At 44.0% G+C, this 72089-nt stretch overlaps 1 long non-coding RNA gene across 2 annotated transcripts; it reads right to left on the reverse strand.

The window, feature by feature from the left end:
- Nucleotides 1-19561: 19561 nt before the first annotated feature.
- On the reverse strand, nt 19562-59619 carry LOC130272756 (uncharacterized). Of its 2 annotated transcripts, XR_008843723.1 has the most exons (5): nt 59562-59619; nt 50036-50112; nt 34492-34634; nt 21601-21639; nt 19562-19700 (listed from the first exon to the last, which is right to left on the reverse strand). It is a non-coding gene; the product is annotated as an uncharacterized LOC130272756 (long non-coding RNA). The 2 variants fall into 2 exon arrangements; XR_008843722.1 differs by lacking the exon at nt 21601-21639.
- Between the last annotated feature and the right edge of the window lie 12470 nt (nt 59620-72089).

Genomic DNA, 72089 nt, shown 5'->3' on the forward strand with positions numbered 1-72089 from the left:
ATGTGAGGACGTATTAAGAAACTGTAATAAGGTATTTGATCAGAGTGCCCTAATCTATTCTCTGACAAAATGTTTGCTGAGGTAAGCCACAGGTACTCTTTAACGCACCGGCAACTGTCAATCTACTAGACCTAAAGGTGTCAAGTTTTGATCATTAGGTTAGCACCTCCCATATAGATGGGTGCAGTTGAGGGAATCTTGCTGGTTCACCCTAAGAGCACCCCATTTTTCAGCCTATTCTATTTTCCTAGTTTTTCTATGGAAAGCTATAAGTTGGCTCCAAAAGTACAAAAAGTCCCCCAAAATGAAAATAAAAAAGTAAAGATTTAATAAATAAGCCTGTTTACTTAATACAGTTATAGCAAGTCATTACATAGGGTAAGAAAGAGTTACTTAAAGTTTTAAATCACTGTCTATGTAGAGGACAGGAGCTTCTTCAGCCCTCACCTGTGTACATAGGAGCAGCTCCTCCTGGCACAGGTAAAGAGCAATCAATACCGCACTATATTGTTTGGTGGTGCTGCTAGACAGCCAGTCAGTGCATGTGATTCAGTAACACAGGTTTCAGTGAAATTCCCATGTTGCATGGCTGGAACTTTAACCCAAATGCACAAGGCACAAAGCCAGATTGTCTGTGGGTTTGTATGTTTATTGTGACCTCGGAAAGATGTGTATTAAATACATTGTTACCTGAGGCCATTGTATCTTAAGGGACCACTGTTTGTTTTTTAGACAAATGCATTCTACCATCAGAGACAACTTGTCATTGGCTTTTATATCTTTCGGTTGGAATACCTCCAGAAAGTTGTTCTTAATTTGTGGATGAAATCCACTCTTCACCCCGCTCCTCCCCGGAGTGCTCACGGCATTCTCCTGTTCGCAGCGCCCCCGGTCAGACCCGCTGACCGGGTGCGCTGCGATAATGTCCCCAGCCGGGATGCGATTCGCGATGCGGGACGCGCCCGCTCGCGGTGCGCAACCCGACCCGCTTACCAGACTCGTTCCCCATCTGTGCTGTCCCGGCGTGCGCGGCCCCGTTCCCTAGGGCACGCGCGCGCCGGGTCTTTGCGATTTAAAGGCCCGTTGCGCCACTGATTGGCGCATGGGTTTTAATTAGTGTCTTCACCTGTGCACTTCCCTATAATACCTCACTTCCCCTGCACTTCCTTGCCGGATCTTGTTGCCATTGTGCCAGTGAAAGCGTTCCTTGTGTGTTCCTAGCCGGTGTTCCAGACCTCTTGTCGTTGCCCCTGACTACGATCCTTGCTGCCTGCCCTGACCTTCTGCTACGTCCGACCCTGCTCTTGTCTAATCCCTTGTACCGCGCCTATCTCAGCAGTCAGAGAGGTTGAGCCGTTGCCGGTGGATACGACCTGGTTGCTACCACTGCTGCAAGTCCATCCCGCTTTGCGGCGGGCTCTGGTGAAAACCAGTAGCAACATAGAATCGGTCCACCGACACGGTCCACACCAATCCCTCTCTGACACAGAGGATCCACCTCCAGCCTGCCGAATCCTGACAGTAGATCCGGCCATGGATCCCGCTGAGGTCCCACTGCCGGTTGTCGCTGACCTTACCACGGTGGTCGCCCAGCAGTCGCAACAAGGCCACCAGCTGTCTCAACTGACTGTGATGCTACAGCAGCTTCTACCACAGCTTCAGCAACCATCTCCTCCGTCAGCTCCTGCACCTCCTCCACAGCGAGTGGCCGCATCCAGCCTCCGTTTATCATTGCCGGACAAGTTTGATGAGGACTCTAAACTTTGCAGTGGTTTTCTCTCGCAATGTTCCCTGCATTTGGAAATGATGTCGGACCAATTTCCAACTGAAAGGTCAAAGGTGGCTTTCGTGGTCAGCCTTCTGTCTGGGAAAGCCCTGTCATGGGCCACACCGCTCTGGGACCGCAATGATCCTGTCACTGCCTCAGTACACTCTTTCTTCGCGGAGATTCGAAGTGTCTTCGAGGAACCAACCCGAGCCTCTTCTGCCGAGACCGCCCTGCTGAACCTGGTCCAGGGTAATTCTTCTGTGGGCGAGTACGCCATCCAATTCCGTACTCTCACCTCCGAAATGTCCTGGAATAACGAGGCCCTCTGCGCAACCTTCAAAAAAGGCCTATCCAGTAACATCAAAGATGTGCTGGCCGCACGAGAAATCCCTGCTAACCTGCATGAACTTATTCATCTGGCCACCCGCATTGACATGCGTTTTTCCGAAAGGCGTCAGGAGCTCCGCCAGGATATGGACTTTGTTTGCAGGAGGCGGTTTCTCTCCCCGGCTCCTCTCTTCTCTGGTCCGCTGCAATCTGTTCCTGTGCCTTCCGCCGTGGAGGCTATGCAAGTAGACCGGTCTCGCCTGACACCTCAAGAGAGGACACGCCGCCGCATTGAGAACCTATGCCTGTACTGTGCCAGTACCGAACACTTCTTGAAGGATTGTCCTATCCGACCTCCACGTCAGGAAAGACGCACTCCGACTCCGCACAAAGGTGAGACAGCTCTAGGTGTGAACTCTGCTTCCCCACGTCTTACTGTTCCTGTGCGGATTTCTTCTTCTGCCTTCTCCTTCTCAGCTGTGGCCTTCTTGGATTCCGAATCTGCAGGAAATTTTATTTTGGCCTCTTTCGTTAACAGGTTCAACATCCCAGTGACCAGTCTCGCTAGACCCCTCTACATCGCCTCTGTTAATGGTGAAAGATTGGACTGTACTGTGCGTTACCGCACGGAACCCCTCTTAATGTGCATTGGACCCCATCATGAAAAGATTGAATTTTTGGTCCTCTCTAACTGCACTTCTGAAATTCTTCTTGGACTACCTTGGCTTCAACGCCATTCCCCTACCCTCGATTGGACCACCTGGAAAATCAAGAACTGGGGTAGTACATGCCACAAAAAGTGTCTTATGTCTGCTCCCAGTCCTGTCAGTCAAAACCCTATGGCTCCTCCGATACCTGGTCTCCCCAAGGCCTATCTGAACTATGCTGATGTGTTTTGCAAAAAACAAGCAGAGACTTTGCCTCCTCACAGGCCTTATGACTGTCCTATTGATCTCCTCCCTGGTACTACTCCACCCCTGTCTACTATCCACTGTCTGCTCCTGAAGCACAAGCTATGACGGAGTACATCCAAGAAAATTTAACCCCTTAAGGACGCAGGACGTAAATGTACGTCCTGGTGCGGTGGTACTTAACGCACCAGGACGTACATTTACGTCCTGTGCATAACCGCGGGCATCGGAGCGATGCCCGTGTCATGCGCGGCTGATCCCGGCTCCTGATCGCAGCCAGGGACCCGCCGGCAATGGCCGATGCCCGCGATCTCACGGACATCCGCCATTAACCCCTCAGGTGCCGGGATCAATACAGATCCCGGCATCTGCGGCAGTGCGCGATTTGAATGAATGATCGGATCGCCCGCAGCGCTGCTGCGGGGATCCAATAATTCAGAACGCCGCACGGAGGTCCCCTCTCCTTCCTCCGTCCGGCTCCCGGCGTCTCCTGCTCTGGTCTGTGATCGAGCAGACCAGAGCAGAAGATCACCGAAAACACTGATCTGTTCTATGTCCTATACATAGAACAGATCAGTATTAGCAATCATGGTATTGCTATGAATAGTCCCCTATGGGGACTATTCAAGTGTAAAAAAAAAATTAAAAAAAATTAAAAGTAAAAGTAAAAAAAAAGTGAAAAATCCCCTCCCCCAATAAAAAAGTAAAACGTCCGTTTTTTCCTATTTTACCCCCAAAAAGCGTAAACATTTTTTTTATAGACACATTTGCGTAAATGTCCGAACTATTAAAATAAAATGTTAACTGTCCCGTACGGTGAACGGCGTGAACGAAAAAAAAAAAGTCCAAAATTCCTACTTTTTTAATACATTTTATTAAAAAAAAAATATAAAAAATGTATTAAAAGTTTTTAATATGCAAATGTGGTATCAAAAATAAGTACAGATCATGGCGCAAAAAATGAGCCCCCATACCGCCGCTTATACGGAAAAATTAAAAAGTTAGAGGTCATCAAAATAAAGGGATTTTAAGCGTACTAATTTGGTTAAAAAGTTTGTGATTTTTTTTAAGCGCAACAATAATAGAAAAGTAGGTAATAATGGGTATCATTTTAATCGTATTGACCCTCAGAATAAAGAACACATGTCATTTTTACAATAAATTGTACGGCGTGAAAACGAAACCTTCCAAAATTAGCAAAATTGCGTTTTTCGTTTTAATTTCCCCACAAAAATAGTGTTTTTTGGTTGCGCCATACATTTTATGATATAATGAGTTATGTCATTACAAAGGACAACTGGTCGCGCAAAAAACAAGCCCTCATACTAGTCTGTGGATGAAAATATAAAAGAGTTATGATTTTTAGAAGGCGAGGAGGAAAAAATTAAAACGTAAAAATTAAATTGTCTGAGTCCTTAAGGCCAAAAAGGGCTGGGTCCTTAAGGGGTTAAAAAGGGGATTTATCCGCAAGTCTTCTTCCCCTGCTGGAGCTGGATTCTTCTTTGTCTCCAAAAAAGACGGCTCCTCACGACCATGCATTGATTTCCGCGGTCTTAATAAAATCACTATCGAAAAACCGCTATCCCCTACCTCTTATCTCGGAACTCTTTGACCACCTATGTGGCGCCAACATCTTTACCAAATTGGATTTAAGAGGTGCATATAATCTCATCCGCATCAGGGAGGGGGACGAGTAGAAGACCGCATTTAACACCAGAGATGGACACTTTGAATATTTGGTTATGCCTTTTGGGCTTTGCAACGCCCCTGCCGTCTTCCAAGACTTTGTAAATGAAATTTTTCGTGATCTTTTATATACCTGTGTTGTGGTCTACCTTGACGATATTTTGATTTTTTCTTCCAACCTAGAAGAACACCGCCGGCATGTCCGCATGGTTCTTCAGAGACTTCGGGACAATCAGTTATATGCTAAAATGGAAAAATGTCTCTTTGAATGTCAATCTCTTCCCTTCCTAGGATATTTAGTCTCTGGCCAGGGAATCCAAATGGACCCGGACAAACTATCAGCCGTATTGGATTGGCCACGCCCCTCCGGACTCCTAGCTATCCAACGTTTCTTGGGGTTTGCCAATTACTACAGACAGTTTATTCCACATTTTTCCACTATTGTGGCCCCAATTGTGTCCCTAACCAAGAAAAACGCCAACCCTAAGTCCTGGCCTCCTCAAGCGGAAGAGGCGTTCAACCGTCTCAAAACTGCCTTTTCTTCTGCTCCCGTACTCTCCAGACCTGATCCATCTAAACCCTTCTCACTGGAGGTAGACGCCTCCTCGGTGGGAGCTGGAGCTGTATTCCTACAGAAAAATTCTTCCGGACATGCTGTTACTTATGGTTTCTTTTCTAGGACCTTCTCTCCGGCGGAGAAAAACTACTCCATTGGGGATCGAGAACTACTGGCCATAAAACTGGCTCTCGAGGAATGGAGGCATCTGCTGGAGGGGTCCAAATACCCAGTTATTATATACACCGATCACAAGAATCTCTCTTATCTTCAGTCTGCCCAACGGCTGAACCCTCGCCAGGCTAGGTGGCCGTTTTAACTTTGAGATTCATTTTCGCCCCGCTGACAAGAACATTAGGGCTGACGCTCTCTCTCGTTCCTCGGATGCCTCTGAAATGGAAGCCTCCCCGCAACACATTATTCCTCCTGACTGTCTGATCTCCGCTTCTCCAGCTTCCATCAGACAAACTCCTCCAGGAAAGACCTTCGTCCCTCCACGCTAGCGCCTCAGGATTCTCAGGTGGGGACACTCCTCACACCTCGCCGGCCATGTTGGCATCAAGAAATCCGTCCAGCTCATCTCTCGCTTTTATTGGTGGCCTACGCTGGAAACAGATATTGCTGATTTTGTTCGGGCTTGTACAGTCTGTGCCCGGGACAAGACTCCTCGCCAGAAGCCTGCCGGTCTCCTCCATCCTCTGCCTGTTCCTGAGCGACCATGGTCTCAGATTGCTATGGACTTTATTACAGACTTACCTTTATCCCATGGCAACACAGTTATTTGGGTGGCCGTTGATCGTTTTTCTAAGATGGCACATTTTATTCCTCTTCCATGTCTTCCTTCTGCGCCTCAGTTGGCGAAACAATTTTTTGTGCACATTTTTCGCCTTCACGGGCTTCCTACGCATATCGTCTCGGATAGAGGCGTTCAATTTGTGTCGAAATTCTGGAGGGCCCTCTGTAATCAGCTTAAAATCAAATTAAACTTCTCTTCTTCTTATCATCCCCAATCCAATGGGCAAGTGGAAAGAGTTAATCAGGTTCTTGGTGACTATTTGCAATATTTTGTTTCCTCCCGCCAGGATGACTGGGCCGATCTCCTACCATGGGCCGAATTCTCGTACAATTTTAAAGTCTCTGAGTCTTTCGCTAAATCCACATTCTTTGTGGTGTACGGCCGTCACCCTCTTCCCCCCCTCCCCACTCCCATGCCTTCTGGTTTGCCCGCTGTTGATGAGGTGACTCGGGACTTCTCCACCATCTGGAAAGAGACTCAAAAATCTCTCATACAGGCCTCATCCCGGATGAAGAAGCATGCGGACAAAAAAATAAGAACTCCTCCTGTCTTTTCTCCTGGAGACAAAGTGTGGCTCTCCGCCAAGTATGTCCGCTTTCTTGTCCCCAGTTATAAACTGGGACCACGTTATCTTGGTCCTTCTAAAGTCAAATGCCAAATCAAGCCTGTCTCCTACAAACTCCTTCTTCCTCCTTCTCTCCGTATTCCTAATGCTTTTCATGTCTCTCTCCTTAAACCACTCATCCTTAACCGCTTCTCTCCTAAGGTTGTTGCTCCTACTCCTGTCTCCGGGTCCTCTGACATCTTCTCGGTTAAAGAAATTCTGGCATCCAAGACGGTCAGAGGTAAAAAAAAAAAAATTATTGTAGATTGGGAGAATTGCGGCCCGGAGGAGAGGTCATGGGAACCCGAGGACATGGGAACCCGTAGTATGAAGTGGTGAAATAGCCGTCCTTAAAGGAGTAGTCCAGTGGTGATTCAGTGGTGAGCAACTTATCCCCTATCCTAAGGATAGGGGATAAGTTGCAGATCGCGGGGGGTCCGACCGCTGGGGCCCCCTGCGATCTCCTGTACGGAGCCCCGACAGCCCGCTGGAAGGGGGCGTGTCGACCTCCGCACGAGGCGGCGGCCGACACGCCCCCTCAATACAACTCTATGGCAGAGCCGAAGCGCTGCCTTCGGCAATCTCCGGCTCTGCCATAGAGATGTATTGAGGGGGCGTGTCGGCCGCCGCCTCGTGCGGGGGTCGACACCCGCTATCTCGGCGGAGAGCCGGGGCCCCGTACAGAGAGATCGCAGGGGGCCCCAGCGGTCGGACCCCCCGCGATCTCAAACTTATCCCCTATCCTTAGGATAGCGGATACGTTTTTCACCACTGGACTACTCCTTTAAACTGTCTATTAATATCAAAGTAAAAACATTAAACATATTTGCAAAATTTCTAACAATCAACTAGCAAATCAGAAACTGTATGTGTTGGCACAAAATCTTATATTTTACTTCATTCTCATTTGGATTTGTCTACTACTATTAGCTCCTTGTTGTCTGTTTTCACTTTTGTTTATTTATTAATTCATTCTTTATGATATTTTTTTCAAATTGTGAATTCCTTTTTATCCATAGGTTCATATCTACCTTTAGCAATGCTAGGGTTTTTCAGGGAAAATTGATTCAAACCCTATTCTCAGTAAAGGCTATTAATAACTGATTAGCAGGGTGCCAACAATAGACATTTTGCTGATCTACTGTTCTGCAGGGCTGGAATGAGTAGGATCGGAGCGGCAGTAACCAGGCACAGCCATTATGCAGTGAATGGGGCCAACTGTTTCCAGCCTCTTCACAGCATACATTTGCCAATGGCTGCCCTGCAGAAAACTTGATTTATAGGGGTGCCAGATGACAGCCATCAATCAATTTTGCCTGTAAAACTCCTTTATGTAAAGTGTCAGCATGTATGACTAGCTTCACAGTGAAAACAGGTGAACAAATTATGTTATAGAGATATGTGAAAAGTTTTTGGGGCTTAAAACCCTCACCAATCACTAGAATGGGTGAAGAGAACAGTTCAGCTAAACCCAAAACACCAACCTGCAAAGGAAAAACTGGGCTTAGGACCTGGGATCAAAAACTCCTATTCAGAAAACCAACCCTAAGTAGGTGATTTTTAGGCTAGGTTTTCTTAAAAGGCTTTTTTGACCTCAGGCTTGTAGCCTACAGGGTTTGGTATTTTGAGCTTTGCTAAGCCCTTTTCTCCCCTTGTCTCTTCTCATTGCTGGAGGCAGGCTCCATACATTTTCTATAAAATTGTCTCCTACAGGGAACAATCGGAGGGTGTCTCAGCACCCAGATTCTGACTGAGCAAAGCTTTGTGAGAAGTTTGTCAAAAGTTTTTTCTAAATTACAGAGATACTTTTAATGTGACAGGGGACTCTCGTATGGACACATGAGCCACATTTGAGGCCCTCGTAATATGGTTAGTTGACTATTACTGGTTTGTGTCAATAGGATTCTGTGAGTGTGGATATATTTTGTAGATTTTGTAATGAATAGTATGAATTCCTCACCAGCACAATATCCCAGAATGGTACTCCAAGCATTGTAGCATTTGCTGATACACCATTAGAAATACAGTGATACCTTTAGCGTTGATAGCACTAATCACAAGTTAAAGACCAGAATTGAAATTGGAAAATAACACCATCTATAGCCTTTCTATGAACCAAGAAACCATGAAATACTGAATCTGCTCAGCATGATCCAACCCAACCCTCCACATACGATCTCGACAAGGATAGCTACATAGTGAATGTAGACTTATCATCACACCTCTTATAATCAAACTGCATTCATCTCATGAAACAAGAGCTTGTTATATCTGTGGGAGGCTTTTCATGCACAACAACCCGAGGAAAGAAAATTTCCTTCCTTATGTGTGTTTTCTATAGATGCTGCCATTCTTAAAAGATCCTTTTACATTTAAGTGTCTGAACACAGCTCTCAGAGAAATGTTAATGGATGTACTTTAGAGATTTTGCCATTGCCTAATGTTTGAATTATCCACTTCATCGTCTAGGTGATGCAGGCAGCATCAGAAAAGGAATCTAAATCGATTCAGAGAATATGAGGAGTCACCATTCAGATGTAAGCATTACATTTTTTATGTTTTTTTTTTTTTTAATGTGTTTCTGGTATACTGTACATTATTGAGGGTATTTATAGTATAGACCTTGACCTAGGACATTAAAGTGTTAAGAAAGGATATTACAACCTTTTCAGTTGAGTCACAATACAACCTTTTCAGTTGAGTCACAACTGTTAGAAGTTTATAGGGTCGGTACCACTCAAATGGAGTACTAGGCATTCAGCAGCAACTGGACACTAACATGTTATGCAAGGTCTTTGGTGCTCAGCGTAATGAAGAAATACATTGTAACCACTCTAACAAGAAGTGCATGGCACTCAAAGATAGTTGGAAATAAAAATCCTCTTTATTGGCTCACATCAGGTAAATATGGGAGGACAGATCAGAACACCACACCGACACACGCGAGTTTTGCGTCAGATGACGCTTTGCCAAGCTATGCTGGGAAAGGGCGTACGCTTGTCTTTAAACCCTGCCAGACCAATTATATTTTACACAAACACACATATACAAATATCTTACAAAATATATACATATTATTAACCAGACTACTAAATAGCAATAAATACTAATAGAAAATTAATTATAAAAAGTTTTTTTCGATCATTATGGCCACAGGCACCTGTTGCACCAGTTCGGATAATCCACATTACCTCCGCCTGGAGTAGTCTAATATAACATCACTCTCTGTAAACCTTTGAATTTCAAACCTTCAATGCTACTCCTGTGTATCTCGTTCATATGTAAGATCAGTCTTGGACAACTTTTTCCCATTTGTATAGAATACACATGTTCACGGAATCTGTGAAATAAATGACGTATAGTTTCCCCAATATAGAAATACTTACAAGGACAAAGAACTGCATAAACAACAAAATCAGAGCGACTAGTAATAAAATCCATGATATTATGATTCACACACCCCAATTGGATATTGTTACGCCGAGCGCTCCGGGTCCCTGCTCCTCCCCGAAGCGCTCGCGGCGTTTCTCTCCCTGCAGCGCCCCGGTCAGACCCGCTGACCGGGAGCGCTGCACTGACATGGCCTGCGGGGATGCGATTCGCATCGCGGGACGCGCCCGCCTGCGAATCGCACCCCAGGTCACTTACCTGTCCCGGTCCCCGGCTGTCATGCTCTGGCGCTCGCGGCTGCGCTCTCTAGGGCGCGCGTGCGCCAGCGCTCTAAGATTTAAAGGGCCAGTGCACCAATGATGGTGCCTGGCCCAAACACCCTGATTAGCTTGCACCTGTTCCTTGCCCTACTTATACCTCACTTCCCCTGCACTCCCTTGCCGGATCTTGTTGCCTTGTGCCTTGAGAAAGCTTTACTGTGTTACCCATACTGTGTTCCAGACCTCCTGCTATTCCACCATTGACTACGAACCTTGCCGCCTGTCCCGACCTTCTGCTACGTCTGACCTTGCTCTTGTCTACTCCCTTGTACCGCGCTTATCTCAGCAGTCAGAGAGGTTGAGCCGTTGCCAGTGGATACGACCTGGTTGCTACTGCCGCTGCAAGACCATCCCGCTTTGCGGTGGGCTCTGGTGAATACCAGTAGCAACTTAGAACCGGTCCACTGACACGGTCCACGCCAATCCCTCTCTGGCACAGAGGATCCACCTCCAGCCTGCCGAATCGTGACTGTAGATCCGGCCATGGATCCCGCTGAAGTTCCCCTGCCAGTTGTCTCTGACCTCACCACGGTGGTCGCCCAGCAATCCCGACAGATCGCCCATCTAAGTCACCAGCTGTCGGAAGTATCCACCATGGTACAGCAACTTCAGTCGCAGCTACAGCATCTGCAACAGCAGCTACCATCTCCTCCAACAGCTCCTGCACCTCCTCCGCAGCGAGTGGCCGCTCCTAACCTCCGCTTGTCCCTGCCGGACAAATTTGATGGGGACTCTAGACTCTGCCGTGGTTTTCTGTCACAATGTTCCCTTCATTTGGAGAAGTTGTCGGACCAATTTCCTACAGAACGGTCGAAGGTGGCTTTCGTGGTCAGTCTCCTGTCTGGGAAGGCTTTGTCTTGGGCCACACCGCTCTGGGACTGCGATGACCCTGTCACCGCCTCTGTACACTCCTTCTTCTCTGAGGTGCGCAGTGTCTTCGAGGAACCAGCCCGAGCTTCTTCTGCCGAGACTGCCCTGCTGAACCTGGTCCAGGGTAATTCTTCAGTAGGCGAGTACGCCATCCGATTTCGTACTCTCGCTTCCGAATTATCTTGGAACAACGAGGCTCTCTGCGCGACCTTTAAAAAAGGCCTATCCAGTAACATCAAAGATGTGCTGGCCGCACGAGAGATTCCTGCCAACCTGCATGAACTTATCCATTTGGCCACCCGCATTGACATGCGTTTTTCGGAAAGACACCAGAAACTCCGCCAGGAAAAAAGACCTTAATCCCTGGGCACCTCTCTCTCGGTATGCCTTGCAATCTACCCCTGTGCCTCCCGCCGAGGAGCCTATGCAAGTAGATCGGTCTCGTCTGACTATTGAAGAGAGGTCTCGCCGTAGGGATAAAAATCTATGTCTGTACTGCGCTAGTACCGAACATTTCTTGGTGAATTGCCCTATTCGTCCTCCACGTCTGGAAAATGCACGCACACAACCTGCTCATGTGGGCCTGGCGTCTCTGGGTACGGAGTCTGCTTCTCCATCTCTCTCTGTGCCCGTACGGATTTCTCCTTCTGCCAACTCCTCCTTCTCTGCTGTGGCCGTCTTGGACTCTGGTTCTTCTGGAAATTTTATTCTGGCCTCTTTGCTTGATACGTACTGCATCTCGGTGACCCGTCTCGTCAAGCCACTCTATATTTCTTCGGTCAACGGGGTCAAGCTGCACTGCACTGTGCGTTATCGCACAGTGCCCCTGCTTATGAACATTGGACCACATCTCGAGGAAATTGAATTTTTGGTTTTGCCCGGCTGTACCTCTGAAATCCTCCTCGGTCTGCCATGGCTCCAGCACCATTCTCCCACCCTTGACTGGACCACCGAGGAGATCAAGAATTGGGGCCCTGCTTGCCGCAAAGAGTGCCTCACGTCTGCTCCCAGCCCCGTCTGTCGGTCCTCAGTGTCTCCTCCTGTGCCTGGTCTCCCCAAGGCCTATCAGAACTGTGCCGTGCCCCCTCATAGTCCCCTTCCTGGTGACACTCTGCCCCGTGCCAAGCCTCACCCTCTGCCCCCCCTCCTCATTCCCACTCCTTCTGACCGGTCTGCCATTCATGTTAAAACCCAGGACTTCACTGTCCCCCAGAAGGAGACTCTACAATCGCTCCCGATTTCCTCGTCCTCTGTGGAGCGACATCCCGACAAAAAGAGGGGGAGACCTAAGGGGGGGGGGTTACTGTTACGCCGAGCGCTCCGGGTCCCTGCTCCTCCCCGAAGCGCTCGCGGCGTTTCTCTCCCTGCAGCGCCCCGGTCAGACCCGCTGACCGGGAGCGCTGCACTGACATGGCCTGCGGGGATGCGATTCGCATCGCGGGACGCGCCCGCCTGCGAATCGCACCCCAGGTCACTTACCTGTCCCGGTCCCCGGCTGTCATGCTCTGGCGCTCGCGGCTGCGCTCTCTAGGGCGCGCGCGCGCCAGCGCTCTAAGATTTAAAGGGCCAGTGCACCAATGATGGTGCCTGGCCCAATCACCCTGATTAGCTTGCACCTGTTCCTTGCCCTACTTATACCTCACTTCCCCTGCACTCCCTTGCCGGATCTTGTTGCCTTGTGCCTTGAGAAAGCTTTACTGTGTTACCCATACTGTGTTCCAGACCTCCTGCTATTCCACCATTGACTACGAACCTTGCCGCCTGTCCCGACCTTCTGCTACGTCTGACCTTGCTCTTGTCTACTCCCTTGTACCGCGCTTATCTCAGCAGTCAGAGAGGTTGAGCCATTGCCAGTGGATACGACCTGGTTGCTACTGCCGCTGCAAGACCATCCCGCTTTGCGGCGGGCTCTGGTGAATACCAGTAGCAACTTAGAACCGGTCCACTGACACGGTCCACGCCAATCCCTCTCTGGCACAGAGGATCCACCTCCAGCCTGCCGAATCGTGACAGATATTATGGGAGGTTTCCATAAATTTACAATTAGAACAGTGATTACAACTGAAATTATCTTTTGGTAAACTCCGCTATATCCAAATTGGAGCATCGTACAGACACACGTCCCTCAACCTATGCATCCTATAAATTTCTAGTTCTACTGAACGAAATCAGCTGATCTCCGCTGATCTTGGTCCGTAGGACTAGAAATTTACAGTATCCTTTCCCAGCATACCTTGACAAAGCGTCGTCTGACGTGAAACTTGTGCTTGTCGGTATGGTGTTCTGATCTGCCCTCCCGTAGTTACCTGCTGTGAGCCAATAGAGAGAATTTTTATTTGCATCTATCTTCAAGTGCCATGGACTTCTTGCTCAAGTGAGTCTTTTCAGATGAGTATCCAACAAAGTAACATGCTTTTGCATGTGGTTTGGTCTTGTAACATAGTAACACAGTTTGTCCATCGTGTTCAACCTAAAACCCTGCTGTGTTGATTCAGAGGAAGGCAAAAAACCAATTGCCCCATGACAAAGGAAAAATTCCTTCTCAACCCCCATTTGGCATCAGAATAAATCCCTGAATCTGGATCAACGTTCAATCTACATAAATCTTTAATCTGTAATATTATTTTTTTCCAGAAAAACATCCAGGCCCCCCTTGAACTTGTCAAACATCCATAGTCTCACTGCTCTTACAGTAAAGAATCCCTTTCTGTGATGATGGTGAAACCTTCTTTCCTGTAGACATGGAGGATGCCCCCTTGTCATGGTTGCCAGCATTTATTATACAAAGATCAATAGAAAGATCTCTGTACTCATATATATTTGAACATTGTGATCAACTTGCCTCTAAAACAGCTATTCTCCAAACAAAATAACCCCAAGCTTGATAGCCTGTCTTGGTTCTGTAATCCTCTCATACCATTAATTATATTGTTTGCCCTCCACTGCACCCTCTTCTGTTCAGCCATGTCCTTCTTATATATAGGGGCCCAAAATTGTGCACAATTCTCCATATGTGGTCTGACTAATAATTTTTACAGAGGCAAAACTATGTCCTTGTCACAATCCTGTATGCCTCTTTAGAAACATCTTTGTTCTTTGTTATCCTTGGCAGCCACTGCCTGGCACTGATCACTGAAGTTGAGCTTACTGTCCACTAGTACCCCCAAGTTTTGATAGAAGTACTGCAGCTCAAACTATTTAAGTTAAGCAGATTTGGGACTGATCTGCAGTACAAGGAACAACCTCCCTTGTATGGATGGCACTGAGTAGGGTACTGCAGTGAAGGGTACAGTACAGATCTTGTTTCTCAACTTATGTCTAAATATAACATGTCCTGAGATATATGAAGTGAGGTTGCCAATTTTTCAGAACATGATTTGTTGCACTGTCAGGAGATGTATATGTTGTGTTTGATTATGTGTTAACATTTAGTGAAGGTTTTGTAAAAAAGTCCTGTTAAGTGCTCTGGTAGGATGTATTTGATTGTGTTGAAATTGTTTAATGAGAAATTAGACATGTCCCATGGAGTGCTTACTCCCTTCCCAATCTTCCTAGTCAGAGGAAGTGCACTGCATTGTATTATGGCTGTCAGACTCTGCCTCGGGGGTCCTGATAGAGAATAGAGGAGGCTTTCTCCCTCTGTCATCCTGATTAATGCTTTGGTTGCACTGACCAAAACATCAGGGACATAACTATAGGGGATGCAGAGGAAGCAGTCACACAGGGGCTCTGGTGCTAAAGAGGGTCCCAAGGCACGTCTGCTCCATAAAAGACTAGTATTATAAATGGCAAATACATTTGCCACTTGCAAATTTTGTATTAGGGCCCAGAAGCTAAACGTTACCTCTCTGTGCAGCATTAAAAGGGTTAACTGTCTGGAACGGGCAATCATTCACTGCTTGCACAGCTTTGGTGCCATGATTGTGAATGGATGTATATATATATATATATATATATATATATATATATATATATATATAGTCATGGCCGTAAATGTTGGCACCCCTGAAATTTTTCTAGAAAATGAAGTATTTCTCACAGAAAAGGATTTCAGTACACCTGTTTATTCCCTTTGTGTGTATTAGAACTAAACCAAAAAGGGAGGAAAAAAGCAAATTGGACATAATGTCACACCAAATTCCAAAAATGGTCTGGACAAAATTATTGGCACTCTTTGAAAATTGTGGAAAAATAAGATTGTTTCAAGCATGTGATGTTCCTTTAAACTCACCTGGGGCAAGTAACAGATGTGGGCAATATAAAAATCACACCTGAAAGCAGATAAAAAGGAGAGAAGTTCACTTAGTCTTTGCATTGTGTGTCTGTGTGCGCCACACTAAGCATGAACAACAGAAAGAGGAGAAGAGAACTGTCTGAGGACTTGAGAACCAAAATTGTGGAAACATATTAACAATCTCAAAGTTACAAGTCCATCTCCAGAGATCTAAATTTCCCTTTGCCCACAGTGCGCAACATAATCAAGAAGTTTGCAACCCAAGGCACTGTAGCTAATCTCCCTGGGCGTGGACAGAAGAGAAACATTTATGAAAGGTGTCAACGCAGGATAGTCTGGATGGTGGATAAGCAGCCCCAAACAAGTTCCAAAGATATTCAAGCTGTCCTGCAGGCTCAGGGAGCATCAGTGTCAGCACGAACTATCCGTCGACATTTAAATGAAATGAAACGCTATGGCAGGAGACCCAGGAGGACCCCACTGCTGACACAAACACATACAAAAGCTACATTTTGCCTAAATGAACTTGAGTAAGACAAAATCCTTCTGGGAAAACATCTTTTGGACAGATGAGACTAAGATAGAGCTTTTTGGTAAAGCACATCATTCTACTGTTTGCCGAAAATGGAATGAGGCCTACAAAGAAAAGAACACAGTACCTACAGTGAAATATGGTGGAGGTTCAATGATGTTTTGGGGGTTGTTTTGCTACCTATGGCACTGGGATTTTGGGTCGCACTGTACAGAGCAGTGTCAGAAAGCTGGGTTTGCGTCCGAGATCTTCGGTCTTGAAGTAGGACAATGACACCAAACAAAGTGCTGGAGAGTACTGAAGTGGCCAGCAATGAGTCCAGATCTAATTCCAATTGAACACCTGTGGAGAGATCTTAAAATTGCTGTTGGGAAAAGGCGCCTTCCAATAAGAGAGACCTGGAGCAGTTTGCAAAGGAAGAGTGGTCCAACAATCCGGCTGAGAAGTGTAAGAAGCTTATTGATGGTTATTGGAAGTGACTGATTTCAGTTATTTTTTCCAAAGGATGTGCAACCAAATATTAAGTTAAGGGTGCCAAAAATTTTGTCCAGCCCATTTTAGGAGTTCGGTGTGACATTATGTCCAATTTGTATTTATTTTTTTCCTCCCTTTTTTGATTTAGTTCCAATACACACAAAGGGAATAAACATGTGTATAGCAAAACAAGTTACTGCAATCCTTTTCTGTGAGAAATACTTTTTCTTTAAAAATTTCTGGGGTGCCAACATTTACGGCCATCACTGTGTGTTTATATATATATATATATATATATATATATATATATATATATATATATATATACACTGCTCAAAAAAATAAAGGGAACACTTAAAAAACACAATGTAACTCCAAGTCAATGACACTTCTGTGAAATCACACTGTCCACCCAGGAAGCAACACTGATTGACAATCAATTTCACATGCTGTTGTGCAAATGGAACAGACAACAGGTGGAAATTATAGGCAATTAGCAAGAAACCCCCAATAAAGGAGTGGTTCTGCAGGTGGAAACTACAAACCACTTCTTAGTTCCTATGCTTCCTAGCTGATGTTTTGGTCACTTTTGAATGCTGGTGGTGCTTTCACTCTAGTGGTAGCATGAGACGGAGTCTACAACCCACACAAGTGGCACAGGTAGCGCAGCTCATCCAGGATGGCACAGCAATGCAAGCTATGGCAAGAAGGTTTGCTGTGTCTGTCAGCGTAGTGTTGAAATTGTGCTGGAATTCTATGATACACCTATTTGGTGGAGGGATCGGCTGCATTTGGTTACCTTTATGTCTCTACCAGTGTTGTGCCTGTTTGATGCACAACTTAGTGGGTAAGCGCTTCCTGTACATTTGAAATTATCTACCAAAGGATTACTGCACTATGGAGCGCTCCTCGCTTTGTATAGCGTAGTGTCCAAAGCATGGAGGCACTACCAGGAGACAGGCCAGTACATCAGGAGACATGGAGGAGGCCATAGGCGGGCAACAACCCAGCAGCAGGACTGCTACCTTCGCCTTTGTGCAAGGAGGAGAAGGAGGAGCACTGCCAGAGCCCTGCAAAATGACCTCCAGCAGGCCACAAATGTGCATGTGTCCACTCAAACGGTCAGAAACAGACTCCATGAGCCAAACACCGTGCAGGATGTTTGGCATTTGCCAGAGAACACCAAGAGAACATAAAGTTGGATCAGCCTGTAGTGGGGTTTTCCACTTTGATTTTGAGTGTGACTCCATATCCAGACCTCCATGGGTTGATACATTTGATTTCCATTGATAATTTTTGTGTGATTTTGTTGTCAGCACATTCAACTAGGTAAAGACAAAAATATTTCCTATGATTAGTTCATTCATTCAGATCTTGGAAGTGTTATCTTAGCGTTCCCTTTATTCTTTTGAGCAGAATATGTATATATATATATATATATATATATATATATATATATATATATATACATACAAATCGAAAGCGTCCCACAGCACTCCAATATAAGGTGAAAAGTAGTGTAGTTTATTTCCTCATATGTGGCAAGCAACGTTTCGGCTGTCTGCACAGTCTTTGGGAAGGAGTTAAAGGGAAACTAGAGATGCTGATGCAAACGCTTCTTACGGGGTGGGAAATTGTTGCAGCCATTCAGTAAATATTCATACCCTCTTTCTTAGCATGTTCATCAGTGGTTTCAGACTGTCCCTCAAGATGTTTCAAAACATCAACTCCTAGTATGCCCGGACAGCCGTTGGCATGCTGAGAGTTGACGTTTTGCAACATTTGGAGGGTCACAGTTTGATGGACATGAAGGGGAGGAGTTATCGGCAGAAAGGGAGGGGTTATCCCTGGAGTGGGTGGGATAAAGCATTACACATACAACAGCAGTCATCTTCAGTGCAATTAAAAGTTAAAAACCATATTAGTAACAGGATTAATATCTCCTGAATGGCTGCACCAATTTTCCCCAGGTAAGAAGCTTTTGAATCAGCATCACCCACAATATATACCTGTTTATTCAGGTTAGTGCAGATAACCCTGCTGTCAGTTTTCCTTTAAAGTGGTACTCCGGTGGAAAACAATTTTTTAAAATCAACTGGTGCCAGAAAGTTAAACAGATTTGTAAATGACTTCTATTAAAAATCTTAATCCTTACAGTACTTATCAGCTTGTGTATGCTCCAGAGAAAGTTCTTCTCTTTTTGAATTTCTTTTCTGTCTGACCACAGTGCTCTCTGCTGACACATTTGTCCGTTTAAGCAACTGTCCATAGCGGCATAGGTTTGCTATGGGGATTTGCTCCTACTCTGGACATTTCCTGACATGGACAGAGGTGTCAGCACAGAGCACTGTGGTCATCGAAAAGAACTCCAAAAAGAAATGCAACTTCCTCTGGAGCATACAGCAGCTGATAGCTACTGGAAGGATTAAGACTTTTAAATAGAAGTCATTTACAAATCTGTTTATCTTTCTGACACCAGTAGACCAGCCTCAGAGATTCCTTCTTCCAGGTGCACAGGATAAAACACAGCTGCTTTGTGGCAATTAATGCAGGAAAATATCAAAATTCACTAACATAGACACACTCGGCACCGCTGTAATTATTTCACTGTGTAAGGACGCTAGAGCAGGTATACAGATCTCTCCTTCCTGGAAAACCGGGCTGTACTCACTGTATGAAGTAGTGATGAGTGGCATTGCCCATATTCGAATTTGTGAGATTTCGCAAATATATAGACGAATATTCGTCCTATATTCGCAAATTTTGCGTATTCGTTATATTCGCATATTCGAGGAAGAAAACAGTGAGGGGGTGGGCAACTTTACTATTGGTTGCTAGGGATGTTGTTGATAACCTCTGACAAGTGTATTTGCATCATTCTAATTGGCCCACAAGTGGAACGAAGGAATATGCGAATATTCGCACATGTGCATATGCGGTAAAAAAGTGAATATTCGAAATTTCGAATATATAGCGGAAATTTGCGATATTTACGATAAAAATTTGAAGTGCGAACTCTAGTATGAAGGATGGCAGTCCACAAGTATAATCCATAAGAACCGAAAAACAGGGCTCTCACTACACAATTGGATGCTTCAGTGAAGGGTTTATTTGTAGATCCTCATAACATCAAGTGCTGTGCAGACAAGAATCGGTGCAGGGGTGTCTCGTAGGGCAACGGTGCCATTTCGCGCACTGGCTGCGCTTCAACTGGTCCACACGTCATTGCGTTCTGAGACACGTTACATGTAAACAAGATCGGACAGGTAAGTGATCATAAAAACATATCAAAAACACTAGAGAGACTTATAACAATACATTTAGTTCCGTTCTATCATTTAGACGTGTCGTACCCATAGCCTCTAGCTGTAAAATCCACCTTAATTATTTTTTGTCCAGAATTTCTTTGGTCATGCCTCCATGTGCATGCTCGACCCTTTCAATGCCGGTGAATTGGAAAGCATTTTTTTCTCTTTTGTATTTTTCATTTATATGTTGAATAAATCGAGCTGCTCCTACTCTGGTTTTTAAAGGGGTACTCCGGTGCTTAGACAACTTATCCCCTATCCAAAGGATCCAGGGGATAAGATGCCTGATCGTGGGAGTCCCGCCGCTGGGGACCCCCGTGATCTTGCACACGGCACCCCGTTTGCAATCAGTCCCCGGAGCGTGTTCGCTCCGGGTCTGATTGCAGGCGACTACAGGGTGGGCGGTGTGTGATGTCACGCCCCCGCCCCTGTGTCAGCTATTACGCCCCCTCCCGTAGGCTTGCATTGAGAGGGGCGGAGCGTGACATCACACGGGGGCATGACATCACACGCCACCCGCCCTGTAGTCACCGGTAATCAGTCCTGGAGCGAACACGCTCCGGGGACTGATTACAAACAGGGTGCCGCGTGCAAGATCACGGGGGTCCCCAGCGGCGGGACTCCCGTGATCAGGCATCTTATCCCCTGGATCCTTTGGATAGGGGAGTACCCCTTTAAAGAGTGCCAATCACCATCAAAACTTTCCCTAATCCCCCTCCCCATCTGTCCCTGACTAACTCTATCCCTCCATTTAATTTGCTTTAAAAAAACCTAAAAATACATCTTTTCTATGCTCTCTAGTAGCACAATTCAACACACAATTCACAGGAGGTTGTCATAGCAATGGCAAGTCCATGGAAAGAGCAAATAAGCAGTGCATATATAATTAGCCATGTGGAAAGTGGACAGAGGGGAGAGGAACTGAGAAAAAGAGAAGAGGGAATGTATCCTCTCTGTTTGCTTTCTGCTTGTGTATGAGCTGAGTGCTCCCCCTCCCTCCTGCTTGTCTGACTGACAGGCTGGGAGCTGCACAGAGCAGATTTCAGACTCACTCACTGAGTCCAAAATGCTTGTTGACAGTATTCCTAGGGAGACCCCTAGTGGAGAAGTTTTTAAAGTAAAAAAAAACATGAAAGGAGGAACATTTTTTAAATGAAAGCAATTAAAATGTTATTTAGTAGGGCATTATCTTTAATATATAAAAAGTTTGTTTCATGAGCGGTTCACTTTAAGGATCGTGCATGTTCACGGATGTGGTGAAATAATCTATATTGTTTTCCCAATATAGAACAAATGGCAAATACATGTTAAAGCATTTACAATATGAGTGGATCCGCAGGTTATTAGTTGATTTATCCTTATATTATACCCATTTAACGTGAGATGGCAAAATGAGCAGGAACCGCAGTAGTAATTGCCGATTGGTCTCTGTTCAGAAAGCCAATCTTGTTTCTCTCTTTCTTTTTTCTGCTTACATTTTTTTATACAATCTTTAATAGTCATGTTCTTTTTATATGTTATGATGGATTGTAATTCTGTTAATTGTTTTAAATCCTGATCTCCCTGCAACAAATGCCCCGCAACAAAAGGGAGATGCCTTTTGCATTTAACAAGGAATTTGCAAAAGAGAAAACCATTCTGGTTTCATCAGTTTTTTTTTTCTTTTTTCTGTTTTGGTTTTAACAACTGTCTCCTTGGAATTAATTCTGGGAAAATAGTTACTCCCATTAGGAGACAAGTTCAGCACTCACAAAAAATTTAAACAAAATATCCAATATTATTCAAAAATCCATAAAAATGTCCAGATGGACCACACAAAAATACCTTAAAACACCAACATGTTTCGATAAATCTTTTTCAAGGCTAAAATAAAACTAAAAAAAAGGAATCAAAATGCGTTGGTTAAGTCATACACAATGTCTGCCTTGGAGCTCCTCAAAATGGCATAAAACGCCCTGAAAATAATTATTGTTTTTTTTTTTTTTGTACAGAATTTTGCTTTCCTGTTCTCCCTGTTCTCTCTCTAAACTGTGACAACTTCCCTTGAAGATCTGTTAGCATCATTCAGTCAAAAACGTGTTTACTTCCAGAGGATAAAAATCTGTCTTTGTCATGTGATGGCTGTTATTATAAGTGGCTGTTGTTATTACAATGCAGTTATATGAGATGTGCCCTTATGACCCATACACTCATGTATCCATCACATAAACAGGACAGATTTGAATCCCTTATGAGTAAACAATGAAGGTTCCTATTGAAAGACTTGTAAGAATTGATACAGAAAGTATGTTGGAAAATAATATTTGTTTCATTATACAATGAATGGCATTTATTTACTGACATTGTGTATTCAATAGTATTAACAACGGGTGAGTGGGTGGATATGTGTGGCCTTTTATGGCTTCTTAGTTAAGAAATAACTACAAATATGTATATAGTCAGTTTTATTCATTTGGAGGATGCCATAAAAATGAGTTTACTTTGGGTTCATGTACATTCTAGTCACATAGACATAATTAAGTGGGACCCATTATGTGATCTTTCTCCTTGTCACATCACGAAGACAGCTGTGACCGCAGATGATGAAAAGAGCAAGAACTTGGCATACATACGTAAAGTCCTCACTTATTTCCAAACTTTCAAATAAATAAGTAGAAACAATCTTCTCAAGACTGAAGAACTAAAACAACCTGTTAACACCTATAAAATCAAATTATTTCCCAGGTGTCTTTAAAGGGGTTCTCCGGTGCCTACACATCTTATCCCCTATCCAAAGGATAGGGGATAAGATGCCTAATCGCGTGAGTCCCACCGCTGGGGACCCCTGTGATCTTGCACACGGCACCCCGTTTGTAATCAGTCCCCGGAGCGTGTCCGCTCCGGGTCTGATTACGGGCAACCACTGGGCCGGCGGCGTGGGACGTCACGCTCTGCCCCCCAATGCAAGCCTACAGGAGGGGGCGTGATATCTGTCAAGCACTGGAGTACCCCTTTAAGATATATTAAGAAAAATTATATTATTTTATCATTTAGAAATGGTTCTTTCTAAATAGTTTGCTTTTTAGTTCATATAAAGGGGTATTCCCATCTTGGAAAAAGATGGATGAGCTGGCTATATTACACAATTTGCATACTTTCCTTTGACAATAATGGAAGTAGCCCCACAAGCTATGTCATTTTGGAGTTGTAGTTTTGTGCCACAGGTTGGAAACCATTGTCACATATCATATTTTTTTACTTTTGTTTCGGATGCATTAAAAATCAGCGTAAATCTACAATACAATACATACATGGGGATGAGGTTTTAAAAACAAATTTGGAAATCTGCAGCATGTCCATGCTATGAAAAAAATGTAGTGTATGCAAATTTTGCTGTAGATTCAATACAGATAGATGTGTCCACTCTTGCCTTTGGATTCTGCTAAGTGGGACAAAAATCACAAAAAAAAAAATAATAATCACAAAAAGGAGGTCACACTTACTGGTTACTGGTACAAGGCAAGGTTATGCACCTATTTCCATTAGGATTCAGATCAGCCACAATGCTATTTGGGGGAAGTCATACAGGTACAAAATACTGATGAACAACCATTTGCACACCTACTGTTCAAGAGGGGGGGGGGGGGGCTGCTTAGTATTATAGCTGAACACAGATAAGGCATACGCAGGGTGCCAGTTAAATAATAGTGTGTAGTGCACCATACTGGCTTACAACCTATTAGTGACGAACATACTATTCAATCAGGCGGACTGCCTAGCATCTAATATGTGCACTCCACAAAGAACTGACACCCCGGGCTCACCCAGCACCACAAGGCCGGACCACATCACAATGTTGTATGTTATTTATACTCATATGATAAATATGAGATATTAGTTGATATTTTGGCCAAAATATACAAGCTCACAACCCACATCAAGGGTCTCTTTTGTTTTTTTTACCAATATTATTTTTGTAGAATTTTCACATATACAACTAGGGTCATAAATAGACAAGGACATATTCGGAGACAGGCTAAGAGGCACAAAAACACCTGGTATGAAACAGTATGAGTAGATAAGGCTCCCATATGCAAACCGGAACATAATAAAAGAATGCCATGTCAATGTAATAATATAACTATTGAACAAGTCAAAGAGATGAGGTAGAAAAGACAAAGAGAGTTGGTAGGGTAGGAGGAGGGAGAGGGGGGGGGGGTCAAGGTATCTAATCTCCTGCAGGGTGTTCCTTCAGCAAATAACTCAACATCTAAGGGGGGCCGTGGCCACGGTGAGGGGGGAGGTAGAGAGTCTGGAGTAGACAAAGGAGGACCCACTTGGGAGGAAAAGTAAGTGGAAGACATCCAAGGTGACCATACAATGGCGATCTTTGCAAGGGTTCTATAGGACCAGCTAATCAACACTTAAAGCAGAAAATTTGGTTGACCTTGTTGCGCCATTCCTGAAAGGATGGGGGTTCAGTTTGTCTCCAGAGCAGTGGTATGAGTGATCTTGCATCAGGGTTTAAATGGACCACCAGATTTTTTGGGAAGGGTGATAATTGGTAGATGGGAGATTGAATGGTCTGGAACAGTTTAGCGGTATTGTCCTCACCCTCTTGACCCATAACAAACCTGGCTTGATCCCATTGAACCAATGAGGGGATGAGTTTAGATGCATAGCAAGTAATTTGGTCCATATCTTCAAGTCTATATTCAAAAGAGAAATTGTCCTGTAGTTGCCTCATTGCTGTGGATCCTTGCCATTTTTTGGAATTACCGTATATACTCGAGTATAAGCCGACCCGAGTATAAGCCGAGGCCCCTAATTTCAACCCAAAATCCCAGGAAAAGTTATTGACTCGAGTATAAGCCTAGGGTGGGAAATACATCATCCCCCCCTGTCATCATCCAGACCCCCGTCATTAACATCCTCATCATCATCACCGCCTGTCATCATCCAGACCCTCATCATCATCACCTGTCATCATCCCCTTGTCATCATCCCACACCCCCCCGTCATCATCCCCACCCCCTTCATCATCCCCTTGTCATCATCCCACACCCCCCCTTCATCATCCGCTTGTCATCATCCCCACCCCCCTTCATCATCCCCTTGTAATCATCCCACACACCCCCCTTCATCATCCCCTTGTCATCATCCCCACCCCCCTTCATCATCCCACATCCCCCTTCATCATCCCCTTGTCATCATCCCCACCCCCCTTCATCATGCCACACCCCCCCCCTTCATCATCCTCTTGTCATCATCCCACACCCCCCTTCATCATCCCCTTGTCATCATCCCACACCCCCCCATCATCATCCTCTTGTCATCATCCGCCCTCAGTGGTCTTCAACCTGCGGACCTCGAGAGGTTTCAAAACTACAACTCCCAGCAAGCCCGGGCAGCCATCGGCTGTCCGGGCTTGCTGGGAGTTGTAGTTTTGAAACCTCTGGAGGTCCGCAGGTTGAAGACCACTGCGGCCTTCGACATCATCCAGCCCCCTCTCACCCCCTTTAGTTCTGTACTCACCTCCGCTCGGCGCTGGTCCGGTGCTGCAGGACTGTCCGGTGAGGAGGTTGTCCGGTGGGATAGTGGTTCCGGGCTGCTATCTTCACCGGGGGCGCCTCCTCTCCGCGCTTCGGGCCCAGAATAGAGGCGTTGCCTTGACGATGAAGCAGAAGTACGTTGGTAATGAACGTACCTCTGCGTCGTCGTCAAGGCAACGTGACTATTCTGGGGCCGGGCCCGAAGCGCTTAGAAGAGGCATCCCCGGTGAAGATAGCAGCCCGGATCCACTATCCCACCGGACGACCTCCTCACCGGACAGTCCTGCAGCACCGGACCAGCGCCGAGCGGAGGCGAGTACTGTACAGAACTAAAGGGGGTGAGAGGGGGCTGGATGGTGTCGAAGGCCGATGGCTGCCCGGGCTTGCTGGGAGTTGTAGTTTTGAAATCTCTGGAGGTCCGCAGGTTGAAGACCACTGCGGGTGGAGAGTTCACTCGAGTATAAGCCGAGGGGGGTGTTTTCAGCACGAAAAATCGTGCTGAAAAACTCGGCTTATTCTCGAGTATATACGGTAAAGTGACATATGCTTCCTGGGTCTGTTTTGGGAGTGGAGCACCCTGAAGGAGAGCATTACAGGTGTGTAGAAAAGGACGGGAGAGGACTTCTCAAAACCTGCAATATGTATTTGTAGTGGGTGCTATTCTGTTGCCAATATTAGATATTTCCGAAAAATGAAGATGGGTGCCTTTAGTAATGTCTCGCCCACTACCCTATCTCCTCGCAAAATCTCCCATTGTTTACGCACAATTTTACAAAAAGCAAAGCTTTGACTGTTGTACCCTGTACGCTGTAATTATAGGAACCATAATTTGATCTTAGGCCGGTAAGTAGACAGCTCTCACCTCCCACTGGACACAGGTGTGCACGGACTGGCGGAAGCGCAACCGCCCAATACAGCAAACAGAAGAGAACGTCCAGCACTCGATGTCCGTTGCAATAGTGTTTATTGGCATAAAAACATACGTGAACAGGACAGAGCGTATCTGTTTTTATGCCAATAAACACTATTGCAACGGACATCGAGTGCTGGACGTTCTCTTCTGTTTGCATAATTTGATCTTGTTTATTATTATCCTCTGTTTTGTCCTTGTCAGCCAGTAGTAAATCCCTATCAATTTTCTGGACCTGTTTGATTGTGTCCTCTAGAGCGTCCCTCTAATATCCTTCCTCATGGAATTTTTTTTGTAGTTCCATGGCTTCCTTTTTGTACTCCTCAATTTGTGTACAATTTCTATGAAGATGGATAAACTGGCTTCTGGGGATATTATTAAGCCATGTAGGCAAGTGACAGCTATTAAGATCAATATAGCTGTTGCTATCTGTTATTTTTGTGTAGGTTTTGGTGTGTATTCCATTATCCTTAATAAAAATGGGGAGGTCTAAAAAATGAATCTCTGTTCGACTAATGGTAGGTGTAAAAGAGGGATAAAAGACCCCTTCCAGATAAAAATGATGTCATCAATGAAGTGATGCCAGAGGACCAGGTTTGACGCCGAGCCCATGGTAAGGAGGATATTCAACTCCTCCCAATAACCCATGTAAAGTGCCCCATGTAAAGAACCCCTTAGCGGTGCCCCACGTCTGCAGAAAAAATTCACCTTCATAGAAAAAAAAATTTGTAATTTAAAATAAAAGATATGCACTCCCCAATAAAATCAATTTGGTCAAGGGGTAATATGTTGTCCTTTCTCGTAAAATATTCCGCTGCTTCTCTTCCCTTCTTGTGCTCTATTATCGTATATAAAGACGTGACATCCAATGTTCCTAATGTGTACTCCGGATGCCACATCAACCCTTCCAATACTTGAAGAATATGTTTTGTATCTTTCAAATAGGCGGGTAACTGCACCACATATTTCTGTAGCTGTGTGTCAACATACTTAGACGTATTCGAAGTTAGACAATTAATGCCTGATATAATAGGATGCCCTGGTGGTTTACTGGTGGACTTGTGGATCTTTGGGAAATGCTGCGATCTGTGGGTTCCTAATGTTGATGAATTCAGCTTCTTTTTGTCCCCACTTGGATCAAATCCATAAGTTGCTTCTTAAAGGGGGCTGTAGAGTAACCCAGGAGTTTCTGCAACAAATGCATTGATTCTTCATGGTAATCCTGGGTGTTCTGTATTACTATACTGCCCCCTTTGTCGGCAGGCCTTATTATGATGTCATTATTATCCTGTAGAGCTTGTATGGCTGCCTGTTCTTTTTTTGGGAAGATTAGATTTCTGGTATCACATTTTATAGCGTCTGATATCTCTAGTAACAAAACTTTCAAATACTCGGAACGAGGCCGAGTATTCATTATATGGATGGAATTTTGATTAGTTTTTTAGTGTAGTTTGTTGACACCTAGATGGACTACTGGTGTTACTGCTTATTGGGTTTTTCAAAAAATATATTTTTTAGATTCTTAATAAAAAAGAAGCTTAATTAACCAACATTAGGAACCCACAGATCACAGCATTTTATCATATCCCAAAGATATACAAGTCCACCACTAAACCACCAGGGCATTCTATTATATCAGGCATTAATTTTCTAACTTTGAATATATCTAAGTATGTTGACACACAGCTACAGAAATATGTGGTGCAGTTACCCACCTATTTGAGGGATACAAAACATATTCTTCAAGTATTGGAAGGGTTGACGTGGCATCAAGAGTACATATTAGGTATATTGGATGTCACGTCTTTATATACGATAATAGAACACCAGAAGGGAAGAGAAGCAGCGGAACATTTTACGAGGAAGGACAACATATTACCCCTTAACCAAATAGATTTTATTGGGGAGTGCATATCTTTTATTTTTAATCACAATAATTTTCTTTATGAAGGGGAATTTTTTCTGAAGACGTGGGGCACCACTATGGGGACTAGGTTTGCAACTGGTTATTGGGTCATTGGGAGGAGTTGAATATCCTCCCTACCATGGGCCTCGCTTCATTGATGACATCATTTTTATCTGGAAGGGGTCTGAAAATGGGTTGCAATTGTTTTTAAATAATTTAAATAAAAAATGATTTTAACCTCTTAAGAATGCACCCTGTACTCAGTCCCGGTGTTTAAGACACACTGGGTTGGTCCCGGCTGCTATGGGAGCTACAACACTGCAAAAAGAAAGTGATAAAAAGTTAATAAAGGTCATTTAACCCCTTCCCTAATAAAAGTTTGAATCACCCCCTTTTCCCATAAAAAAAAACTGTGGAAATAAAAATAAAAATATGTGGTATTGCCGCGTGCGTAAATGTCTGAACTATAAAAATATGTAATTAATTAAATCACACTGTCAATGGCGTACATGCAAAAAAATTCAAAAGTCCAAAATAGCGTAATTTTGGTCACTTTTTATATCATAAAAAATTAATAAAAAGCGATCAAAAAGTCTGCTCAATGCAAAAATGGTACCAATAAAAACTTCAGAATATGGCGCAAAAAAATTAGCCCCATACCGGCCCTTACACAGAAAAATTCAAAAGTTATAGGGGTCAGAAGATGACAATTTTAAACGTATACATTTTCCTGCATGTAGTTGTGATTTTTTCAGAAGTACGACAAAATCAAATCTATATAAGTAGGGTATCATTTTAACCGTATGGACCTACAGAATAAAGATAAGGTGTCTTTGTACCGAAAAATTCACTCCATAGAAACAGAAGCCCCCAAAAATGACATTTTTTCTTCAATTTTGTAGCACAATGGTTTTTTTTCCATTTCACCTTTGATTTTTTGGTAAAATGACTAATGTCACTGCAAATTAGAATTGGTGGCACAAAAAATAAGCCCTCATATGGAATTTAATGTGCAAAATTGAAAGTGTTATGATTTTTAGAAGGTGATGAGGAAAAAATGAAAATGCAATAACGGAAAAACTTAAGGGGACCTTAAGGGGTTAATCTTTCTACCATTAGTCGAACAGAGATACATTTTTTAGACCTCACCATTTTTATTAAGGATAATGGAATCCACATCAAAACCTACACAAAAATAACAGATAGCAACAGCTATATTGATCTTAATAGCTGTCACTTGCCTGCATGGCTTAATAATATCCCCAGAGGCCAGTTTATCCGTCTTCGTAGAAATTGTACACAAATTGAGGAGTACAAAAAGGAAGCCATGGAACTACAAGACAAATTCCTTGAGAAAGGATATTAGAGGGACACTCTAGAGGACACAATCAAACAGGTCCAGAAAATTGATAGGGATTTACTACTGGCTGACACGGACAAAACAGAGGATAAAAATAAACAAGATCAAGTTATGGTTCCTATAATTACAGCGTACAGCGTACAACAGTCAAAGCACTGCTTTTCGTAAAATTGTGTGTAAACACTGGGAGATTTTGCAAGGAGATAGGGTAGTGGGCAAGACATTACCAAAGGCACCCATCTTCATTTGTCGGAAAATATCTAATATTGGCAACAGAATAGCATTCACTACAAAAAATCTCAAAGACCTTAATAGTTTGAATCAATCTATATTCTTCCAGAAACCGGGCTTTCATCCATGCCATTCCTATAAGGGATGTAAAATTACTAAGGAGAAAAAAGCAATATTGGATTTTGAGAGTAGAAATGGTTCATATAAGAAGACTGTAAACACGCACATAAACTGTAAAACAAAGGGTGTGATCTATGGAATACAGTGCCCATGTGGCAAAACTTATGTTGGAATCCCTTCTGTCTGATTTGGGCCGCCTGCCTTGACCCGTCTTCCCTAGTTCCACGCCCTTTAGAGTTCTGGGTGACTGGCGACTGGCAGATCTTCCACACCTCCCACTAGATTGGTGCGCAGGCAGGCCCTGATTGCGCCCTTTCTCGGCCCTTATGGCTTCTCCCCGTAGTCCCTGGGTAACCGTTCTCTTATGGTTGCTGTTTCTGCCTCTCTTGACTGCCTACTTACCTATTTCTTTCCTCTTCCTTTCCCACAGATGAACAAGACCTCTTCATGAACAGCCTCGATGGATGGCGGTACGGACGGACCCCTGGGAGGTCGGTGAGTCTATACGCTATTCACACCATCCCCATGGCAGCTGACATAAATATTACTTCCCTGAATGTCAAAGGGTTTAACACGCCCAAGAAACGAGCCAAAATCCTGTACTCCCAACACAAGCAACGCACCCACATACTGGCGATCCAGGAGACCCACTTTATGTCAGTCCACCTCCCCTCCCTTCCTTCTCGCTATTACCTGACCTGGTTACATAGCACCAATCCTGAGTCGTGCACAAAAGGGGTCTCTTTTACATTTCACAGATCTCTCCCGATAGTAGTGCAAGATGTGGCCCTGGACCTAGATACTTGTTCACAAATTGCGAGCTCTCCGGCCGCAAACTTACAATAGCCTCTATATATGCTACCAATCGTAATCAGATAACCTTCTTACTTAACCCCTTAAGGACCGGAGGTTTTTCCGTTTTTGCATTTTCGTTTTTTGCTCCTTGCCTTTAAAAAATCATAACTCTTTCAAATTTACACCTAAAAATCCATATGATGGCTTATTTTTTGCGCCACCAATTCTACTTTGTAATGACGTCAGTCATTTTGCCCAAAAATCTATGGTGAAGCGGGAAAAAAAATCATTGTGCGACAAAATTGAAAAAAAAAACGCTGTTTTGTAAATTTTGGGGGCTTCCGTTTCTACGTAGTACATTTTTCGGTAAAAATGACACCTGATATGTATTCTGTAGGTCCATACAATTAAAATGATATCCTACTTATATAGGTTTGATTTTGTCGGACTTCTGGAAAAAATCATAACTACATGCAGGAAAATTAATACGTTTAAAATTGTCATCTTCTGACCCCTATAACTTTTTTATTTTTCCGTGTATGGGGCGGTATGAGGGCTCATTTTTTGCGCCATGATCTGAAGTTTTTAACGGTACCATTTTTGCATTGATAGGACTTATTGATCACTTTTTATTCATTTTTAAATGATATAAAAAGTGACCAAAAATGCACTATTTTGGACTTTGGAATTTTTTTGCGCGCACGCCATTGACCGAGCGGTTTAATTAATGATATATTTTTATAATTCGGACATTTCCGCACGCGGTGATACCACATATGTTTATTTTTATTTTTATTTACACTGTGTTTTTTTTTTTATTGGAAAAGGGGGGTGATTCAAACTTTTAATAGGGGAGGAGTTAAATGATCTTTATTCACTTTTTTTTTTCACTTTTTTTTGCAGTGTTATAGGTCCCATAGGGACCTATAACACTGCACACACTGATCTTCTATGTTGATCACTGGTTTCTCATAAGAAACCAGTGATCAACGATTCTGCCGCATGACTGCTCATGCCTGGATCTCAGGCACTGAGCAGTCATTCGGCGATCGGACAGCGAGGAGGCAGGAAGGGGCCCTCCCGCTGTCCTGTCAGCTGTTCGGGATGCCGCGATTTCACCGCGGCTATCCCGAACAGCCCACTGAGCTAGCCGGCATGCTTTCGGTTTCACTTTAGACGCGGCGTTCAACTTTGAACGCCGCGTCTAAAGGGTTAATAGCGCGCGGCACAGCGATCAATGCCGCGCGCTATTAGCCACGGGTCCCGGCCGTTGTTAGAGGCCGGGCCCGAACCGCTATGACGCGGGGCCACGCCGTGGCCCCGCGTTATAGATCGGGAGTGGACACATGACGTTCCAGTACGTCATGTGTCCTTAAGGGGTTAATACCCTGGAGGCTCTAGCCTCCTTTGCGACTGGTCAAATACTGTTATGTGGCTATTTTAATATCCGCCATGTGTGGCGATGTCTACATCCCCTAGACAGGGACTATACGTTCTTCTCCCACCCCCGCAACTCCTACTCTCGCATAGATTACATCTTCTGCCCACATGGCTTCCTTCCTTCAGTCTCCCGAGCCTCCATAGGCCTAATAACCTTCTCTGACCATGCCACAGTGAGAATGTCTTTCACGCTTCCCTCCTTCATCAAACCCCATGCGACTTGGAAGCTTAATGAATCTCTACTTCTGGACTCGCTCCGTGCCCAAGAACTCAAAGAAACGGTCTCCCACTTTCATGCAGACCACAGCTCAGACACATCCTCTCTGCTTATTAAGTGGGAGGCACTGAAGTGTGTGCTGCGTGGAGTCCTAATAAAACATGGGGCAAGGCTTATGAGGGAAGCATTGTCCAAGTTAACCTCCCTCCAACTAGAACTGCAAACATTAGAGTCCTTGCACAAGCAGTCTCAACTGGATCAGGTCTTACGAGACGTGATCCGGATTTGTCAGGAAATCCTAGCCTAACTAAACTCTAAACATCGCTACTACAGACAAATAGTAGGTAAGTCCTTTTATGAATGGGGAAACAAACCTAGCAGGATGCTACCGAGAGCCCTTAGACAGAAAAGAGCAGCCCTATTTGTCCCAGTGATTCGAGAAAGGACGGGATCCCTGACCCACCTTACTCCTGACATTTTAGAAGCCTTCCGCAAGTATTATGCTGACCTATACCACTTGCCTACTCCCCAGTCGTATCCCATGTCTAATATAAGTCCCCCTTCACTCCATTCCTATATTACCTCGACGGCATTACCAATGCTGCCGACGGACATCACACCCGCCCTGGAGGCGCCATTTTCGTCTGAGGAATTGGACTCCACGATTTCCTCTCTCCCAGCAGGCAAGAGCCCGGGACCTGATGGCTACACAGCCAAGTTCTACAAATTCATCAGGTTGGAATTGATGCCCCCCCCCTCCTCTCTGCTTATAACGCAATTTCTGACTCCAACCCTCCCCCGCGCTAATTTCTGAGAGCTTTCATAACTGTGATACCAAAGGGAGACAAAGATCCTACCCTATGTCAGAACTATCGTCCCATATCGCTACTGAATACTGACACTAAACTCTTTTCCAAACTGAATTCAAATAGGCTGGCTCCTTACATGGAGGCTCTGGTCCACATCGATCAGGTCGGATTCATCCGTGGCAAGGAGGCCAGGGACAATACCCTACGTACCTTCTCTGTCATTCACCATGCGCACTTGACAAAAACGCCTCTATGCCTTCTCTCCTTAGATGCTGAAAAGGCCTCCGATCGAGTGGACTGGAGCCTCCTAAAGGTAACTCTTTCACAAATTGGTTTAGGTACACAAATGTTGGCTCGCATTATGGCCCTCTACTCAAACCCACAAGCACAACTAAGAATCAATGGCCAACTTTCCCTCCCGTTTAGCATCTGTAAGGGCCCCTAATGCCGGTGTTTAACAACCCGTCCTTTCCCCCCGGCCTTTCCACATCCGCATTCCTGGGTTACAACAGAACTGAGGGTATTTCGTTTAAGACCTTTCTAACTGAGACGGACCTGAGACCGCTAAGTGACCTGCTTGGCAGTTGCCCTCCGACGCCTGTACAGCGCTTTCAATACATGCAACTTACACACTTTCATAACACATGCCATCATAGACTCCATATCCATCGTGCTCTCACCCCGTTTGAGAAGCTGTGCTGCTCAGCTTCTGTCACCCTCCATCCGATCAGACAAATATATGCCCTTCTTCTGGAATCTCATTCGGAAGACCCCCTATCTTTCAGAAATGGTTGGGAGAGAGAGCTGGGCGGCCAATTCTCGGACGGGGAATGGAACATGGCCTTGGTACAATGGCACAAGGCATCCATATCGTGCAAAGCCCTTGAGACAAATTACAAAGTTTTAACCAGATGGTACAGAGTGCCATCTACGCTGTCTCGCATCTACCCGGGAGTGGCAGATTCTTGCTGGAGATGCGGTGCAGCGGGAGGCACGATTTCTCATATTTGGGTACACTGTCCATTGTAGATGCCGTTCTGGACCGGGGTCCTCTACGTCATATACCAATTGACGACTGTTCGCCTTCCCCACGCCACTGCCCCCCTCCTCCTCTCCATTCTGCCTTCCTCTACCCCCAAATGGAGTGCTCGTCTTATCAGACATCTGCTCTTGGCAGCTAAATCGGTGATCCCGAGGCTATGGAAAACTAATGCAACCCCATCCCTCTCCTCTTGGGCACAGGAAGTCACTCACATCCACCGCATGGAGGAGCTCATCGCAGACTCTAAGCGGAGGTTCGCAACTCACCACCTAACCTGGGGACCCTGGTCGGCTTTCATCTCCTCCAATGATTTTAGAACCCTACACTTAGCGCCCTAGCAGACATTTCACTTACCTTATGTTTCTCGGTCGTGTTACCCGACATGACATGCTGATTGCCTCCGGCCCCTAGGGGATTCCGTTCGCGTCCGCTGTTCTTAGAGGTTAGTACTTCGACGCTCCACCTGTCTTTCCCCTGTCCCTCTCCTATCTATCTTCCTTTCGCATAATCGAAACGAAAAAAAAATAAATCATTGTGAGACAAAATTGAAAAAAAAAATGCAGTTTTGTAAATTTTGGGGGCTTCCATTTCTACGTAGTAAATTTTTTGGTAAAAATTACACCTTATCATTATTCTGTAGGTCCGTATGATTAAAAAGATACCCTACTTATGTAGGTTTGAGTTTGTCGTACTTCTGGAAAAAATCCTAACTACATGCAGGAAAATTAATACGTTTAAATTTGTCATCTTCTGACCCCTATAACTTTTTAATTTTTCTGCATATGGGGCAGTATGAGGGCTCATTTTTTGCGCCGTGATCTGAAGTTTTTAGTGGTACCATTTTTGCATTGATAGGACTTATTGATCTTTGTATTAATTTTTTCATGATATAAAAAGTGACCTAAAAATGCACTATTTTGGACTTTGGAAATTTTTTGCGTGTACACCATTTAATTAACAATATATTTTTATAATTCGGACATTTCCACACGCGGCAATACCATATATGTTTATTTTTATTTACACTGTTTTTTTTTTTTTATGGGAAAAGGGGGGTGATTAAAACTTTTAATAGGGAAGGGGTTAAATGATCTTTATTCACTTTTTTTCACTTTTTTTTTTGCAGTGTTATAGCTCCAATAGGGACCTATAACACTGCACACACTGATCTTTTCCATTGATCAGTGGTTTCTCATAAGAAACCACTGATCGATGATTCTGCCCCTTGACTGCTCATGCCTGGGTCTCAGGCACTTAGCAGTCATTCGGCGATCGGACAGTGAGGAGGCAGGTAGGGATCCTCCAGCTGTCTTGGATGCTGTTCAGGATGCCGTGATTTCGCTGCGGCTATCCCGAACAGCTACCTGAGCTAACCGGCATGCTTTCACTTTCACTTTAGACGCTGCGTTCAACTTTGAACTCCGCGTCTAAAGGGTTAATAGCGCGCAGCACGACGATCAATGCCGCGCACTATTAGCCACGGGTCCCGGCCTTTGTTAGAGGCTGGACCCGACTCGCTATGGGTCGGGAGCGGACTCATGACGTACGCGTACGTCATGGGTCCTTAACAGGTTAATGGGGAGAACTTGTATATTTGGTGGCTGACTAAATACTTTTTTGCCCACTGTATATATATATATATATATATATATATATATATATGTATAAATTTGAATGTGATGCCATATATATATATATATATATATATATATTATATATATGGCATCGTATTCAAATTTGGTGCAAACAGACATGAAGGTGATATGTTATCGATTCCAACAGCATTTGTTATTTTACCTAGATAAAATTTTGTTTTGTCATTCTAAATATTGCTGAATGACATTCTCAATTAATCCGTGGATAAACACAGCTGAGTTGTCATACTCGTGAGTGAAGAATCGGTAATTGTAGTAATAGGTGTACAGTGTACAGCTTGGAATTGTCTAATAGAATTCTCACTTAGCCACAGATCTGAATGTTATGTGTCCTGAAATCTATGCTTTATTACATCAAATCTGGCAGCCAGCGACTGATGGCAATAACTATTGGCCAGACAACAAATATTAAATTATGTTTTATTCCTAATCTAATATGAAAAATATTTATCTTTTGTGAACCATAAATGAAGGGCATTTACCTGCTTTTTATCTACTGGCGTAATCGAAAGGTCTTTGGCTTCAAAGCAAAGCATGTAAAGAATCTTCCCACCCACCAGGCACCATTTTAATACTCATGACATGTGTTAAAGAAAGAAAAATAAGAGAAGGGCACCATATAATCAACAAGGATGGTGCCCCCTTTTTCAGCATAGTTTAAGCAGCAATAAAAACTATTATTTGTCAGAATCAAATCTCCCCATATAAACCAAAGTGGTAAATGAATGGCCACACAAATGATCATATGCTATCAATGATCTTCTCTGCAAATGTTCACCCACCCAACAGTGTAAATGTTCTGTGTAACTAATGCCGATTGACCTTCTAAATTATCGATCAGCACTTGTAATGGGTAATTATCTGTTATGTGCTCGATACATATTAGATGTATTGTCTGAGCCTACAGATTTGGAAGGGACTGACTGACCATCTATTTTGTAATATTGTGTCTCACCTGACAATGGATATTATGGGAGAGAAGGATTTTGTAGTATACCAGAGATGGGTGCAGCGTCCATGGCTCCCCATTGATAGCACCGCTGTGCGTGATGTTCTGTTAATACAACTAGCAGCCTCGTTGCTGGCAGGAATCATTATCATTAACACTATTATCATCATCACGTTGAGCCCCAGCACCCCATGCTCAGCCTGGGCTATTTCATTGAGACATATACTGGCCAAAGTTAATCAGGCTTTACCACAGTCCATGTGTTTGTGTGCTGATCTACACAACCTTCTGCTTTGTTTCCCAAATTATAAACTTTTGTCTTCTAATTTAGACTCCTTGCTTTTGGTTCTTTGACTAAACCTGACAAACCTCGTTTACCTCTTACCTGCTACCTGACTCCCTACTATGGACCTTGGACTATTGGCCTCATTACTCTCTGTCTGCTGATTTTGCCACCACACTCTCTCCAGGTACTGAACCGGCTAGCTAGACCATTCTTCTCTCCTCTAAGGATAGATACCCTGTAAACTTATTTAGAAACGTACAAAACGAAGAAAAGGAAAATATGTCCACACTCACCTTGCAACGAATATGCTTTATTGAAGTCTTCAGAATTCCATATAAAAGCAGTATCAAAAACACAGTGCAGGGAGGGGGAGCTGCTCCAGACGAGGACACTAGGAACGGCTGCCAGGAACAACAGCACTGTTTCGCGTTATCCACGTATCTTCCGGTTCCGGAAGATGAGAGGATAACGCGAAACGGTGCTGTTGTTCCTGACAGAAGCTCCTAGTCTCTTCGCCTGGAGCAGCTCCCCCTCCCTGCACTCGGGTGTTTTTGATACTGCTTTTATATTGAATTCTGAAGACTTCAATAAAGCATATTCGTTGTTTATGGCATGGTGAATGCGGACATATTTTCCTTCTCTTCATTTTGTTTATTCAGGACTGCTACCTGTGTATGTCCAGCACCATATCCAGCCACACACCTGTGAGCTTGATTAAGATGTCTGCATAGTGGTTGTCTAGCAGTGCCCACCTACCTCTATTCCTATATATTTATTTAGAAAAGTATTGGGACCATGGAGATTAGGGCTACCCATTCCCGTCTCCCTCATAACGGATTGGGTATGTTAAATTTCAACTGCCCTTTCCATTTGTTGTCTGGAACATCAGCAAACAGACATTAACTTACAGTATTGTCTCGTAAAAAGACCAGCCAGTTGAAATTTAACATGCTCAATCTTTCTCTTCCCCAAAATTGTCTGTCCAAAATTTCATCTCAACCAAAATTTTTCAAAATTGGCCAATTTTGGCAAATTATTTTATTATTTTATATATATATATATATATATATATATATATATATATATATATATATATACCATTCAGGTACACGCCTGAATTAACTAGTCAATCACCTGGGGAACAATTCCATGGGAGAACAGTGCTACTAAAACAATTCATGGGGTGGCAAGGTGGTTCATGGATTGAGAGCAGTAACAAGTAAATAGCACAAAGTTAACAGAGAAATAAATCCTGCACTCGCCCCAGTCCACAGCTACTTAGAAGGAGGCATCATGGAGGCGATTGGGCTTTAACGGGGGCTCAGAGGCAATGACAGGTAGTTTCATGCTAATGAGCACAAAATCACCAGTTGTTACCTCTGAGCCCCAGTTTTAGCCCCTTTACCACCATGATGCCTCCTTTTCAATAGAGGTGGCCTGCAGTGAGTGCAGGATTCATTTCTCTGTTAACTTTGTGTGTATATATCTGTATATATATATATATATATATATATATATATATATATATACACAGTGGTCCCTCAAGTTACAATATTAATTGGTTCCAGGACGCACATTGGCCCTGATTTACTATTGTTAACCAGACATGTTGTGTCTGTCGTGCGCCAGATTCTGGCACATTGCGCCAGGAATTCTGTCTGTGCCAGAATGTGCACCAGAATTGAAAGACCCTAACAAACTCTCCATTTTACTCAGAAAGTCTGAAAAGGGGGCACGACAATCGGAAAATTGGGGTGGCTGCTGAAAAGGGGAGTGTCCCCCGACATTTTCACAAAAATCCAACATATTTACTAAGGTTTCCACAAAAAATGTGGTGGATTTGAGCTGTGAAAAATCCTGCAGATCAGTGCATGTGTAAAAAAAAATTAAAAAAATTAGGGAAAAGTGCAAAATGTAGGGAAACCGTAGTAAATACTGTGGAAAAACATTGTAGGGAATTAAAACACACAAAAGAAAACTACACTCCACTCTTAGTAAACCAGGGCCATTGTATGTTGAGGCCATAACTTTATGGAAACCTGGTAACTGGTTCTGAGGTCCCAAAATGTCATCCAAAAATAGGAAAAAGTGAGGTGTACCAGTGAATGTCCATTTGGATTGGTCAGTTCCAGCCATTGACACGTTTCACAGATCTGGACTGTCTGTAGCATTGTATGGTGAATCTGGTTTCAACTTCAACACTGGTCCAGAAAGACAATTGCAGGTTGAAAACTATTGTATGTTGAGGTCATTGTAAGTTGAGGGATCACTCATATATATATATATATATATATATATATATATATATATATATATATATATTATTATTATTATTATTATTATTATTTATTATTATTTATTTAGTTTTTTCATATTAAAGAAGATGAAACACCAAATTTTATTGAACATAAGCGGGTGCAAACCAGCGCAAGACCTTGGTCCAAGAGGGCCAGTAAGCTATCCATTGTGAAAAGATTACTACAGCACTCCCATATAGTGATAAAGGGGGAAATTTATCATTAGTGGTAGAAGTTTTTTCTTTTCTATATGTAGCGCAATTTTTTTGCACAGTGAGTTATTGCATCTTTTTTGTGTGTCTATTTTGATAGAGCAAAAAGCAAGTAGTCTATTTTTTTTTGTGTGTATTGTGGAATGCATTTTGCAGTAGATACTAATTTATCATGTGCGTTTTTTTTTTTGTTTAGATGCATTTTTCCTCCGTGTCAAAAAGGACACGCAGGAAAGTGTTCTACCAAGACCCCGGGGGATGCAACACTGGTAAACTACAACTACTCCCATCACGGGACAGAGTCTGTCCCATGATAGGAGTAGTTGTAGTACTGCAGAGCTGAGGGATCGCACTTGCACATCCACTGTCTTCAGGACTCTTTTGGGACAGTTAGGACTACTACTTCCATCATGGACAGACTCTGCGCTGCCCGCCAGCTCCTGTATACAGCTCACATAATTCATAATCCCTGCCACCGGAAGACGGGAGCTCTGATTGGTGAATAACTATTCACCAATCAGAGGGACACATTTCATAATCCCCCGCCACTGGGAGACGATAGCTCTGGTTGGTGAATAGCTATTCACCAATCAGACATCCTGTTTCCTGGCCGCAGGGATTATGAATTATGGGAACTGCATAAAGGAGTCGGCGGGCAGCACAGTAGAGCCACATGTTCCACCGGCTTGTACAGTTAATGAATGCGGATTGCAGCGGGTCTCTGGAGAATGACCTGCTGTGATCTGCCCCTCAGCCCCTGGACTATAACTCCCCTCATGGGCAGAGTATGTCCCATGATGGGAGTCGTTGTCACCAGAGCGCTGAGGGATGGCATTTGCACATCCCCCGGCTGCGGGACTTTTAGGACTACTGATCCCATCATGGACAGATTCTGTCCATGATGGGAGTTATAGTCCAGGGGCTGAGAGGCAAATCGCAGCAGGTCATTCTGCTGAGACCCGCTGTGATCCACATTTATTAAGTTAACAAGCCGACGGCACATACGGTGCTCCCCGCTGGCTCCAGACTCCTGTACACGCTGTCATCATTCATAATCCCCGCCACCGGGAGACGGGAGTTCTGATTGGGGAATAGCTATTCATCAATCAGGGCTCCGGTCTCACGGCGGTGGGGATTATTAATTATGACAGCATATACAGTATTCTCCGCCTGGAGCTGGTGGGGAGCGCAGTGGAGCCGCATGTGCAGCCGGCTTGTAAAGTGAATAAATGTAGATCGCAGCTGGTCTCTGGAAAATGACCTACTGCAATCTGCCCCTCGGCCCCTGGACTATAACTCCCATCATGGACGGAGTCTGTCCATGATAGGAGTAGTAGTCCTAACTGTTTAACCCCTTAAGGACACATGATCTTCTCATACGTCTCCATTTCCGAGTCCTTAAGGACACATGACGTATGAGTCATGCACTTTCCCGGCCCCCCGCAGCCATCTGGAACGGAGCCTGTGCCCGATGCCTGCTGAAATCGTTCACCCAGGGGGGTCATGATGACCCCCCCATGTCGGCGATGGCCGCTGTACAATTCAGCCCAGTGATCTGCGGCGGATTCCCAGTCAATCGGGTCTCCAGTGACCCGGTGACCCGGAATTTCTGGCTGATCGGGGCCGTCTCTGATGGCCCCGAACAGCCATAGCCAGCAGGGGAGAGGTGGCACTGGTGCCACCTCACGATCGCCCTGATTCGTCGGCCGGTTTACCGGCCGACCAATCAGGGCACCTGCTGCGGGTGTCACTCCCGCAACCCGCTCCGCCCCTCTTCCGGAGGACTTGAGCGGGTGCGGGACGTGGACCCTGGCAGCTGAGGACCCCTATCCCCGGCGTCCCTGTTGGGATCGGGGCCCCAGGAGCGGCGGCGGCAGCGAGGGACTGACCTGCAGTGGCGGCGTGGATCAGCAGTTGGACGTGAGTGACAGCCTCCTGCTGTTGCTTAGCAACAGCTCCCAGCATGCAAAAAGGGCATGCTTGGAGCTGTAGTTATGCAATAGCAGGAGGCAGACCACCACAACTCCCAGCATTCCCTTATGGGCATGCTGGGACTTATAGTTTTGCAACAGCTGGAGGCACATTTTTTCTATGGAAAAGTGCACCTTCAGCTGTTATATAAATACAACTCCCAGCTAGCACAATCAGCTAAAGTGCATGCTGGGAGTTGTAGTGGTGCATCTGCTGGTTGCATAACTACAACTCCCAGCATGCCCGTTGGCTGTCGGTGACTGCTGAGAGTTGTAGTTTTGCAACAGCTGAAGGCACACTGGTTGTGAAACACAGAGGTTTTTTTTTAACTTAACTCAGTGTTTCACGACCGGTGTGCCTCCAGCTGTTGCAAATTACAACTCCCAGCATGCACCGTACATGCTGGGAGTTGTAGTTTTGCAACACCTGGAGGCACACTGGTTGTGAAACACTGAGTTAAGTAGCAAACCAGTGTGTCTCCAGCTGTTGCATAACTACAATCCCCAGCATTCCCAGCCAAAGTAGTAAGCATCCAGCTGTTGCAAAACTACAACTCCCAGCATGCACTGATAGACCGTACATGCTGGGTGTTGTAGATTTGCAACAGCTGGATGTTCCCCCCAATGTGAATGTACAAGGTACACTCACATGGGCGGAGGTTTGCAGTTAGTACATTTTCTGCCGTAGCTCAAACTGCCAGCGAGAAACTACTGTGAACCCCCGCCCGTGTGACTGTACCCTAAAAACACTACACTACACTAACACTAAATAAAATAAAAAGTAAAAAAAACACTACATATACACATACCCCTACACAGCCCCCCTCCCCTCCCCAATAAAAATGAAAAACGTCTGGTACGGCACTGTTTCCAAAATGGAGCCTCCAGCTGTTGCAAAACAACTACTCCCAGTATTGCCAGACAGCCACTGACTGTCCAGGCATGCTGGGAGTTTTACAACAGGTGGAGGCACCCTGTTTGGGAATCACTGGCGTAGAATACCCCTATGTCCACCCCTATGCAAGTCCCTAATTTAGGCCTCAAATGCGCATGGCGCTCTCACTTTGGAGCCCTGTCATATTTCAAGGCAACAGTTTAGGGTCACATATGGGGTATCGCCATACTCGGGAGAAATTGTGTTACAAATTTTGGGGGGTATTTTCTGCTATTACCCTTTTTTTAAATTCAAAATTTTTGGGAAACCAAGCATTTTAGGTAATTTTTTTTTTTTACATATGCAAAAGTCGTGAAACACCTGTGGGGTATTAAGGTTCACTTTACCCCTTGTTACGTTCCCCGAGGGGTCTAGTTTCCAAAACAGTATGCCATGTGTTTTTTTTTTTTTATGCTGTTCTGGCACCATAGGGGCTTCCTAAATGCGGCATGCCCCCAGAGCTAAATTTGCTTTCAAAAAGCCAAATGTGACTACTCCTCTTCTGAGACCTGTAGTGTGCCAGCAGAGCACTTTTCTCCCCCATATGGGGTGTTTTCTGAATCGGGGGGAATTGGGCTTAAAATTTTGGGGGGTATTTTCTGCTATTACCCTTTTTAAAATGTTAAATTTTTGGGAAACCAAGCATTTAAGGTACATTTTTTTTTTTTTACATATGCAAAAGTCGTGAATCACCTGTGGGGTATTAAGGTTCATTTTACCCCTTGTTATGTTCCCCGAGGGGTCTAGTTTCCAAAATGGTATGCCATGTGTTTTTTTTTTTTTTTGCTGTTCTGGCACCATAGGGGCTTCCTATATGTGACATGCCCCCCAAAATCCATTTGTCAATCCTTCCCTTCTGAGCCCTCTACTGCACCCGCCAAACAAATAACATAGACATATGAGGTATGTGCTTACTCGAGAGAAATTGGGTTTCAAATACAAGCAAAAATTTTCTCCTTTTTACCCCTTGCAAAAACTCAAAAATTGGGTCTACAAGAACATGCGAGTGTAAAAAATGAAGATTGTGAATTTTCTCCTTCACTTTGCTGCTATTCCTGTGAAACACCTAAAGGGTTCAAACACTTACTGAATGTCATTTTGAATACTTTGGGGGGTGCTGTTTTTATAATGGGGTCATTTGTGGGGTATTTCTAATTTGAAGACCCTTCAAATCCATTTAAAAACTGAACTGGTCACTGAAAAATAGTGAGTTTGAAAATTTTATGAAAAATTTGAAAATTGCTGCTGAACTTTGAAGCCCTCTGGTGTCTTCCAAAAGTAAAAACTCATACATTTTATGATGCAAACATAAATTAGACATATTGTATTTGTGAATAAACATAACATTTATTTGGAATATCAATTTTCCTTATACGCAGAGAGCTTCAAAGTTAGAAAAATGCAAAATTTTCAATTTTTTCATCAAATTTTGGAATTTTTCACTAAGCAAGGATGCAATTTACCACAAAAAAATACCACTATGTTAAAGTAGAATATGTCACGAAAATTCTGATCTCGGAATCAGAATGATAAGTAAAAGCATTCCAGAGTTATTAATGTTTAAAGTGACAGTGGTCAGATGTCCAAAAAAAGCTCTGGTCCTTTGGTGTAAAATGGCTGGGTCCTTAAGGGGTTAAAAAGAGCCCTCCCTGTTTAGGAACACGCTGAAGTATAGGTGCTCTCCCCAGGGGAGAGCGCAAAACATTTACTAACCTTTATCTCTTGTTTTTCTTTTTTTCTCATTTCAGATACCTAAATGCGGAGGACTACGTCAGATTCAGTGGACTGCAGCAATGACCAACGTTTTTTTTATTTCAATAAAATGGTTAACGAGAGCTGTGGGGGGGAGTGTTTTTTTAAATACATTTTTTTTCAATGTGTTTTTTATAATTAAATTTTCAGGCTTAGTAGTGGAAGCTGTCTTGTAAATAGAATCCATTACTATGCCAGGGCTTAGCATTAACCCCCAATTCAGCTTGCCCTAACCAATTCTACCAATTATTCCACAGGTACCCACACCACAGGGGTGCCATGAAGAGCCCATACCAACAGGCCCGGAGCATCAAAAATTGCGCTCCTGGGCCCACCGGTAACAGGTTGCCATTATTTAGGCTGGAGAGGGCCAGTAACAATGGTCTTCGCCCGCCCTGGTAACGTCAAGCTACTGCTGCTTGGTTGGTATCTAGCTGATCCTGAAAATACTGGAAAAAAATGTCTTGTGGTTCCCCCTATTTTCATTATCAGCCAGATACCAACCAAGCAACAACAGCCTGACGTTACTAGAGTGGGTGAGGACCATTGTTACTGGCTCTCTCCAGCCTGAATAACACCAGACTGTTGCCGCCTAGGCCCAGGAGCGCCATTTTTGTCGCTATGGGCCTGTTGGTACTGGCTCTTACCGGAACCCCTGTGGTGGTGGGTACCGGGGTAATAATTAGGGGTTATCGCTAACTGATTTGGGGTTAACGCTGAGCCCCGGCTCAGTAATGGATTCTGTCTACAAGACAGCTTCCACTAATAAGCCTGAAAATTCAATTACAAAAGCATGACACATTGAAAAAAAAACATTCCCCCACAACCCTTGTTAACCCTTTTATTGTCAATTAAAAAACACACTGATCATCGTCGCAATTCACCGAATCTGATGAATCTGAATCAGTCCTCTGCATTCACGTATCTAAAATGAGAAGAAAAAACAAAACAAAAAAGGTTAGTACACTTTTGGCGCTCTCCCCTGGGGAGTGTGCCCACGCTCCAGTGTGTTCCTAAACATGGAGCCTCCAATTGTTGATGTCTGCCTACTGTATCCTGTATATACAGTCATCTATAGACAGCTGTATATACAGGATAGCGCGCAAAGACTTAACCCAGAACTGCTCAGCAGCAGCGTGGGTTAACACTTTCCTTGCTGGGCTCCTGTATAGTATATATGGGTACACTATGCACCCCTGTACAGCTGGCGGAGGTAAGTAGTGATGCAATGCACCCTGTATATGCTATACATCAATGCTCACCTCCTTACTCTCCGTGGGCCAGGCGCTCTGCATCCGAAGGCAGTGAAAAAATTGTCACAGGGTACAAAAATGACCGTTTCCACACAGCAGCAAAAACGCAAGAAAAACTGCCAAAACGCAGGAAAAAGTTGTGACAGTTTTGCTGACATTTTTGCTGGTGGACAAAAAATCCAAGCCTCAAAGCTATAGAACAAAATCCCTGTGTCCACTCTTCCTGTGAGGTGCAGCTCAGGTGTACAAATAGAACTGTGTGGAGATTTAGAACTTTGCAAAAATGCCTGAACAAGTATGGTAAATTTGGTGCAATACATCTACAAAAAACTTCTACCTACACCAACATTGATACATTTCCCCCAAAATGTGTAAAATGTGTAGCGTTTATTTTGTCTACATCTACTGTATAGCTGCAGAAGCAGATGAAATACACGCTACACATTTTTCCACTATATGAGAGTGCTGCAGTGATCTTTTCACTATATATACACATTCACATTTTTCCTCTCTGGCATGTTCTGATCACTGTGGCATCATCAGTTGATTTACCACAAAACTTGTGCATTTACAGTCTATGCCTGGTAATGTTGCATGCCCAAACTGATTGTAAAGAAAAATCACATTTTTAGAAAATGTTCCATATAACGAAAGCTACACACAAGAACAGATGGATCTTCATTTAACTATGAAGAATATAAAGGTTACAACAACAACAAAAAACAATAACTTCAAAGATGATAGCAAAAACATAGTACACAGCTGTCAAGAAATATAATGCAGACTGGCACTTAGTAAAGCAAGGGTGAAAGATCTAGAAAGGATTTTCAAAAGTGATATGTACTGATGAACAAATGAATCCTCTCAGTTGGAAAATAACAAACATAGGAACTTTTCCCCTATTGTCTAAAAGCAAAGGAATAGCCAAAGGCTCCTCTTCTCATTTCGAGTGCTGTCACTACAGAGCTGAGGATCCAAAGAGAAACAAAAATGAAGCCATGTCTATTCAATATTATCCCATCTGTTCCCTGGTATATGTATATTACCAAAAGTAAGACGATGACCCAGCACAATTGCAATAAAAACTCTTTATTCGGGATTCAGAAGACAATATGGTATACAAGGAAAGGTGGTGACGTCAGACGCGTTTTGAGCGCATGCGCGCTCTTCGTAACAGAGGAAGAGCGCGCTTGGAACATGTCAGACGTTACCACCTTCATGTGTATCCCGTGTTGTCTTCTGTATCCCGAATAAAGCTGAGTTTTTATTGCAATTGTGCTGGGTCATCGTCTTGCTTTTGGATTTACTGATCGCACCAGGCTGGGTGCGGGATCCGGGCACTGCTCACGGAGGGTGAGATGGGCTTCCACAAGTTTACATATGTATATTACCACATCCCTCAAAAGTTAAATGGACTTTTGGAACGTGTGGTTATTGTTTATACCAAATACTATTTTGCAACCTTTTTTCATATCTGGGTACAGTTCTGAACAGATAAACCCCAGATACTATGATGCGTTAGGCTGGGTTCCCACTACGTTTTCTCCCATATGGGAGCGCATACGGCAGGGGGGAGCTGAAACCTTGCGCTCCCGTATGCCTTTCTATGCGCTCCCGTATGTAATTCATTTCAATGAGCTTGCCGGAGTGAAACGTTTGGTCTGGTCGGCTCATTTTTGCTCTGTATGCGCTTTTACAACCAGACCTCAAACCGTGGTACACCACAGTTTTAGGTCCGGGGAAAAAGCGCATGCGGCGCAAAAATGAACGCTTCACTCCGGCTGGCTCATTGAAATGAATTACATACGAGAGTGCATAGAAAGGCATACGGGAGTGCGAGGTTTTAACTCCCCCCTGCCGTATGCGCTCCCGTATGGCGAAAACGTCATGTGAACCCAGCCCTAGAAGAGCAGCATATAGGTCCTTATCTATGTGTATAATTTTCCTATCCTGTCTTTTTTAAAACCTATAGCACAATTTAAGATGGGCAATAAAAAGGAGTCTAGTATCAGCTCAGTCCATTAGAATGAAATCCGCTGGAAAGAGTTTTTTTTTAAGATTTGTGTAACCGGCTATTTGTCTTTGAAGCAGGACCTGCTCCTTAGACACAGTCACTCCCATGTGTCGCTCACCGCTGGAGATATAATATTTCTTACTATTAAATATGGATCCAGGAAGATACATTCTCAGCTCCTTTTATACACGGTTATATTCCTCATTTAAATATCATGTGACAAATCTACTGAAATGGTCTATCATGACAAAATGAAATTCTTAACTAAAGTTGTGCCCCCCTGGCTCTCTTGGTGCACTTTACAACTCAATATTTATATTATCTTTGCAATGTCTTTTATTGATATCATTTTCTCATTCTTCTCCATACCTGAATATTATAAATTGGTTGATTCCACTTCTCAGTCTGTTATGCACATTTGTTTTTAGGATAATTTCTTGTTGCCTATATACTGATCTTTGTACGAAACATTTTTTTTTTCATGAATTGGGCATTTTTTTATATTGTGAAATTAGATACTATATTTTATCAGTAGCAATGCTCTGTTTCTTTATCTTTTGGAGTACTAAGTAAAGATTGAAGAAGCAATCACTATTTAAGTCTTATATCGGGGATACATCAGTAAACTCCCTGCCCAGCTATAACTGCCACCACCCCCGCTGTGCACCAGAGGTTAAACGGGTACTCCACTGGAAAAAAAACATTTTTAAATCAACTGGTGCCAGAAAGTTAAACAGATTTGTAAATTACTTCTATTACAAATTTTTAATCCTTCCAGTAATCCTTCAGCTGCTGTATGATCCATAGGAAGTTCTTTTCTTTTTGAATTTCCTGTCTGTCTGACCACAGTGCTCTCTGCTGACACCTCTGTTCATGTCAGAAACTGTCCAGAATAGGAGCAAATCCCCATGGAAAACCTATCCTGCTTTGGACAGTTCCTGACATTGACCGAGGTGTCAGCAGAGAGCATCGTGGTTAGACAGAAAGGAAATTCAAAAAGAAAAGAACTTCCTGAGGAGCATACTGCAGCTGATAAGTACTGGACGGATTAAAATTTTTTAATAGGAGTAATTTACAAATCTGTATAACTTTCTGGCACCAGTTGATTTAGAAAAAAAAAAGTTTTCCAGTGGAGTACTCCTTTAACACAGGCTCCCCTCTGTCTCTTTAACCAATATTCCTATTCTGGACCTAAATATAAAGCAACAATAATGTTTATATTGTCCACAATGGAGAAAATAGCGGAGCAACTCACCCGGTTTTGGTGCAGTTAATTCAAACAATCGGTGTTGCTGACACCTGATCTCCCCCCCGTAACATCTTCTGCCTCCTGCTGCACCTTTGCCTGACGGCGATGCTGATCGCAACACCGATCGTTTGAATTAACTGCACCGAAACCGAGATTATAAATTACTTCTATTACAAATTTTTAATCCTTCCAGTACTTATCAGCTGACGCCTGATCTCCCCCGTAACATCTTCTGCCTCCCGCTACACCTTTGCCTGACGGCGATGCTGATCGCAACACTGATCGTTTGAATTAACTGCACCGAACCCGGGTGAGTTGCTCCACTATTTTCTCTATTGTGGACATTGATTTTGCTTGTATCATTGGCGTAGAGCACCACCCACAGGGGAACAACACCTGCTACATTAAGTTGTAGATCATAAGGATTTAAGTTGACAGGTATATGGGGCTGTGCCAGATCTGTTTGTTCTTTTGTGATTGCAATGTTTATATTGTGATGAGGATTTTGACTGCTTCTCTAAACAAACCTTATTATCCAATTACAGATAAAATACAAACCACCATTAAGGAAATAAAGAGGACAAAAGTCAATTACCTGGTGAGAGTGAATGTGAATTCAGGCAAATTCTCTAAGCCGAACAATCTAGTGGCCATATCGTATGCCTAACTTTTATTATGAGCATTTTTTTTATCAGCAGAAAATCTTGTTCATTCACTTTGTTTAATTGGAAACATTTAAAATTATTTTAAATAGTTTAAAGCATTTTATAGAATTGAACCGTTAAAAAAAAACGCCACAATACAGAATTAACATTACAGAGGAAAAAAAGCAAAAGCTGAGATGAGGCTTTCAATATTGTGGCAAACACTAACAAGATATGATCCTAATATTTTTCTTGAAGTTGAACTAAAAATAATCTTAAATTAAAGATATTGCCTACTTATCAGTGATGCTATGAATCATAAGGAACATTTGTTTTTAGATTTATATTCCCTATATCCAAAGGACATCTTGAAATGACACAGGGGGCTGATGTAATGGCACAAGGGGGTGATGAAATGGCACAGATTTAATGAGAAGGGACGGGGTACTATCTTCAAAAGCTGTGATAAATGTTTGTGAGAGTGGGCAAGATTGGACACACATGTTGCGGGAGTGGAACACACACCTTGCAGGAGTGGGCGGTAACGGTCAGAAATCCAGCAGGTACAACAAGAATATAATTATATGGGTAATCGAGGGAAGTACATATATAAATATAAATATATATATATATATATATATATATATATATATGGTGTCCCGATACTGGACCTGGTCCCGTACCTTAGTCGTGGGTCCCCATAGTCAGAGTTCCTCCGTGCTGATAGGGCTCTCTTAGTGGATTAACCTCTAGTCACCTCCTAATGTCATAAAAATGCATATATTAATTAATGTACAGGACCTTAGGTCATGTGATACTTAATAATTCTGTTGTGCTAAGGTTAAGGACCTTTGGGTCATGTGATAGGTCATGTGATGAACCAATAAGCTTTGATCCGGCCCCTTCTGCATATAAGGGTGCTGTATCCAATAATCTCTCTTTTAGTTCCTGGTTAGAAAGCAAGCAACAGCTCTTAGTTCCGGACTACCAGAGTGAGCAGATCTGTTATCGCAGTGACAAGACAATCTAGGCCTGAAGCCTTCCACTTCAGCCACATTCTAAACCTTGAGTTAATCAAACTCCATCCTACCAAATCCTACGTGACTACTGAACCTAAACATACCCCTAAATTCAGTGAAACAGCGTACAAAAGGAATCAAAGCTTATTTCCTACAAAGTCCCAGCCTACCTGTGATGAGTCTAAAAAAATGAGAAAAACAGCTTGACAGCAGCCATTCACCACAAGCCCAAATCACTGCATAAAAGCACTGACACAGAGACAGAGAAAAGTACACTTTTGGGTGTAACACACAGTGACTCCACTTCTGAAGAGGGGTGTACAGCAACTCTAAAGCTTAATGGGGCCAGTTAGGCAGAGCAGTAAAAGCCATTGTCACCTGCTATTAGTGCCTAATAGTACTGTACTGGGCTCTACTACACAGCAATTCTGTACTGCTGCAGTTGGTTGCACAACAACTGCAAACCTAACAGGGGCCAGTTAGGGTGAGCAAGAAAAGCCATAGTCACCTGATTACAGTGCCTAATAAAGGTTGAGTAGCGGAGCTTATTGTCCTCTCATAAGTGTAACCTGTGCGTACATAGGTGGTGTATGTTTCTTTTAACCTGAAAAACTAATTTGGGCCTAGTTACTGTGAAAGGCGAGCCAACGCTACACCCTTGTTTCTGTAGCCTTATACAGTTTTAAGCTGAGCATATTGTCAAGCTCTCATAAGTGTAAAGTGTAGGTACACCTATGTGGTGTACGTTTCCCCCCCCCCCCCCCCCCGAAAAACTAATTTGGGCCTAGTTACTGTGAAAGGCTAGCCAAAGCTACATCCTTGTTTCTGTAGCCTTATACAGTTTGTAGTGGAGTTCATAGTCCTCGTCTCTTAAGTTTAAACTGTACGTACACCTACGTGGTGTATTTTTTTTTCCTGAAAAACTAATTTGGGCCTAGATACTGTGAAAGGCCAGCCAAAGCTACACCTTGTTTCTGTAGCCTTATACAGTTTTAAGCTGAGCGTATTGTCCAACTCTCATAAGTATAAGGTGTAGGCACACCTATGTGGTGTAGTTTTTTTTTTTTTTTAACTGAAAAATAATTTGGGCATAGTTACTGTGAAAGGCCAGCCAAAGCTGCACCCTTGTTTCTGTACCCTTATACAGTTTTAACCCCTTAAGGACGCAGGGTTGTTCCGTTTTTGCATTTTCATTTTTTCCTCATCACCTTCTAAAAATCAGAACACTTTCAATTTTGCACATGAAATTCCATATTCTACTTTGCAGTGATCCACAATGAATCCACGGTGAAATGGCAAAAAAATTCATTGTGCGACAAAATTGAAGAAAAAATTTCATTTTGTACATTTTGAGGGCATCCATTTCTACGCAGTTCATTTTTCGGTAAAAATAACACCTTATCTTTATTCTGTAGGTCCATACGGTTAAAATGATACCCTACTTATATTGGTTGGATATTGTCGTACTTCAGAAAAAAATCATAACTACATGCAGGAAAATTTATATGTAAAAAATTCTCATCTTCTAACTCCTATAGGCTCATTTTTGGGCCGTGTTCTGAAGTTTTTATTGGTACCATTTTTGTATTGATTGGACTTTTTGATCACTTTTTATTAATTTTTTCATGATTAGTGTTGCTCGCGAATATTCGCAATGCGAATTTTATTCGCGAATATCGCATATTCGCGAATTTGCGAATATTCGCGAATATAGCACTATATATTCGTAATTACGAATATTCGTTTTTTTTTTTTTTACTTTATTTTTTTTTTCACAGTACACATCACAGTGATCATCCCTTTCTGCTTCCAGCTTGTGTGGTGTAAAGAAGGCTCTAATACTACTGTGTGAGACCGGTGTGCGAATTTTCGCTTATGTTAATGAAGGTATATGCTAATTTTCGCATATGTTAATTTTAGCATACGCAAATTTTCGCGTATGCGAAAATAAATCGAGAATATTACGAATATGCTAATATTCGCGAATATATGACGAATATTCGTCCATATATTCGCGAATATTCGCGAATTCGAATATGGCCTATGCCGCTCAACACTATTCATGATATAAAAAGTGACCAAAAATACACTATTTTGGACTTTGGAATTTTTTAGCGATATATTTTTATAGTTCGGACATTTCCACACTCGGCGATAAAACATATGTTTATTTTTATTTACACTGTTTTTTTGGGGTTTTTTTATGGGAAAAGGGGGGGGGGTGATTCAAACTTTTATTAGGGTAGGGGTTAAATGACCTTTGTTAACTTTTTTTTTTTTTGCAGTGTTATAGCTCCCATAGGGACCTATAACACTGCACACACTGATCTCCTATGCTGATCCCTGCAAATCCATAGCTTTGCACGGATCAGTCAGATAGGGGTTTGATTGCTCAAGTCTGTAGCTCAGGCTTGGAGCAATCAATCGACAATCGGACGCCGCGGAGTCAGGTAAGGAGACCTCCGCCTGCGTCCCAGCTGATAGGAACATCGCGATTTTATCGTGATGTCACGATCAGCCCGACTGAGCTGCCGGGAAGCGTTTACTTTAGTTTTCAGACGCGGCAGTCAACTTTGATCGCCGCGTCTGAAGGGTTAACAGCACGCGGCACAACGATCGATGCCTCGCGCTGTTATCCCAGGGTCCCGGCTATGATTAGCAGCCGGAACCGACCCAGTGTGATGCGGGGTCACGGCGTGACCCAGTTTTAAACACTGGGATCAGGCGTAGGGCGTAAAGGTACGCCCTACGTCCTTAAGGAGTTAAGAGTAGTGGAGCGCATTGTCCTCCTCTCATAAGTGTAACATATACGCACTCAGCTGGTGTAAGTATGTCAGGCAGAGAAGTGCCAGGAAGTGTACAGAGGAGTGGCAGAGGCCTAAATTTATCAGGCAGAGGTCGCAGCAGAGTAGGGGCGTGTGGCAGCCGTAGTCGCAGCGAGAGGTCTGAGCTCCCAGTGTCAGCTAGCATTGGCTGCTTCACTCGGTCATCCACTTCCTCTCAAGTGACATCCGACACCCCAGACAACAGTCGGTGGGTTCCTCAGACACAACCCTCAGTTGGCATGGCCCTCAAAATCACCAATATGGTTGGCTTAGTGTACTTTTATCAATGGCCACCATTTAATACCTCACCAAACAAACAGGCCACACGATATAGGATATCCTCAGAATTATTACAACAACTTTTTTGCTCAAAAATAGAAGACATATGCACTTGATAAAAACATAGGACACGACCCCTGACGAACACGCCCCCTGACCAAGCCAAGGGCGAAAACGCGCGTTCAGGATTGTGAGGTAAGGTATTTCTCCACTAGGTGAACAGCTCATTTGTCTAATACTGTGGTAATTATGTAATATGGACAGTTTATTTCATGTTGCACATTGCTTGTACTTTTGACATTGCTGTACCATTTCTCACTTGTCTATTTTTTTTACCATTATATCTTTATACCTTTTTTATCACTTGATGGCCAGAATTCGGAGTTTACCCCTCTGTTTCTTCTGTTTGTGTTACCACCTGTGTCTTATAATATGTTTTTATCAAGAGCATATGTCTACTGTTTTTAATCAATAAAGTTGTTATAATAATTCTGTGGATATCCTCTATCGTGTGGCCTGTTTGTTTGGTGAGGCATGGCCCTCATGCTGCTGCTGCCACCTCCAGGCTCTGTCATTGTGCTACCATATGGTCTCCTCATGCTGATGCTGCCGCCTCCAGGCTCTCTCATTGTGCTGCTATATGGTCTCCTCATGCTGATGCTGCCACCTCCAGGCTCTGTCATTATGCTGCTATATGGTCTCCTCATGCTGATGCTGCCACCTCCAGGCTCTCTCATTGTGCCGCCTTATGGTCTCCTAATACTGATGCTGCCCCCTCCAGGCTATGTCATTGTGCAGCCATATGGTCTCCTCATGCTGATTCTACCACATCCAGGCTCTCTCACTGAGCTGCCATGGATAAGGCAAAACATAATTAAGGTGCTGCTCCCCAGTTACCGAAATCCCTCTGCATCAGTCCACAAGGAAGTACTGAGGATATGCATTAGCTAAAATGTAACTCTTCTTAGGATAAAATATATGGACCCAAAAAGTTTTTTGAAATCTAACAGATGGAAAGGTGTGCCAAAAAAACCATGTGACACCTATACCACCAAGTATTGATGTGATGCAAAGACCTCCAAAAGGTGGAAGGGAACAACGTATGGTCCATTGTAGCAGGTGGGGGTAAAAACTTCCCCTGCAAGGGCCTACTCTCGCACCATTAATTCCTTCTTGGCAAGTGTTACTCACCCTTAAAAGGGTGGCCCCACACAGGAACGTCTCCCTATTTCCACCTAAAAACACTGCCAATTCCCAGGGATTTTAGTTGGAAATAGGGAGAGGTTCCTTTGTGAAGCTGCCCTTTTTAGGTCGAGTAACAAGTGTCAAGAAGGGAATTAATAGAGCGAGAATAGGGCCTTACAGGGGAAGTTCCCTGCTACAATGCACAATAAGTTGTTCCCTTCCACCTTTTTGAGGCAAGTGTTACTATTTCCAACTAAAATCCCTGGGAAATGGAAATGTTTTCAGGTGGAAATAATACACATCCTCAATACTTACTTGTGCACACCAACACTTTGCCAAAAGAGACTGTTTTCTTCTGACTACCTGTCTCAACTACTATTCTGATCCTGCCACCCACCTGATGCCATATATATGATGCCAAGTTCTTCTTCTTTCACCCACCTTTGTCACCAGGCACTGGTATTAACACTCACTCTACCAAAGTGTACCAAAGTGCACGGCAGCGCCGACTTTGGAGCTGTAACTACAGTAAGGGACAATACATGTCCTTTACGGCCCACTGGGTTAATGTGGTTCCTGCACACCCACAACAGCAACTTGGACAGGTCACGCCGCTTCCTACTCCACACTCTCAGCACGTTGGTCCTGTGAAAGTGTGCAACTCTGCCTCCTCATCCTCCACTGTGTCCTCAGCCTACACTGCTCAGGAGGAGGGGGAGGGGGACAATGGAGCAGAGGCAAGGTTTTGTGAAATGGGTGGTTTTTATAGTCATCTGGGGAGGAGCAGGCTGTGGAGCTACAAGGTGATGAGAAAGACAAGACAGAGGACCTAGACACACCATGGTCCTGTGGTCTCCTCATGCTGCTGGCACATTAAATGAAACTTTATCCTAATCTATTTTAAATCTTCAATTAAAATTTGACAAAATATCTTTAATCTTTTCAATTGTGAGGCCTATGGTCTCATCAGGCTGTTGCCACCTCCAGGCTGGGTCGTTCTGCCACATTATGGTCTCCTCATGTCTACTCATGCTGTTGGCACCTTGAATCAGTCCAATGTAAATAGCACTCGCACAACAGAAGTGTTCCAAGACTTTAACACTTTTACTTCCAATACTTCTTCATACAAAGATTATTTCATACAGGAATAGTGTACTTGAACACAATGCAAAATCACCCAGTGCATACTCACCGATACGCGGTCACAGCATTAAAACAGACCTTTTCGGCTCCAGCCGGAGCTCCATGTAAACATGTCCATTAACGCTGTGAACCTTGCTTTCTTCTGAGACTAGCGTAAAAGGCTCACCAGCCGGTGAGCTTGATTGGCGACATTTCAGCATCACTCCCTTTCTCAAGCCAGGAGTGATCCTGAAACGTCGCTAATCAAGCTCACCCGCTGGTGAGCCTCTTACACTAGTCTCAGAAAAAAGCAATGTTCACAGCGTTAATGAACATGTTCACATGGAGCTCCGGCTGGAGCCGAAAAGGTCTGTTGTAATGCTGTGACCACGTATCGGCGAGTATGCACTGGGTAATTTAGCATTGTGTTCAAGTACACTATTCCTGTATGAAATCATCTTTGTATGAAGAAGTATTGGAAGTAAAAGTGTTAAAGTCTTGGAACACATCTGTTGTACGAGTGCTATTTACATTGGACTGGATATATACTGAGTAGCATGGAGACTCAGTTGCATCTCGTTACACCCAGGTGCTACAACACACCCATACCTTTGTTCACATTTGGCACCTTGAATTAAACTTTTAAAATTTAAATCTGTTTAAAATCTTCAATTTAAATACCTTTAATCTTTTCTATTGTGAGGCCCTATGGTCTCGTCGGCCTGCTGCCACCTCTAGGCTCTGTCAATGTGCCGCCATGTGACTCCTTGTTATATTGGGTTTTGTGGTCATACAGTATTAGTTGAAAGTAAACACTTCGGGCATCCAGGATATTAAACTTGTGAATCTAATCAAAATCTTAAATTTCAATGTAAAAAAAAAATGATGTAATCTTTTCAAGACTGAGGCCCTATTGTCGTCGATATCATATTTTGCCTGTGGAATTGCTGCACAAATCCAATGAAAAAGGTTGGAGCGATAACAATGAACCATAACTGATTAAATGAAACATTCACACTTTCACAGTCGGGGACCGCTGAGAGGCAGGGGCTGGAAAAGGAGGTAGCTTGCCTTGCGGAAGAACGCCAGCTCTATTTTAAGATACAATTACAAGCTTTTTCACTGCAACCACTTCTAGCTTTAGGCACTCACTTATCCACAGAAGCTGAATATGGACACTGAAGTGGACACTAGGAGCATGGGTGTGCGCTGAGAGGCAGGGGCTGGGACAAGCGGTAGCTGGCCATGCGACGGACCGCCAGCTCGATTTTAAGATACAACTAGGAGCTTTGCCATAGTTTACACTGCAGCAAATATACACTATTGGAGCTGGAATTACCACGGCTGCTGACACCAGACTTGCCGTCCAATGGTTCCTCAAAAAAGGATTTAAACTTTGCTCATTACAATTATCAGGCTCTGTCATTGTGCTGCCATGTGATCACCTCATGCTGCTGGCACATTAAACTTGTGAATCTTTTCAACATCTTCTATTTATTTAGAAAAAAATGTATGTAATCTTTTCAAGACTGAGGCCCTGTGGTCGTCGCCATATATTACCTCTGAAATTATCACAAGAATCCAATTAAACAGGTTGGAGCTATAACAATGAACCATAACTGATTAAATGCCATTTTTGCAGTTCCACACAGAGTAAGACAATCTGGGGGTGCTGAGAGGCAGGGGCTGGAACAGGTTGTAGCTCACCTCGCGGCGCACCACCAGCTCAATGCTTGAGTCACGAGAATGGGTTGGCAAAAAAGGATTACATTTTTTTTTTTATAAATTCAAATAAAATTAAATTAAAATTACATTAACAAAAATTTCTTCAATCTCTTCAATTGTGACATCATATGGTCTCCCTGCTGCCACATCCTGCCACAGTGATGCCCGTATTCTGCATGTCATACTGAATAACAGTATTATTTCACTAACACAGCACACTCCCTATGAGTGTTACGACAAGGCAAAGTGTTCTACACTCCTATTGAGGCTCTCTGTAGCCCAGAAATAGCCATTTTTAATAGCAATTCACCGCAAATAAATTCGGACCAAACCACATTTTTTTGAAAAATTTGGCGAATTGGCCGAATCAAACTTTTTAAAAAATTTGCTCATCTCTAGTGACAACTAAAGAGCTAACCAACTGTTAATGAATGATAATTAATAATAATCTAATGAATGATAATTAAATAGGTTTTTGAGAGGAAAATAATGGGCTATGGGTTTAGTTCCCCGGAGAACCACTTTAAGAAAACAGTCCTGCACAGGACTCTACTTCACATCTTACTCCCAATTTTCAGATTTTGTTTCACTAACACTGTTTGGCCAAACAAATCTTCTACTTTTTGACTGCCATATGTCATAGTTTTTAGGATGAAGACCCTGTCAAGTACCTATCCCTCTCTATACCTTTCAGTTTATATATATATATATATATATATATATATATATATATCTATATCTATATATATGTATATATATATATATATGTATATATATATATATATATATATATATATATATATATATATATATCAATTATATATATATATATATATATATATATATATATATATATGTATGTATTTATATGTGTGTGTGTGTGTGTGTGAAGCTAGGGCTCCATGGTGACAACGAGTATTTGTGATCTGTGACAAAATGTCCAGCTATAATGCAGACGCTTCATGAAATTGTATAACTGTTTTTATATTTTCTACAGTGTTGGATTCATGCATACTCCTTACTAATACCAAGTAGATGATGGTTCAGATTACTAAAATGTCCTATTCATTGGTATAATTCAATTATACTTTTTTTTTTAAATAATTTTTTTGCCATTCTTGGAAGATTTTGATTTCAATGTCATCTATAATTGGAACACTATTATAACACAGAACCGCATGGATGTTTATAAACTGCTTGTCTAATAGGTAAAAGCTTATAGGAGTGCTGGTGTTTTTTTTCTATATATTAGTGATATGAACTGTGCAACCAACCATTACTTGACCTACCATTACCATGGAGGCCTTATATTTCTTTTTTAAAAAGTTGGGGCCGTAAATAAAATGTATTATCTATCCATAGAATGGGTGTTAAAGGGGTGATTCATCTTTTATAAAATCAGGCATGTTCACGCTATGGAATTTCAGTGCGGATTCCGCAGCAGCAAAGTACCATGGATACAGAAAGAATAGACACGCCCCCTACCATAGACTTGCATTGAGGGGAGCGTAGCGTGATGTCACGACCCCCGCAGCCCGCATCCAGCGTTCGGAACAAAATGTTCCAAACCCTGGGGCAGTGGAGTACTCCTTTAATGGCCTATCCTCAGGTCTTCATTATTTGATGGGCCAGGGTCCGAGACTCCCATCACCCCCTTTAATCAGCTGTTTGAAGGGGCTGCAGTGTTTGTGCAAGTGCTGTGTCCTCTTTATCTAAAACATAATACTTTTTAGTACCACGGTCCTGCAGCATTGTCCCATTCATGAGCAGCAATAAACACTGAAGAAGTTGGGGTGCATGTATCTGCTCTATGGGCCCTTGAAACAGCAAATTAGGGGTGTAAGGAGTAAAACCCTGACTGATCTAATATATGGATATGTCAGAGTATAGCCCATCAATTTTTAAGCGAACAAAATTAGGTCTACAGTACAGCTTGGATAGATTTTGTCTATTTGTGTGCTCTGGGATAATTAAAAAAAAAAAAAACTCTGAAAGATTTGTCTTAAATTTAACATAGTAACATTTTCATTGAGGATACACAACCCTACTATGACCTGTTGTGTGGGATTGATCCATTATTGAAGGCTGTGCTTTGGTTCAGTCCACAGTTAGCTGACAGACAGTTAGGACAGTTTACTGGATTAATCCATTATTGTAGGTAGTGGCGGTGCATTGGTACAGTCCACAGTTAGCTAAGAGACAATTGGGCGTTAGAGAGGAGAAAAATGCTTTGAACAACAAAAGCAAACTTGAAAGGCATATAAAACATAACTTTTCTTAGTCACTAAAAAAATGTACCACTAAAATGAAAGAGGGACTATCATGCAAATGACAATGAACAATCTCCTCCAAAAGAAGGGTAAAGATCAATATGGGGGTACACGTGATTGCCACCATAAAGGACAAAGTCCTAATAACTGGCTTGAGAGAGGTGATCAGTCCTACTACCTCACTAAGTACATAACCCCCAGTTCTCCCAACATGTCTCTGTCATTTATTGCAACATCATCAGGGGGAAACCACTGGGAGGCATATGAAATATCATAAAAGAGTAAGTGGCAGTGTGATGACACAACCACAAAAGATGAAAGAAATGTTTTTAATGCAAAACATTAGGTGGAGTAGTCCAAGGACATAACTCTTCCAACATTGGGTATAATATACTGAACAGAAAAATGATAGTGCATCATAAAGAAAGTGCAAAGTAACAATAATAATAAAGTGCAAACAAGCCTATAGTTCAGCAAAGTCTGTCTCCTTTATATTTTCTCCACTTTAATCATCTAAATAAAAGGGGAGCACTTGCCTCCCTTTCCCTAGACAGCAGACATTGCTTAACTTTATACTATTGCTTTCCAAAAATCCTGAAAAAAATGGCTTATTTGCTGTAAGTTTGAAATGGGTAATTTATAGGTTTCTAGACCGAGGTTAACATAAAACATCTGCCCACATTTTTATTTCATTTTTATGTTTCATTTTCTTTGATGGAAAAAAAAATAAAAGATGACCTTTAGTGCATTTACTTTCATGAACAAGTAAGTGATCTTTTTGAATAGGAAAGAGATCACACTAATATCAGTCAAAATGTTTTACTTAGGAGGTCAGGGGTCCGTGTCTTCAATGTTTTAAGTCTTGTCATTAAACAATCTTGTGCCTTTCCTGTCTTTGTTGAAATGCTGTTATTTTTGGCTTTTGAGAACGTATGAAAAATATAATGAATGTCTCTATCTTACATTTCTTTTTTACATATTATTACAGAACAGAGCAGTTTAACAGTTTGGAGTACTTTCCAAAAAAGATACTATAAAGCTTCAGAGATCATAAACAAGAAGGCTAAAGTGCAAACAACACAACTAAAGATGAAGAATAGTTATATAAGGGAGATCATATTTTAAAAAGAGACTGAAGATATCTATGTTTACTTTTTATCTTCTGTCACCCTCTGGGCGTGATGTCATGAGGAGGTGTGGTGACCCCCGAAGCCCGCTCCCAGCATTCAGAACTACATTTTCTGAACGCTGGAGCGTGAAGTACCCCTTTAAGTAGGGCGTACAGGTACCAGTGAAATGCACTCTGATTAATTAGATTAATTGGATCTTCCAGATATTGACACATTTCACAGATCCAGACTGTCTGTAGCATTGAATGTTGAATATAGTTCCAAGTTATAATGATCCAGAACTGACAATTGTAATAATTGCTGTGAAAATAATTTTTTATTATTAAAGTCATTAAAACTCTTGATAGCCCCAGAAAGATGCTGGGGAGAAGAATGGAGGCATACCTGAAGTCTCATTCAGGCAGCTTGCATGACTAAAAAAATGTTGAGTATGTGGGGCCTTCTATTTCTGTGCAGAGAGCTCACTGTATTAAAGGGGTACTCCAGTGGAAAACATTTTTTAAATCAACTCGTGCCAGAAAGTTAAACAAATTTGTAAATTACTTCTATATAAACATCTTAATTTTCCAGTACTTATCAGCTGCTGTATGCTCCAGATGAAGTTACTTTCTTTTCTAATTTATTTTCTGTCTGACCACAGTGCTCTCTGCTGACACCTCTGTCCGTGTGGGATTTTTTCTTGCTCTGGGCAGTGCATGACATGGACAGAGGTGTCAGCAAAGAGCGCTGTGGTTAGACAGAAAAGAAAAAGAAAAGAACTTCCTGTGGAGCATACAGCAGCTGATAAGTACTGGTAGGGTAAAGATTTTTAAATAGAAGTAATTTACAAATCTGTTTAACTTTCTGGCACCAGTTGATTTAAAGAAAAGTCTTCTCCACTGGAGTACCCCTTTAAGAGCTTTCCAGCTGCTCCTCTTATTTTTGAAAGCTCTAGAGGACTGCTAAAGAGGCCAATAATGGCTGAGGGGAGAGTTTGGGAAAGCTTTTGATACCGTGATTTTTGAGCATGAAACAATAAATACCCCACTACCTGGGCCACCGGTGGTTTCCTGGTCTTACAAGCTGCATGACTGACACCTTAGAAATGCTACTGCTCCCTTCTCTTTTGACTGTCAACAGTTTTGATTCCTTAAATGAGTGGACTGTATAAGGGGGGTTATTTTCCTATGGAACATTATAGAGTACCTTTTTCCAATTATGCAAACAACTTTACATTATTTTAAGTTGTGTTGGTCTAAAATGGTGCCTGTAGGGCTTATACGGAAAGAGGTAAACACTAAGGATTTACAGTATATTTAAGTATGAAACATAAAACACTAAAACTCACCAACTCAAAGAAATAGATGACACATCTGTGAATGCTGCATTGCAATGCACCTGAAATAAAGTGTTATACAGTATCTAAAACATAATTGTGTAAATGTATTAACAAGTGACTGAGAGGCTAATTAAAATGCATAGTATACAAGCAGGAACAGTAAACAATAAAACTGTAAATTTTCAAAGATTTTTTTTTATAGAAAACACAATTAAAAAAGATGCAAAACAACTGGAGGGTGATACACAAATTAATGTATAATTTACTTTGCAGATTTAAACCAACAGACAAAATGTGCTTGCCGGATGTATATTTTATTCTTCATGTAAATCATTTGTTTCAACATTATCATTTTCAAAACTGAAATGAATAATTTTTAGACTAAGTGTAAATTTTCTCTTTTCCGAAAATTCACATATAAAAATGTCTTGCATATTGGACATTTAAAGGGGTACTCTGCTGAAAACCTCTTAACCCCTATGCAAAGGATGTAGTGCAAAGCACCAAAAAGAAAAGGGGTGTGACTACCTGAAAAAGGGGCTTGTTTTCATTGTGCAATGCACTAAAGTTAACCTACACAACCAAAAAATGGGCATGGTAGGCCCCAAAAAAAGGGGCATTGTTGTCCAGAAAAGGGGCATGTCCTCATAAACCCACCTATTTACTAAATTAATTCACACAAAAATCCTGTAATATATGGCTGGAAATTCCCACCATAGAAAAGATGGTTAGAACTTTCCCGACCTGTGTGTCCCCATAGTAAATGAAGAGGAATTCTGCAAGTCTGAAACAACATTCCATACTAATAAAAACCCAACACTCTTTATAAATTAGGGCCATTGTGTGACCCTGTTCTTACTTTGCATAAAGCTACACATGGTGTGCCTACGAATATGCCATAGTGACCTATAATGTCTATACCAGTGGTCTGCAAACTGTTGATCTCCAGATGTTGCAACACTACAACTCCTAGCATGCTGTATGTGCCACTCTATGGTAAATACAGTATGCCAGAGCCTTACCATCTCTCATTTTTTTATCGCATAACCTATGTGGATTTCCCTGCAATTTTAAAGGGGTAGTCCAGTGGTGAAAAACGTATCCCCTTATCCTAAGGATTGGGGATAAGTTTCAGAATGCGTGGGGGTCCGACCACTGGGCCCCCCCGCGATCTCCTATACGAGGCCCCGGCTCGCTGGCCAGATAGCGTGTGTCGACCACCGCATGAAGCGGCGGCTGACATGCCTCCTCAATACATCTCTATGGCAGAGCCAGAGATTACAGAAGGCAGCGCTCCGGCTTTGCCATAGAGTTGTATTGTGGGGGCGTGTCAGCCACCGCTCTGTGCGGTGGTCAACCCGCCCCCTTCCCACGGGCTGTCAGGGCCCCGTACAGGAGATCGCGGGGGGGGGGGGGCAGCGATCGGACCCCCCGCAATTTGAAACTTATCCCCTATCTCCTTTAAGGAAAACAAATATACACTAATAATCTATTAATCCTAATATGTAAAATAACTTTTACCAGTTCCCGATCTCAGCTTTGCTAAATTATGTAGGCAACAACAACAATTCCCGGATGCAGTGTAAGAAATGCAGACGTTAATGGTAAATTTAGCTTAATATAAGATGCACATAAACAATATAACATACGCACACATTTTAAGCAAATCTCTTCAATCTTCTACATGGCAGCGGTCTTTTATTGGCAAATGATCAATCATTGATCTCGCTCCTCATCCATTTTCATGGCAAGTGTTCATACTCGGAATGCTGAGCAGCTGTGTGTGCTTCATTGCTATATCGGGAAAATATTTCAGTCTTTTATTATATGTAAAATCCAAAAATTCACAATTTGCGGTTGAGCAAAAGTCAAAAAGTGAAATAATTGGTCAATTTTATTTTGTTTTATTTTTTTTGACAAAAACATTTTGTTAAACTCCATAACAGAAAAACCAGTCACTAAGTATGAAAAAAAACAACATTATTGTTTCCTACACATAGAAATGTATTAAATAAAAGGCATAGACAAGGGATACGACACTAGGACTACACAAACATAAGCAAGGTAAGGATGGTGGGATGCTTAACACGGAAAAGATGAGTACAGGTATAGCAGCATTGCATAGTGGAGAGTCACAGGAACATTTTTAAATTTCGCTCAAGTCGCCCCCTGAAGAAGCCCTTGAGCAAAATGTACGTTGAGGAATGTAGGTGTGTGGTTGAGCTGTTCACATGACAGGTATTCATGATTATTTCTCTTAAAGGTGTACTCCAGTGCAGGAGCACTCATCCCCTAACCAAAGGATAGGGAATAAGTATCTGATCGCAGGGGCGGGTTTGGCTGATGGGACCCCAGCAAACTTGGACCCCCGCATGGAGCAGCAGCCAGACATGCCCCCTCCATGTATCTCTATGTAAGAGCCGGAGATACAGGGTTTGGCTATATGCGACTCTCCCATAGAGATACATAGAGGGGGCCTGTTGGCCACTGATTTGTGTGGGGGTTGACTCAATTTTCTCCTTGGGAGAGCCCTGGAGTTACACAGGAGATTGAGGAGGTTTCCAGGGTTTGGACTCCTTGCCATCAGACACTTATTAACTATCCCTTGTTTAAGGGATCAGTGTTCCTGCACTGGAGTACTCCTTTAAGAGAAACCACCATGAATACCTGTCATGTGAACATCCCAACCCTGTAAATATGAGGACGAGCCGGGCTCTGTACACTGAGGACAAGCAGGGCTCTGTACACTAAGGAGAAGCAAGGCTCTGGACACTGAGGACAAACTGGGCTCTGTGCACTGAGGACAAGCAGGGCTCTATACACTGAGGACAAGCAAGGCTCAGTACAATGAGGACAAGCAGAGCTCTGTGTACTGAGGACAAGCAGGGCTCTGTACACTGAGGACAAGCAGGGCTCTGTACACTGATGACAAGTAGGGCACTGTACACTGATGACATGCAGGGCTCTGCGCACTGTGGACAAGCAAGGCTCTGTACACTGAGGACAATCTGGGCTCTGTACACTGATGACAAGCAGGGCTCTGTACAATGACGACAAGCAGGGCTCTGTACACTGATGAAAAGGAGGGCTTTGTGCTCTGAGGACAAGAAGGGCTCTGTACACTAAGGACAAGCAAGGCTGTGTACACTGAGGACAAGCAGAGCTCTGTGTACTGAGGAAAAGAAGGGCTCTGTGCACTCAGGACAAGCAGGGCTCTGCACACTGAAGACAAGCAGGGCTCTATGCACTGAGGACAAGCAGGGCTCTGTACATTGAGGACAAGCAGGGCTCTGTACATTCAGGACAAGCAGGGCTCTGTGCACTGAGGACAATCTGGGCTCTGTGCACTGAGGCAATCTGGGCTATGTGCACTGAGGACAAGCAGGGCTCTGTACATTGAGGACAAGCAGGGCTCTGTACATTCAGGACAAGCAGGGCTCCGTGCATTGAGGACAATCTGGGCTCTGAGCACTGAGGACAAGCAGGGCTCTGTGCGCTGAGGACAAGCAGGGTTCTGTGCACTGAGGAAAAGAAAAGCTATGTACATTGAGGATAAGCAGGGCTCTGTGCACTGAGGACAAGCAAGGTTCTGTGCACTGAGGATAAGCAGAGCTCTGCACACTGAAGACAAGCAGGGCTCTATGTACTGAGGACAAGCAGGGCTCTGTACACTGAGGACAAGCAGGGCTTTGTGAACTGAGGACAATCTGGGCTCTGTGTATTGAGGAAAAACTGGGTTCTGTACACTGAGGAAAAGAAGGACTATGTACATTGAGGACAAGCAGGGCTCTGTGCACTGAGGATAATCTGGGCTCTGTGTACTGTGGACAAGCAAGGCTCTGTACACTGAGGACAAGCAGGGCTCTGTGCACTGAGGACAAGCAGGGTTCTGTGCACTGAAGACAAGCAGGGTTCGGTACACTGAGGACAAGCAGGGCTCTGCACACTGAGGACAAGCAGGGCTCTGTACACTGAGGACAAGAAGGGCTCTGTATACTGAGTACAATCTGAGCTTTGTGTACTGAGGACAATCAGGGCTCTGTACACTGAGGACAAGCAGGGATCTGTGCACTGAGGACAAGCAGGGCTCTATACACTGAGGACAAGCAGGGCTCTGTGCACTGAGGACAAGCAGGGTTCTGTGCACTGAAGACAAGCAGGGTTCGGTACACTGAGGACAAGAAGGGCTCTGCACACTGAGGACAAGCAGGGCTCTGTACACTGAGGACAAGAAGGGCTCTGTATACTGAGGACAATCTGAGCTTTGTGTAGTGAGGACAATCAGGGCTCTGTACACTGAGGACAAGCAGGGATCTGTGCACTGAGGACAAGCAGGGCTCTGTACACTGAGGACAAGCAGGGCTCTGTACACTGAGGACAAGCAGGACTCTGTACACTGAGGACAAGCAGGGATCTGTGCACTGAGGAAAATCTGGGCTCCGTACACTGAGGACAAGCAGGACTCTGTACATTGAGGGCACACAGGGCTCTGTGCACTGAGGAGAAGCAGGGCTCTGTACACTGACGACAAGCAGGGCTCTGTACACTGACAACAAGCAGGGATCTGTACACTGACAACAAGCAGGGATCTGTACACTGAGGACAAGCAGGGCTCTGTGCACTGACGACAAGCAAGGCTCTGTACACTGAGGACAATCAGGGCTCTGTACACTAAGGACAATCTGGGCTCTGTGCACTGAGGACAAACTGGGTTCTGTACACTGAGGAAAAGAAGGGCTATGTACATTGAGGACAAGCAGGGCTCTGTGCACTGAGGATAATCTGGGCTCTGTACACTGAGGACAAGCAGGGCTCTGTACACTGAGGACAAGCAGGGCTCTGTGCACTGAGGACAAGAAGGGCTCTATACACTGACGACAAGCAGGGCTCTGTATACAGAGGACAAGAGGGGTTCTGTGCACTTAGGACAAGCAAGGCTCTGTGCACTGAGGACAAACAGGGCTCTGTGCACTGGGGAGAAGCAAGGCTCTGTACACTGAGGACAAGCAGGGCTTCTTGCACTGAGGACAAGCAGGGTTATACGCACTGAAGAGAAGCAGGGTTTGGTACACTGAGGACAAGCAGGGCTCTGTACACTGAGGGCAAGAAGGGCTCTGTGCACTGAGGACAGGTAAGGCTCTGTACACTAAAGACAATCTGAGCTTTGTGCACTGAGGACAATCTGGGCTCAGTACACTGAGGACAAGCAGGGATCTGTGCACTGAGGACAAGCAGGGCTCTGTACACTGATGACAAGCAGGGCTCTGTACACTGAGGACAAGCAGGGCTCAGTACACTGATGACAAGCAGAACTCTGTACACTGAGGACAAAAAAGGCTCTGTTTAATGAGGACAAGCAAGGCTCAGTGCACTCAGGACAAGCAGGGATCTGCACACTGAGGACAAGCAGGGTTCTATACATTGAGGATAAGCAGGGCTCTGTACACTGGGGATAATCTGGGCTCTGTACACTGAGGACAAGCAGGGCTCTGTGCACTGAGGACAAGCAGGACTCTGTTCACTGTGGGCTAGCAAGGTTCTTTACACAGAGGACAAGAAGGGCTCTGTGCACTGAGGACAAGCAGGGCTCTGTGCACTGAGGACAAGCAGGGCTCTGTGCGCTGTGGACAAGCAAGGCTCTGTACACTGAGCACAAGCAATGCTCTGTGCACTGAGGACAGGCAGGGTTCTGTGCACTGAAGACAAGCAAGGTTCTGTACATTGAGGACAAGCAGAGCTCTGTACACTGAGGACAATCTGAGCTTTGTGCACTGAGGAGAGCTGGGCTCTGTATACTGACGACAAGCAGGGCTCTGTACACTGAGGACAAGCAGGACTCTACACTGACGACAAGCAGGGCTCTGTAAACTGAGGACAAGCAGGGCTCTTTGCTCTCAGGACAAGCTGGGCTCTGCACACTGAGGACAAGCAGGGCTCTATGCACTGAGGACAAGCAGGGCATTGTACATTGAGGACAAGCAGGGCTCTGTACACTGACAACAAGAAGGGCTCTGTACACTGACGACAAACAGGGCTCTGTACACTGACGACAAGCAGGGCTCTGTACACTGGCTACAAGCAGGGCTCTGTAAACTGAGGACAAGCAGGGCTCTTTGCTCTCTGGACAAGCAGGGCTCTGCACACTGAGGAAAAGCAGGACTCTATGCACTGAGGACAAGCAGGGCATTGTTCACTGTGGGCAAGCAAGGCTCTGTACACAGAGGACAAGCAGGGCTCTGTGCACTGAGGACAAGCAGGGCTCTGTTCACTGTGGGCAAGCAAGGATCTGTACACAGAGGACAAGAAGGGCTCTGTGCACTGAGGACAAGCAGGGCTCTGTGCACTGAGGACAAGCAGGGTTCTGTACACTGATGACAAGCAGGGCTCTGTACACTGAAGACAAGCAGGGCTCTGTACACTGATGACAAGCAGGGCTGTGTAAACTGATGAAAAGCAGGGCTCTGTACACTAACGACAAGAAGGGCTCTATACACTGATGACAAGCAGGGCTCTGTACACTGACGACAAGCAGGACTCTGTGCTCTGAGGACAAGCAGGGTTCTGTACACTAATGACAAGCAGGGCTCTGTACACTGATGACAAGCAGGGCTCTGTACACTGAGGATAAGCAGGGCTCAGAACACTGATAACAAGCAGGACTCTGTACACTGAGGAAAAGCAAGGCTTTGTGCACTGAGGACAAGCAAGGCTCAGTGCACTCAGGACAAGCAGGGATCTGCACACTGAGGACAAGCAGGGCTCTATACATTGAGGACAAGAATGGCTCTGTGCACTGAGGATAATCTTGGCTCTGTACAATGAGGACAAGCAGGGCTCTGTGCACTGAGGACAAGCAGGACTCTGTTCACTGTGGGCAAGCAAGGCTCTGTACACTGAGCAAAAGCAAGGCTCTGTGCACTGCGGACAAGCAGGGTTCTGTGCACTGAAGACAAGCAAGGTTCTGTACATTGAGGACAAGCAGGGTTCTGTGCACTGAAGACAAGCAAGGTTCTGTACATTGAGGACAAGCAGGGCTCTGTACACTGAGGACAATCTGAGCTTTGTGCACTGAGGACAAGCTGGGCTCTGTATACTGACGACAAGCAGGGCTCTGTACACTGAGGACAAGCAGGACTCTACACTGACGACAAGCAGGGCTCTGTAAACTGAGGACAAGCAGGGTTCTTTGCTCTCAGGACAAGCAGGGCTCTGCACACTGAGGACAAGCAGGGCTCTATGCACTGAGGACAAGCAGGGCTCTATGCACTGAGGACAAGCAGGGCATTGTACATTGAGGACAAGCAGGGCTCTGTACACTGACGACAAGAAGGGCTCTATACACTGACGACAAGCAGGGCTCTGTACGCTGACTACAAGCAGGACTCTGTACACTGACGACAAGCAGGGCTCTGTAAACTAAGGACACGCAGGGCTCTTTGCTCTCAGGACAAGCAGGGCTCTGTGCACTGAGGACAAGCAGGGCTCTGTGCGCTGTGGACAAGCAGGGCTCTGTACACTGAGCACAAGCAATGCTCTGTGCACTGAGGACAAGCAGGGTTCTGTGCACTGAAGACAAGCAAGGTTCTGTACATTGAGGACAAGCAGGGCTCTGAACACTGAGGACAATCTGAGCTTTGTGCACTGAGGACAAGCAGGGCTCTGTACACTGAGGACAAGCAGGGCTCTGTACACTGACGACAAGAAGGGCTCTGTACACTGACTACAAGCAGGACTCTGTACACTGACGACAAGCAGGACTCTGTACACTGACGGCAAGCAGGGCTCCGTAAACTGAGGACAAGCAGGTCTCTTTGCTCTCAGGACAAGCAGGGCTCTGCACACTGAGGACAAGCAGGGCTCTATGCACTGAGGACAAGCAGGGCATTGTACATTGAGGACAAGCAGGGCTCTCTGCACTGAGGATAATCTGGGCTCTGTACACTGAGGACAAGCAGGGCTCTGCGCACTTAGGATAATCTGGGCTCTGTACACTGAGAATAAGCAGGGCTCAGTGCACTGAAGACAAGCAGTGCTCTGTACACTGAGGACAAGCAGAGCTCTGTACACTGAGGACAAGCAGGGCTCTGTACAATGAGGACAAGCAGGGCTCTGTGCATTGAGGACAAACTGGGCTCTGTACCCTGAGGACAAGCAGGGCTTTGTACACTGAGGACAAGCAGGGCTCTGTGCACTGACCACAAGCAGGGCTCTGTACACGAGGACAAGCAGAGCTCTGTGCACTGAGGACAAGCAAGGCTCTGTACATTGAGGGCAAGCAGGGCTCTGTGCACTGAGGACAAGCAGGGCTCTGTACTCTGAGGACAAGCAGGGTTCTGTACATTGAGGACAAGCAGGGCTCTGTACACTGAGGACAAGCAGGGCTCTGTACACTGAGGACAATCTGGGCTCTGTGCACTGCGGACAAACTGGGCTCTATGCACTGAGGACAAGCAGGGCATTGTACATTGAGGACAAGCAGGGCTCTCTGCACTGAGGATAATCTGGGCTCTGTACACTGAGGACAAGCAGGGCTCTGTGCACTTAGGATAATCTGGGCTCTGTACACTGAGAATAAGCAGGGCTCGGTGCACTGAAGACAAGCAGTGCTCTGTACACTGAGGACAAGCAGAGCTCTGTACACTGAGGACAAGCAGGGCTCTGTACAATAAGGACAAGTAGGGCTCTGTGCATTGAGGACAAACTGGGCTCTGTACCCAGAGGACAAGCAGGGCTTTGTACACTGAGGACAAGCAGGGCTCTGTGCACTGACCACAAGCAGGGCTCTGTACAATGAGGACAAGCAGAGCTCTGTGCACTGAGGACAAGCAAGGCTCTGTACATTAAGGACAAGTAGGGTTCTGTACATTGAGGACAAGCAGGGCTCTGTACACTGAGGACAATCTGGGCTCTGTGCACTGAGGACAAACTGGGTTCTGTACACTGAGGAAAAGAAGGGCTATGAACATTGAGGACAAGCAGGGCTCTGTGCACTGAGGATAATCTGGGCTCTGTACACTGAGGACAAGCAGGGCTCTGTACACTGACGACAAGAAGGGCTCTATACACTGACGACAAGCAGGGCTCTGTACGCTGACTACAAGCAGGACTCTGTACACTGACGACAAGCAGGGCTCTGTAAACTAAGGACACGCAGGGCTCTTTGCTCTCAGGACAAGCAGGGCTCTGTGCACTGAGGACAAGCAGGGCTCTGTGCGCTGTGGACAAGCAGGGCTCTGTACACTGAGCACAAGCAATGCTCTGTGCACTGAGGACAAGCAGGGTTCTGTGCACTGAAGACAAGCAAGGTTCTGTACATTGAGGACAAGCAGGGCTCTGAACACTGAGGACAATCTGAGCTTTGTGCACTGAGGACAAGCTGGGCTCTGTATACTGACGACAAGCAGGGCTCTGTACACTGAGGACAAGCAGGGCTCTGTACACTGAGGACAAGCAGGGCTCTGTACACTGACGACAAGAAGGGCTCTGTACACTGACTACAAGCAGGACTCTGTACACTGACGACAAGCAGAACTCTGTACACTGACGGCAAGCAGGGCTCCGTAAACTGAGGACAAGCAGGTCTCTTTGCTCTCAGGACAAGCAGGGCTCTGCACACTGAGGACAAGCAGGGCTCTATGCACTGAGGACAAGCAGGGCATTGTACATTGAGGACAAGCAGGGCTCTCTGCACTGAGGATAATCTGGGCTCTGTACACTGAGGACAAGCAGGGCTCTGCGCACTTAGGATAATCTGGGCTCTGTACACTGAGAATAAGCAGGGCTCAGTGCACTGAAGACAAGCAGTGCTCTGTACACTGAGGACAAGCAGAGCTCTGTACACTGAGGACAAGCAGGGCTCTGTAC

The sequence above is a fragment of the Hyla sarda genome, chromosome 5 (assembly GCF_029499605.1).
Source record: "Hyla sarda isolate aHylSar1 chromosome 5, aHylSar1.hap1, whole genome shotgun sequence".
NCBI lineage: Eukaryota > Metazoa > Chordata > Amphibia > Anura > Hylidae > Hyla > Hyla sarda.